Source organism: Thermobia domestica, chromosome 17, assembly GCF_964235325.1.
Source record: "Thermobia domestica chromosome 17, izTheDome1.hap1.1, whole genome shotgun sequence".
Lineage (NCBI taxonomy): Eukaryota > Metazoa > Arthropoda > Insecta > Zygentoma > Lepismatidae > Thermobia > Thermobia domestica.
In genome coordinates, this window is record NC_137470.1 from 185687679 (window position 1) to 185759767 (window position 72089).

At 35.4% G+C, this 72089-nt stretch overlaps 1 protein-coding gene across 1 annotated transcript; it reads left to right on the forward strand.

Moving 5' to 3' along the window:
• Positions 1–3727: 3727 nt before the first annotated feature.
• On the forward strand, positions 3728–52850 carry LOC145674267 (uncharacterized). Its single transcript, XM_081744102.1, has 2 exons — positions 3728–3946; positions 52470–52850. The coding sequence occupies exons 1-2, from the start codon at positions 3728–3730 to the stop codon at positions 52746–52748; spliced, it is 498 nt and encodes a 165-aa protein (XP_081600228.1). The 3' UTR covers positions 52749–52850.
• The last annotated feature ends 19239 nt before the right edge of the window (positions 52851–72089 follow it).

Here is a 72089-nt window from a genome sequence, read left to right on the forward strand (position 1 = left end):
GCTATCAATGGTTGCCAATTAAAGGGTTAAACCTGAACTTGTAGCAATTCATTACAGTTTTCAGTTTCAACAGAGCAAAATCGATAATACATAGCGAGTAGTGCTTTTGTAGAATTCATTAAATATGATACGTATCTACTCTAATTTCTCTGTTAGAAATCTACTACCATTTGCAGTTTCAGCAATCATTTTCATAGAGCAAAAAAGGCAAGACATGCAATGAGACAAAATTAGTTATTGTACACCGTAAAAAACGATAAGTAATTGTTAAGTACTGCCATATACAGTGGTGGCAAAAAGTCCTGAACACACTCATTTTTTTGCCTAATTTTTGTGTTTGACTTCATTTTTCGTTATGAAATTATCGCACTATCTTAAATATTGTTATTGATTTTAATGTATTTTTTCATGCTGATTTCAAATCTACTACTAGGTTTTTAATGCCTAAAATAGTTTTTGTAGTAAAGCTGCCTGAACACAATAATGTGAAATATGTGCAGAATAAAATATAGAATAACATAATATGAATAGAAGAATAACACGAACATTGACAAATACGATACATTTAATACGCATTTTGAAATTACATTGTTGTCAGATGTTAGAACATCAATATTTTATGGGCCAGCCGTTTGCTTTAATTACAGCTCTACATCCTTTTGGCATGGAATGCACTAATCTCAAAAGAAGTTCTTTCGTGGCAATATGGTTGAAGGAAAATATTAAAGCTTCAATTAAACTCACGTTTGTTTGAAGGTTTTTTCTTTGAAATTTCATAACCAATTTTAAACCATTAGTTCCCTATCGGATTAAGGTCGGGAGACTGTCCTGGCCAGTTCAATCTATTCACAGTATGGTCTTTGAACCATTTCTGGACTACCTGTGCACAGTGACAAGGAGCGTCGTCGTCCTGAAAAATCCATGACTGATTCCCAAAAAGATCTCTCGCAGTTGGTAGCAATTTATTTTGTAGTATTTCAATGTAATCCATGGCTTCCACTGTTCCGCTAACAATGTGAAGTCTTCCAGCACCACGAGAAGTAATGCAACCCATACCATCACTTTTGTCGGGTACTTTACTGTGGGCTTTAGACACTGAGGGCTGAATTCCTCATGAGTGCGTCGTCTTACATAGACACTACTTTGGTTACCAGAAATACAAAACTGACTCTCGTCACTAAATATGACCTTTTCCCAGTCTTTAATAGTCCATAATGAATGTTCCTTTGCCCACGCCAATCGCCTCTTGCGTTGAAATTCAGTCAGTAATAGTTTTGGGCGCGCTTTACAGCCTCGTAACCCAATTTCCAGCAGTCTTCCTCTAACAGTTCTTGGGCGCACACTCACATTTGATGTCAAAGTCCATTGTTTCAAAATTTGCGTTGAATTAAGCTTTCTGTTTGAAAGTGAAATCCTGTGCAATAACCTGTCTTCACGTAAAGATGTTTTTCTTGGTCGTCCTTATCGCCCCCTGTCCGCAATAGAATTTGTTTCAGAAAATCTTTCAAAGTTCTCACGACAGTAGAAAGGCCACATGGTACTTTGGCAGCAAGTTGGCGCATAGAATAACCTTCTTCCTTCAAATGTATTATTTTGTATCTTTTATTCTCAGGCAGATATGAAAACTTAGCCATAATTCCAATATTTTTCACAAATGCACTTCAAATTGCTTTCAGTACACTATTCAATACATTACTAAACCACGTTTCACCTTCCCCTTTCAACCCTTTATCGCCACTGCTCTCTGATTGGTTGAAATAACGGAGCATTTCATTGGTTGAGACCACACACTCATTCTTACAGTGACTTTGTGCTTTCTTGTCAAGGTTTTTTCACCGTATCAATGAAACTATTTACTTTAGATGAAATCTACAGATAGATTTAAAATCACCATGAAAAAATACATTAAAATCAATAACAATATTTAAGCTAGTGCGATAATTTAATAACGAAATATGAAGTCAAACACAAAAATTAGGCAAAAAAATGTGTGTGTTCAGGACTTTTTGCCACCACTGTATATTCTAAGGGAAATTTATCGAACTATTTTTTGTTTATAAAAATGAAGTGTAAGATAAAATATTTATGCTACATCAATCATTTCTCTGCTAGGCAAGTATAGTTTTGATTAAGAAAACTAGCCTTCGGTTAGTTGGGGGCTCCGCTCAAAGACCCCCGTCTTTGGTCATCCTATGGCCTCGCACATCTTCAAACCAGAATTCTACCGATTGTCAAGTTTCTTTTCTTATTTCAACTACCTAAAAGATAAGATGTTGTATTCCAAAAAAACGCCTATTAAATAACATGGATATTTTTTTTATTTTCCCTTTAGACCCCTAAAAAACTAAAGATACAAATTTTTTTTTGCAATTTTCCTGAGAGAGTTCCGGAAGGCTATAATCATTCCAAACTTCATCATCGTAGCCCTAAAGGAAGTGCCTAAACATTTTGGGATGTAGATGATGTATCATATAAATAACAGGACAGATTTTTCAGTTCCCCGTAAAACTACACTAAATTTGGAATTTTTTACATTTAGGGATTTTGTTAAATAATCCTATGGAAAATGTACAAGCATACTGAATTTCAAGTTTTTATTCCAATTCCTTTTACGTAAAATATCAGATTATAGGTCCAAAAAGCGCCCATTTAAATAATTATAGGGAAATTCTTTATCGCCAATTTAGACCCACTAAAAATTAAAAATATTCACTTTTGGCAGTTTTTCTGTGGGTTAGTTCCGAAAAGCTACAATCATATCAAATTTAACCATTGTAATATTACAGGAAGTACCCAATAATTTCGGGGTGTAAAAGGTGTTCCATATAAATATGTAACATGGGGAAGGTTTTTCAGTTACCCATAAAACTACTTTAAAGCGAGAAATTTTTATTTTTATTATTTTACTTAAGTAACACTAACAAAAACGTTCAAACATACCTAATTTCAAGTTTTTATTTCAATTCCAAGTACCTAAAATATGCGATTATAGGTCCCAAAAAACGCCCATTTAATAACATTGGGATTTTATTCATGCCCCCTTTAGATCCCCTAAAATTTAAAAATATTCACTTTTGGTTATTTTCCTGTCGGTTAGTTTTGGAAAGCTACAATTATGCCAAATTTCAACTTTCCACGTCAACCGAAAGTATCCCTTTATTTTATGTCAGTTCATGTAGTTTTATATATAGTTAAGATATACAAATGTATGACGAGTGGACCTCTACGTGGATACGCCCCTGATTGGCTGTATTACTTTGTTCACTGAAGCCAGAAAGGTAAACATTACGATGTGTTTATGGCATACAAACACGTATTGGTATTCAACAAAATGGTCTTCCAGAAAGATCTTCCTTTGACAAATGTAGATTTCTTTTTCATTTTATTTTTCGGCACAGGATGCAAGTTCTAGTAATGAACCATTGCAACTTGAGTCAACAGTATGGTCTGGTCAAGAAACAAACAACTATCAAGACACTACAAATATGTATTAAACTTGATTCCAGGATAGCATTGCGCGGAATTTGTTTACGCAATATGCTTATCAGACGAGAGAGACGGTACCGTAAGACTAGACAGCCGACCATGACTCACAGGAAATAATGATCTTTATAACAGAATAATCATAATAATAAATATATATATCTCTGGAACACAACTCGTTCGCCGAGGCAGTTAGTCTGAGTGAAGCAGTCAGCTCATACAGAGGTGCTCGTAAGGTTTTGCAATGAATACTGAAACAAGCGTGTCCATTAATCTAAACCTCCCTGACGTCCAACGTCCATGCAAGGATAAACAAGTGTTTGTGCATGATGACGAAGCCTCAAATTTAAACCTTCAAGCGATGCAAGGACCATGCAAGGAGGGAGATCCATGGGATAATAAGGAGAATCAAAACAAGGAGTATAATGGGGATGAAATAAACAATCTGGATAACAATGAAACGGTAAGTATTCATCATGCGTTCGTTGCGTGTTCATTGTAAACCTGAACGTCAAAAGTACCGAAAAATTTAGGATTTGCGGTGTTCGTTGTTGCATTGCAGTTTCCAGCCTCTTCAACAGTGAGGCTATATGTAACATGGATCTAGTTTAAGGTGAAATCCACTTCACCGTAGTGTGTTCAATTTTCAATCATTCTCCACCAGGAATCGAATCCAGGACCACCTAGATCAAAGGCGTGAGCGCTACACTAGACCAGCTGGCAGAGTTTTCGGTGTTCGTAATTAACCGTGCATATTTACTGCGTTACAATCCCTTCTATATGAGTATTATTAATAATTTATTGGCGACAGCAGCATTTAGATGGAACAGTAGTAGGGATGGCACCGAGACCGAGACGGACTTTTATATACCGAGACGAGACCGAGACCGAGACGGACTTTTACATACCGAGACCGAGACCGAGACAGACCTCTATAAATCGAGACGATACCGAGACGAGACCTTGGTCAGTCTCGAAAGTCTCGGTCTCGTCTCGAATATTTACAGCTATTTTGCTTTTACTCAAAATTTGTTTCGCTGCTGTGTGAGATAATATGGGAACGGTTGATTGATGTACAGTGGCGTATTTAGGGGGTAGATGTCGGGCTCAAGCCCTCCCGAAAAAAAAGTTGTAATATTTTTTTCGCATTGCACTTACAACACAAATGTTTCTTACCCGTTCCTCAAGCTTCTCCCGAAACAAAATCCACTGCTGTTGTATATAATCTTCTCTCTGTCTGCCTGTCTTTCTGTCTCTCTCTCTCTCTCTCTCTCTCTGGCGCGGATCCAGGATGTGATCAAGGGAGGGGCTAAACCATACTTTGCCTCTTTATCCATTGTAAAGCAAGATTGAAGTTCATTTTATATCTGAGCGTTAAGAGGAATATGGCCCCTATAGCCTTTCCCTTGGATATATATTTAAAATGCTGAAAATTTGTACCATGTTGTGTGAAATATTGAAAGGAAAATTATTCTAGATACTCTTCAATACCAATAGATAAACAAGCAGTGTCGCCAACGCAAAATAAAGCTCTATTTTCTCAAATTGCACTATGTAAGGTGTTACCTTCTTCAAATTTAGATATTAAATAAAAACACAATACCACATACATTATTCAGTCTAACAAGAGACAATACAGTATCACTAACATCAACATTTTGGAGATTTCTAATAACTCAAATGGCATAGACGGTGCAATGCGCATCATTTGTATCTTAGCATCAGATACTATGATCATGGTATAATGTATTTCGAATGAATGAAGGATCAAAGTTACAAGAAATGAAAAATTTAACTTTTTCTAAAGACTACATTTTGAAAAGGTGCTGACATATCACGTCTCATCATGTAGATGCTTCCAAAAGAATTAAGTGATCATAATGTCGTTTACAACAATTGTTTTTTCAAACCATTTCAGAGATACCAAACACATGGATAGTGATTGTTGTACTGCTTAAAATAACGTATTTGTGTTAAATTTTTATAATTATTATTGCTTTAGTTTGCTTCTATAACATTACAACAATAGTTTTTAGTGGTTTTAATTAAAAGTTGCAGTTCCATTATTCTAAGTAGTGTTGCCAACTTAAATTAATTGCTAAATATTATTCTAAATATAGTGCAGATAACGTATCTAAACTGCAAAATATTTTAAAATTACTCGTAATTTGTTTTATGGTGCAAGAATATTTTCAAAATACGTTGTTTTTGTAGTCTTTATAATGTTAATGTTAATGTCAAAATTTTGGTTACAGCAATAAATGTAAATGCAAATTGTAACTGAAATTAAATGTAACTGATAACTTTTCAGTAGCCCTAGTTGTTGCCCTAAACCTTAATAGTGATGTACACAAAACCGTGTTAATTAAAAGTTCTAATTACACACTAGTTAAATTTCACTTGTTTTAGTTTGACCACCGACCACCTCAAACTCGATCCATACCATAGCTGTATGCAGTTATTCAAGGACTTACAATTAGTAATACACATTGTGTTGATTTTTGGTTTGGTTTGTTTCAGTTTAATGTCCCACGATTATGCTAGGGTGTCTAAAGGAGAAATGGAGCTAATGATTATAATGGTATCCGAACCACTTCGGTCGTTCAACTGTACTCCCACCGGAAATCGAATTCGGGACCACCGAAGTCAAGCGTGATAGCCACTAGACCAAATGGAGTCCTCACATTGTGTTGATTTAAATCATTGAGTCAGTGTTGTCAGATTCGAAGATCAAAAACTAGTGTGTCTGTGCTCCAAAAGGAGCGGATTTGAACTATTTGTAGGACAAATATATATACAGTATAAATGAATTATTTGGCAACTAATGACTGGTACTAATGAAATGGTTTTTAATATGAACTGGAAAATGTGCTGGACATATTGCAAGAAATCATGATCGATGAACAGAAACAATTCTAGACAGGATACCACAAGATAAAAACAGCCTAGAAAACGTTCTTGTACAAGAAGGTTTGACGAAATCAAGAACAACTGGGGAGTAACCAGAGAAAGAATTGCTCAAGATAGATAGTTGTAGAGAAGACTTGGAAAGACCTTCATCCAGCAGTTGGTTGATAATGGTTGATTATGATTATGGTTATAATTTTATTATATCTGGACCTCAGAAATAAACTAAACCAAGTTATAATTTCGTAATTTTACAGGAGAAGCGAAAAACCGGTTACTTATATATATAACTTTTACTGGGTAAGGTAGGGTAAAAACGGATCCAAAATTTAACGAAATTCGTACAGCGAAAAAAAATATTTTTGACTTCATATTGCAGCAAAACTACGCAAATTAATAGAAAAGAAAACTAGAAAGTAAAGAGTCAGTCGTATTGCCGGGACGGAGAAAATAGATACATATAGCTCGAATTACCTATATACTTATATAATATGTATGTCCATGTTTCACAAGTAATTTTTAATCAATATAAAATTTAAACATAATGAACGCACGATTAGTTTTCTCGAATAAAAGTCACATGCACCGCTGAGAGCTCAGGAATAAGCTTAATCTATGTTACGGCACTTGATATATGCTTACGTAATACATTACGACCTTATGAACTTGTATAAGAAACAGAATGCATTTAAAGTAAGACGCGAACTATCCCAAACATCGGACTTTGAAACTAACTTGTTTGGTGATCCAACCCGAGACCACAGATAGCAAAGATGAGTGCCGTATCTCCCACCACAAGGTTAGGAAGTTCATGTCTTAAAGTGTCAATTAAACACTGAGATGTGAAACGGTAATAAACCATTTGATCAATTTGAAACAAAATATATTGTAGTAAAAATTTACTCTATTTGTTAAGATAATGAATATTATATTCTTTTTTTTTTTTTAAATGACAGTCAAAGCAGAATGTATTGGATAATAACTGAGAAATTGTAAAATTTCAATTTCGGTACGATTAAATACATTCGTGCTGCTATGTGTTGCGTTATCCGTTAGGAGATATTGAACAATTCTTATTCAAAAGAAGGAAATAAACTACTGTATAGGACTGGGGTTAATTTAATAGAGTTTAATTGTATAGGCAGTACTGAAGCTATTTGAGACGAAGTCTATTGCTGAAAGTGAAATATGAGTTACTATTAGGGTTTAATCCCGGGTATGTTATACCCACTGATGGTTGAACCTGGAACACACACATGGAAAGCATTAGCGCTGGCAAATTAGCTACGAAGAGATACATCATACCATAATTCTAAGTCGAGAATGAAGACAATAAATAAGAAGCAGAAACGACAGACTGTACGATAATAATACTTTCACAATTTTAATTTCACACTATATATTTCGAGATTTTCGAGACGAGACCGAGACTTGGCCTTCGAGACCGAAACCGAGATCGAGACAGGCATCTGTTGACCGAGACGAGACCGAGACCGAGACGGCGATTTTTGACTCAAGACGAGATCGAAACCGAGACCGTTACTTATCAACCGAGACGAGACCGAGACTGTATAAAGTATCGTCTCGTCTCGTCTCGATACCATACCTAATAGTCTATTTTGTGGAGTTTTGAATAAAGACTTTAGAAATAGACACAAAATATTTCGTTGTTCGGTTGCATTGGAATTTACTATTTCTTTGAGCACAAGTAGTCGCAGTGGTTCAGTGCTAGAGCGTTCATCTCTGGTACATGAAGTCCTTGGGTCGATCCTAGTTCGCACCAATTGAGCTTAATGGTGTACAAATACGGTGCGCGTAGATTTTTTCGGGGTCCTCCCGTTTCCTCCCATCTTAATCATTCTACCATGTAATTTATTTCTCATCATAACCGCCTCCTTTATCCGACGGTTCACCTCTTGTGCATGAGATTCTTGATTCAATCCAGCTCGCGTTCAGTGTTCTTTGTGGTGGGCAAACACCGTGTTCTTGAGTTCTCTTGAGGTTCTTCCGTTTCCTCCCACTTTATCCATTCCACCATTGTATTCCTTTCTCATCATCACAGTCTTCTTTAGCCCAGCAGACTGAAAACAAATGATTTCATTTCATTTTACCTTTTTAGCCTGGCCGGCATAATCGTGGGATGTAAAACTTAAAAATTGCATTTCGTTTTCCTTTGAGTACCAAAGCTTGTGAAACATGGACTTACAGTTTAGATGGAATCTCAACCAGATGAGCTTCCACCGAAAGTTGAACGCGTCTCCCACGTCAAAGACGCGTACCCTGGCCACATAGACTCGAGGGATTAAAAAAAAAATCGTTGTTGAAGGCTAGTGTACCTTTCAGCACCGAGGCTATAGAAGACGTGTATGTTCAGTTTAAGCTGGAACCAGAACCACGATAATATGGTACTTTCAAATTTTAAGGTTGCCCCCTGGAATTGAATCTGGGACTCAGCGAATCAAAGGCGCATGGGATACCCAAACTAGGGATGGCCGGATCTGATTGGGTCCGGATCTTTAGGATCCGGATCTCAAACCTGACTGAATCTAGGATCTAGGATCTGGATCCGGGTCTTGGATCTTGGTGCGGATCTCGGATCTGGATCCGGATCTCGAATCTCAGATCTGGATCCTGATTTCGGATCTGGATCCGAAATTCTAATCTTGGGTCTGGGTCCGGATGTAGGACCTGGATCCGAAATTCTAATCTCGGATCTGGGTCCGGATCTAGGATTTGGATTCGAAATTCTAATCTCAGGGCTCACAGTGAGTCACTTTAAAAAAAATAAAAGTTACTTTTTTTTCAAGTTGGTCACTAAAAGTTACTTTTTTTTTTTCAAATTTGTCGCTAAAAGTTACTTTTTTTGGGGGTAAAATATTTTTCCATGTGATTTTATGTTTTGCGTTGGCAGTTTTGTAGCGCACATTATGTTAGCATACGTTCTTGTTACTGCTTATTATTTCATTTTGTATGCAAATACATTTTTAGTTAACGTTTGTAATTTATTTTAAAATTTCATAATAAGGTATAAACATAATCCACATTATTTGTTTTGATCTTTTGTATTCAATGAGAACGACATATATTACCTGTTTACAGTTAACATTTCCTTGTATGCGGAATGTTGGTAGGAGCCAAACTAATGTTTACCAATCATGTGGTACCAAGATAAAATTTGTAACAAACCAATCATACAAGACAAAATTTCATTACCAGTTAATGATAATCTAGATGCTATGTATTAATTAGTTCAATTTTGTATTTTTGAACATAATGAAAATATAGAAATTTGGCCATACCCCATCCAGATCAAAGTTGAAATGCCAAACCTTGTAAAGTATGTAATTAATAATGAACCTCCAATCACAAGTAATATAATGTTTTATTAGCTGACAAACTTAAGTAAAATGATTTTTAATCTTAACATGTTAAAACATTACGCATTTCAGCTATGAACCAGCCGACCCTATTTTGCTTTTTTTAAAAACAATATGAAGTTAAATTTATTCAAAGTTTGACATCAAGGTTTAAAGTTTCATTTTGATGATATTTTGGTCACTTTTTTGGTCACTTTTTCATGTGCTTTTGGCCACTTTTCAACTATTTAGAAGAGATCAGATCACTATGAGCCCTGTAATCTCGAATCTGGGTCCGAAATTCGGATCTCAGATCTTGATTCTTATCCAAACCCACATCCCAACTTGTGATAAACTTGAATATCTAAAATTTACCGAAAGTAATTTCACGAAGTCCTGATGGAAAAACAAAACAAAAAACTAAGACGAATATTGACAAGTCTATTTGTCTCCCTCAGTCTGCTCTAAAGATTAAATGCTTGCCTTGCTAAAAACAGAAAAAAAAAATGATTTGACCCGGATGTGAGTTTGAATGTCGAATTTAGGTTCGTATCCGGTTCCAGGATTGAGATACACACCTAGGATTGTTAATATATGAAACTAGTATACATTTGAAACTGGAATACAAAACTCAAATATTTAAATCTCCTCAAGAGACCGATTTCATTGACAGTTAAGAAAATATAAACAGTTAAGACAAATATTGGCTCATTTTTTTATATCTACTTATTTTGCTCAGTGTGCTCAAAATATCAAACGTATACCTTACAATTGAATTTAATAATTATTTAGTAAACCGAGAATAAAGCATGAATTTTGGTGCCCCTTATCTAGATTTGAAATTTCGGATTCATACATAGAATGGGGCTAAAGATAAATATTTGAGATCTGGAGAACGAAACATGTGTTTGTACCAATATCGTAGCCGATGTAATGTGAGGGGAAGGCACTTGCATTAATTCCGCACGTAATTTGGGGAACACGAGAAACTAAAAAAAAAAAAAAAAAAAAAAAAAAGATAAATATTCTTTTTCAGGGGTAAGTTGCGCTTTAACATGACTTTTCATGAGTGTTTTGTTGAAATACAAAAACTGTAGTGGCGACTAGTTTTAAATAAAGGCCTTTTCATTTTTTACAATAAAGTTAGGTATTTTCACATTGCGGAAAAATTAGCAAGGCACATTCCACTGATTATGCAGATAGTTTTTATGGTGATTATGGTGATTATGGTGATAAAATTTGGGAGTCGCACTAAGTCAAAATCTCTCCTGGTCAAATCAAATAAATAGAGTTTGTAAGAGAGGATTTGGTGCCCTAAATACATTAAATCGACTAAGAAATGTTTTTACCAATATCTCTGAAGATCAAACTTATCAAGGTACTGGTGTTTCCACATCTTGACTATTGCGACTCAGTCTATTCTGATCTAGCCGAAAATCAATCAAAGCGCTTGCAAAGAGTGTAAAATGCCTGCATTAGATTTATTTTCAGTTTAACTTACAGGGAATATCTCACATCATGTTATATATATATATATATATATATATATATATATATATATATATATATATATGAAAAAACTGTCATGGCTGACGTTAGTTGAAAGAAGAAATGTACATAACCTTATCCTATTGTACAAAATACTTACTACGTCAGAACCATCTTACCCAGTACGTAGATTATTATATTTATCGTACTTTCATAATAGAAGCACAAGATCACAAGATAATTTCTTGCTCTCCATAGCCAGTCACAATTCTGATTCACACTCAAAATCCTTCACAGTAAGTACTACACGCCTCTGGAACAGTTTAACTCATTAAAAATACACAACGTTTCCACAGTTGCCAAATTAAAAAAAAAAATCTTTAAATTCCATTCTCTTAAGTAAAGATAAGGATACTGGTAGCACATGAGGCATCTTCATTTTACCAAATTATTAATTACCCATATATGAACACACAACTAATAGGTAACCTATGTTAATTTGTTCAGCTTATATATTCATTAGTACCGTATGCAATATGTAATTTTGGTTTCTCCATGTTATTTTGTCAGATTGTATACCTACATAGACTTTCTTTTTTGTTTCCTCTCTTCTATATTATTTTCAATGTTTGTTTTGAAATGTTTAACTATTGTTTTACTTAAGTAGTGCATTCTTTTTTATGTGGTTCAATACTTTTCTTTTGTAATTGTTAATTTTTTCTATGTATTGGTGCTTTTTTTTAAAAAAAAAAGAAAATAATAATATATGCACGTGGTTAGGTGCTCGGAGAAGGCTGCAGAGCCTTAACTTCGCCACGTAAAAGAAGTCATAAATAAATAAATAAATAGTTCTTATGAGAGGTTTCACATTGAACCGGAAGATTTCCTCATGTGGGTGTCTGCTGAGGAAAGACGCGGTTTATCAGGAGGTTGGCCAAGATTCTTCTGGACTTAGCCTGTACACTGTTTCTGGTCTCAATTATTCCCATATAACAAGAATAACCATATATATATATTTGGTTCGAAATGAGTTAGAATATCAATAATTTACCTTAAGGGGACAATTGCAATTTAAATATTCGTAAATCAGAAGAGAATCCAATAATTCCGGAATTGCAACCTAAAGATAGCAATAAAACTCCTTATGTAACATTTTCAAAGCTATGATTAACAGTTAATTTTCTTCTAGACGAGGGTGTCCGACAGCACAGAAAATTATAAAACATATTATTATAAGTAGTACCTCTGACAGGGCCGCATTTCATATCACAAGCACCCTTCATCCTGACAAGTGGACAATTCACTTACGCATGATGACTTTTCAGAAGTTCCAGTAACATCAATATATCAGGTTGGGTTTGGAAGATTATACTTCTGTGAACCTTGACTATCACCATCAGCAGCTATTATAGAATCAGAACCTATTTCTGTATTAGAGAATGTGGGTAACTATAGCTTTTCGTCTAGAGAAGACGGAGAGTGTATGGTATTATCGCAGTGAATATTTGACACATAAGACATAGATTATCAGTATTTAGGAGCAACATTTAAGATAATCAGTTACCTTAAATGTGCTGCCGCTTAGCCGAGAAAACACGACAGGCATAATCAAGCGGTCTGTGGCATTAGGCTGTGGATCGTTCGCTGTGAGTGTTTTGGATTCGAATCCCGCTTCGGGCATGGGTTTTTTCAACTGTTTTCGTTTACTTCTATGTCTGTGTGGTGTCATAATGGTTACAGAATAACCCGTGCAAAGCGTTCAACAGGTTAGAGATAATTTGGTAAAAAGCAGTTACCATTAAAAGAAATGTTAGCGCGTGCCTTCGGTGCCCGTGGTCACGGGTTGAATTTCCGGACAGGCACTCAAAAATTTCGGTGTTGACCCAGCATCGTGAGGACAATTGGGGAGTTACCTGAAGTAAGAAGTAGGGGACTCCATTCTAGAAAGCCAGCATTAGGAACTTTGGGTGTCGTTCCACTGATCACACATCCTCACTTTGAACGTAAGCCCGCTGGCAGGGCCCAAGGGACTGTCGTGCCCAGAGTTTAGTTTGCTTTAATTATCTTAAATGTCTCCTTTATTATTAAATGTTATCCAATATTTTCTTTTCAGCTGGTTCTCGAAACTCAGAGCTAGCTACTTGTTATCTTTGTAATTCATGTTCATAGTTATAACAACTAATCACTAAGGAAAAACAATCTTTTCAATAAAATTAGCCTCGCGTCTTTCGTAGCTCTAAGTTTAGTTATTTTTAGCTTGTTTTTAGCTGAAGAGTATTGTATCATTTTCTCCTCGTTCCCCCCTTCTTTTTAGTTTTACGGACATTGCGCCTACAGGTGCGTGCTTAGTGTGTTCGTTTACAAAACAGGGCCTTTTTCCTGCCACTATAGAAAGTAAGAGTGCACTGTAACAGAGAAACATTAATTGACGTGTGTAAATAAATATATCTGCGATGAAGTCATAATTCAGTTTTTTGCATCGTACATAATTTTCTCATCCGTATTAATCTTTTCACCCTCGTATCTTGAATTTCAGTTCTAGAATTCTTTTTTGAGCACGGCTCATTTAATGAGGGACTCATGTCTCATGTAGGCTTCTTAACTATAACATCATCAATAAAGAAAGTAGGGTTAAATTGCACTTATTTTAGAACATTACGTTAATTATTATCTTAATAATAACAATAATAATAATAATAATAATAATAATAATAATAATAATAATAATAATAATAATAATAATAATAATAATAATACGGAGCGAGCTTAGGCTAATTGTTACAATTCTTGCTTTGCAATCGGGTAATACCGGGTTCGAGGTCGGAGACCGACCATCCTGACTGAGGATTTTAAAGGGTTATTCCCCAGTTATATACTGGGCAAATGCTATTTTAGTACCTTAATCTAATAATGATATAATATATCTTCATGGAATGTGTGGGTTAATTTAACTACAGCCTTACAGTCCCAACATATAGCTTATTTCCTGACTTTTAAATACTATTTTCATATTGTTTCAGGCTTCCAATTGTCTCGTGTATGTCCCCACCGAGAATTGAACCTGAAATCACATGAACAAATGCGAATATGTTAAATATTTTTGAGCACTTTAATATACAAAATACAAGAGACTTTAATGATATGATGTATGAATACGTTTTGGTTACGTCCCTGCAATGTATGATTAAAGAAACCTGGAGGGTGAAGAAAAATAACAGAAATCTCTTTTTTATTTACATCTTCAACAAACCACCGACCACAGAACGGCTAGCTATAAGTTAGGTGATAAGTGTCATACAACGAATACTTTTATTAATAACTAATAATGTACGTACACTACACAACCATATCGCTCTCCTCAAATTCTCGTGTGTATCTTTAAAACTCTAATGTTGTGCCACGCCAACCAGTCTATATCTTTTGTTGTACCTCCGAAGTGAAAATATTCATTATTGTGTTAAAAACAAATTTTATGAAAAAAAGGAAAAATAAATGGATATGATAATTTATTTTTTAAAAATAATAGTGCCTAGGTAAATTATAAGAAAAAGCCTTAAAACGAGGAACCATTAATATGTTTTTCTTTGGTTATAATAACTTGTCCTAAAGGACAATGGAGATAGAAGTTAAAAGAGCTTTTAATTGTATTTATATATAAAGTTCTTAATGTGAAGTTAAAAACTGATAATAATGGTAATATAATGGGATCCAGGCTAGCATAAAGGAAAAAAAAAAAAAAAAAAGAATCACGGAGGCAGCCGAGACGTCAAGAAAAATTACTGTACTTAACTAGGTGGAAAGGAAGGGACGTCGGACATTGGGTGAAAGGTTTCCACATTTTCCTGTGAGTTCAATTAACTCCACTAGAAGTAAAGTAAAAGAACCTAATTTACCTTATAATGCTTAGTTATAATTTTATTTATACTATGTACCACTATGAGCAAAATAAATGACGCATCTCTTTATTTTGAAGTTGTTCGAAAATATCTCGGTTTTCTTTATATGTTCGAAATTTCGGAACAGGTTAATAACAAACCCATTTTTAATATTTGTGTTAGATATTAGCTTAACCCATTTGAACCCGTTGTTCCAAAATTGGAACATTTTTTACTTTACTTTTATTTTTCATATTACGTGAATAAAGGTAACAATTTTTGTATGGACCTTTTCATTTGGCACCAATGGTTTAGCAAATGACGTATCTTTGTCTTGAATTAGCGCGAACGATGTGTACTGTCCATATTAGTTGCGTTGAATAAGAACAAATTATGGCGTCTCAAAGGAGGTAAGTGAATTTTATGTTCGTTTATGAATTTTCTACCTATATAATACTATTTGGGTAGGAGACGTATTAAGTTTTCAGTGCATGTAAAATGCAACCATTGGTTATGATTGTTATTAATAAAAACGTGTTATAATTTTGAATGTTCCAATATTGGAACAACGGGCTCGAACGGGTACATGAAGTTTGCATTTTGTTTGTTCCATTATTGGAACAACGGGCGTAAATGTACCCATAAAGCTATGGAATATGGTAATTTTATTGCATGAATTAGTAATTGTTTCGTACATTTTATGAGCGTAATTTTTATTTGATGCTATTTGTGCCGCTTTTGAGGCCATTTTGCGCTTGCATTCGGAATTTATTGGTCTCAATGGAGGAGCGGAAATTTATACACAAAAAATTGATTTAATTGTTACACCCACGCAGTACGCTTTTCAGTTGAGTTGAGCTGATTGTGAATTTAACGTTCCTTTCAGCAGCGAGGCTATATGAGAATTGGCCTACTCATTAAAGTGGAATCCGAACCACATGAACTCCCGCCGGGATCGAAACCGGTCTCCCATACCAAAGGCGTCTATACTAACCGCTTAGCCACGAAGGAGCTCTTTTTCAGTTGAAATATGACAGCCAAATAGAGTTGCAGGTGTCTTGATCGCTCATTCACTAGATCGTACAATTATTTACCTATATGTAGGAGTTGTTAGGAATGCCTGAAAAAAAATTATAACATTTATTATTGATTTCACTTTACTGCAGTGAAATAAAAACAGTAAATTTTGGACATAGATAAAGGCATATTATATAGTTATATGTACTGTTGGGGAATCATTAGCAGCCTACGCAATTTTACAGGCCCTGGCCGCCTTCCTTTCCCCTCCTTCCCGAATGTTATCATTATGTTGATCACTCCAGTGTAAAATAACCTTTGAGCTGTATCTGGTAACTTGTAAACAAATAAATATTTTGTTGTTTTATATTTTAAATGTGTATTTCACAACTTCATATGGATTATTTAATTCTAGTTATACTGTTTTATTTCAGATAGAGTGCGCGCGGTCCCGGGTTTGATTCACGGTGCGGGCTCTCGGTCGAAAAGATGTAAGAAACTTTTCAGACCAGCCATCCTGAATGACGTTTTCCTGGGTTTTCCTCGTTCACACCAAGCAAATGCCGGGGAGGTACCTAACATATATGTCCCAGGCCGCTTCCTTCCTTCCCGAACACTTGCTTTCTTCCCTTTCCCTGGAGAGTGTTCTCGACGAGTGTCAAACGTGACGGGCTAAGATGGCCACAGATGCCCAGAAATCTAAATCCTCCCTCCCTATTTCAGATTGACTGTTGACGAAATGATCAATATACTTGCTAACGGAGAATATATTCTTGCTGCAGATATTGTCATTACACCACCAGAAAATGAAGAGTTCTCGGAAGAAGAAAAATAGTTATAGATAGGCTATCTAGAAATCAGTTGCTTACTAACGAAGAAGCTTCTATTACAGTAATGCAAAGCGGCCAGCTGAGAAATGAATTTATAGATAAAAGTTTGTTGGATGATGAAGCTCCGAAACCTAGTACATGTGATGAAAGTCAGCCTTCTGCAAAGTCGCATAAGAAATGTAATCTCAACAAATGCAACTGTTGGGAGACCTATTGCGACCAGTCAACAAACAAGCAATAAATTAAGTGGGATATGACAAAGAAGGACATGTAAAATCAGAAAGACAATCAAGATGTGGACAGTGAAAGCAACACAACACGGAAGTGCTTCTTTTACTTCCATCAGTAGTAAGAATGTGATGTAATGGAAAATAAGTATAATGAAAAAAAAAATGTTATTATGTGGATATGCATAATATTAACATTTTCAATATTTGTATACTTTGTATCTAATGAATATTGCAAATTATTGTAAAATCTGTATCTAAAAAGTTTAACGAAATAGTACTTTAGCCTGGCTAAATTGAAATATTTTCTTTCAGAAACCTGTACCCTTTCAGGCCCGTTGTTCCAAAAATGGAACATTACCAAATTAGGGGTCCATGACATTTTCGTGAACCATAATGTATTTAAATATGTTATTTACCTTTATTTCTACCAATCTGGCAGGAACCAACATTCAATTCGACAAAAAAATAATTTGGGTTTAAATGGGTTAAAGTAAATAAATTAGAAGCAAAACACATTAAATCGACAGAAATCTCGAGAATTACCAACTCTGCTAAAGTGGGAAATTTTCAAGAACGCGAGGGAATTCTGCAGTTCAACACGAAGCAGCGACATCTATGCCATTGAGAGAAGCGTGGATTAGATCTACAAACGAAAATTTTAACGAAATATTTCTAATATGTCTTATTATATGCATTATCAGCGAACTCCAAATATATGAATCTATGCTAAGTATTAACGTATAGATAGAGCAAATAGTGGAAATTATCTATGGAAAAAGACGAATTGTTAGCCCAATCGTAATGAAAAATCGTCTTTACTGTAGAACAGGTTCAGTTTACGTAAGGAAGCAAATAGCTCAGTTAGTTAAAGCAACGAGTCTGTATGCTGCCGGTAATGGGTTCAAACCTCGTTGAAGTGCTGTTGTCATTTTTATCACTAAGGTTACTTTATTCTTTTATTTGGGAAAGAATCAAATTGTAACATATGTGTAAAACTCATGACGATACCAAAAAAAGAGAAAATGTCGTCGCATTTGCATAAGTGTCTCTAATTTTTGTTTGCAAACAGTTTCGTAATTATTTCCCCTGTGCTCACTGATGCATAACAAATGTTTTCCAGTAAATGTTAATTGTAATTTGGAGAATGTTATAGTTTCACAATATTTCTCACTAGATAGTCTTCTATCTACGTGTTTGGATATTTTAATAACAGATGTCCCTATTAAATGTTTAATTTTCCCTATAAATATTTGTCTTAAATTGAAATTGTTTTGAATTTACTACATAAGGAAAGTTGCCCGAAGGAGGAGAACTCAAGTATTTGATATTCTACGTAAAAGCAACCTATTGTAGAATCATGATGCTTCTTACCTTCAGCACACAGAGAGAAAAATCCTGTTTTTTCCTCCCCTATGTCCACTCATCTTAAAGCTCTACATATAATGATTCGTGTCACATGATTTCGGCTCTCCAAAGACATTCATATTTATTATTATTATTATTATTATTATTATTATTATTATTATTATTATTATTATTATTATTCCTGAATATGCCACCCTTACATAATGAAGTAACTTTAGACATCTTAGTTTGAAATGCTTTCTTTAGTAATAATGTGAGCAACCACGTTACAAAATTTAAAATCTATGAGGGGGCACGACGTTTTATTTCCCCCCTCTCTTTTCAGCATCCTCCAACAGAAAGTATATAATTTCTGAGAAGCAGGGCAGACAAAATGAATAAGAAATGTATTTAGAGCATCCTTTCCTCCTTCGTAAATGGAATATCACGTAGCGTTTTTTTATTCTACTGAAGACGACCCTAAGCCGTTATGGTTAGGTAACAAAAGAAATACCTAATATATTTATAGCGCCCCTTAACTGTAATATTATTTCTTCTTTATTTGTTCGAGGCTGCCCTACACAACCAAGGGTGACAAAAAGAATAGGAAAAGTGTCTAAAGATTACAAAGCACTTTATATTTTGTCAGAAACAAAGCAGTATATACACAGCATTGCTTTCGTGAACAAGTGATTCACCCTTGAGTCGCTTATAAAATTAGGCAGAATAAACTTTTGCCGATCATTGTTCTAGAGGGATTTGTCCAGGATGGTTTAGTGTCGGGCTAATAACGATGAGTATGTTTATTTACATCACCGTTAAAGAAATAGCAAACTCTCTGAAAGGAACTTACTTAGGAAACAGGCCTTCCTTCTACTTAGCCAGAGCCCGCTCTGAAAAATTGCACCTGGCGTTCTGAGTGAAAGTTCTATGGGACTATTATAAAAATATATATTCCCGTTTCCACGCTGATGGTAGAATTTCTTAAGCAGTTATTGAATTACGTTCAAAGCATATTCGTAAATAGCACCCCCGCAAACTTGTGGCGTGGGGACCGCACAAGCTGCAAGGCCAACAAATATACAGAAAGTACGCAGGGGCGGAGCAGGTCAAATTTTCACACGGACAAAATGACTTTTTGGCGCCCTCCCCCTAGTACTAGCCTATATTTTACATTTTATCATAGTGTTTTTAATATTTTAAACCAGGAGCGTCATTTCAGATTTTGCTTGGTGGGCAAGACCTCTTGATATAAGTATAATTTCGAGTTTTTCACTGATTTACTACTATTCTAATGATAAAATCTATATACATCTCAAACTCAGGGGGAGCAAATTCCCCTCCCTGTCCCCCTAAATGACGCCCTTGTTTTAAACCCATTTAAAAAATCCAATACCTAGGAAAACTTCACAAAGAATATGGCCCGCTATACACAATACGAACTCCGCACCCCCTGGTCTAGTGGCTAGCACGCCTGCCTTCTGTGGTACCGGTTCCAATTCCCGGCGGATTACTGTTGAACGATAAAAGTGGTTCGGATTCCACTATAATTAGTATCCACATCTCCCTTGGCCATTAAGGCATAACCGTGGAACGCTAAATTCAAGCAAACAAACAAACAATACTTACTTCCCGGCACTCTTTATTCTGCATGCCATCCCTCCATTTTTTTATACAGCCCCCTTAGTACTATGAAACTCTCTTCTTCCATAGTGAAATGGAAAAAGATCATGTAATTGCCATTACTTTACAAGAAAATAAACCAAAAACTTCAGTAGAAAACACATTATAAATTTACTTTTTGAGGCTCGTTTTGGCGCCTCTCTTTCTATGGCGCCCCGGGCAGTAGCTCGGCCCTTGGTCCACCCCTGGAAGTACGGACGCATAACTAAGGACTGTGGAGGAGAAGTTAAGCTTCATGTTATGCCACTGGTTTGACGTGTTTGAAATGTTCAGTAAGTGATCGGTTAGTGAAATAATTTCGACGGTTACTGATGTTTAAAGTTTAGCTAAGACAAAGCTATCTGACCAAATACGTTTGATATCGCGATGCCACAATTTGATTTTTCCTCACATAAAGAAGATAAAAACAATAGTAATAAAAACCCTTACTCGTACTGGGCTAAAACTAACAACCTAATTCGTAAAGACTAGTTGCTCTGACCAACTGAGTTTCGATTTCTTACGCGAAAGAAGTCTGTTATACTAAGAGGCATGCTTTTCATTATCAAAACTGTTCGAAGTAATACGAACATGGCTTAAGAACAGGAACGCAACTGAGTTACCACTCGATTGACCTTGAGGGCAAATCGCCAAAGGGTAGCTATAAACGTAAGTTCAGCATGCATTTCTGTAGAGTTCTGTTCAGTATTCCTATCTGTCAATCACGCTTGTTGGTAGGAGTAATATTTTACAAACCTAACCTTTCGATAGAGCACAATGGCAGAGAACCAATGAAAAGGAATTCTTGCCCTTGTGAACGTGGGATACCACCATGTGCAATAAAACTGACGCGTCTCCTTGAAGTGATATTTAATCGAAAATAACTCGTTTTCCTTTATATAGTCTGTCCGAAGTTTTTGAGGGTTTTAAAATGAAAAAACGTTACTGACAAACAAGGACGCATTTAGGGGTGGGTCCAGGGGGTCCGGACCCCCTCTGAAATCCCAACTTTTCTGTAAATTTAGCCTAATTTTGGGGATTACTTTTTAAAATTTTATTATAATTTATCCTAATATTGAAGTCGGACCCTCCCAAAATAAATTACTGCATACGTGTATGCTGACAATTTTCAATATATTCGTTAAATAATAAAGTAAAATAACTAAATTAGGAGCAACACGATCTAACTTTTGTCCACTGCCAATATTGTTAGAAGGGATATTAATAGCAAAAACTGCTAATCAATGCTGAACCTTGGAACGTCATCCCGAACAACAAGCCTATTATTGAGAACTACATATGAAACATGTTATCTAAACTTATCCAGCTTTTATCTGGCATGAAATTATTATATACACCAAAATGCACTCTCCTAAAATGTGTATCTAAACATTGCTCTACGTATCTGCGAAACAATGGAAATTTTTTATCGAAATATGTGAGCAGGAAACTCTAACAGGCAGACATTTCATTTAAATCGTAATAAACCCTGTAACCGTGCGTTATCGTGAAGACAAAGCTTGGTCCATTGGTAAAGTGTTGGAAGAATAAAAACTCAATGTTCGTAGGTTTGAATCTATCCACTCATTACAACATTTTATTCTTATGTGTAATGATGAAATAAAAAAAAATGTATAACCGTTAAGACAAAACTCCAACCAAGTCTGAAGAGAACAATACCAAAATAGTAACACAATGACCTCAACCAAGAATTATTTCATGCAGCGTTTGGACGAAATTACAGCTGTCAACAATTGCAGAAATAAAAACAGGCTGATAGGTGTAATGCAATTTAGACTTCTGAATGCATTTACTTCCTGAAAACTTCCGTCTCGTCTTTCATATGTCGTTAATCATTGTAAAACCTTTCAATTGGAAGTGAATTGACACAAACTAAAACAGTTTTAAATCAATAAATGTCTATGTGTAAAAGTAGGTGTCTCTTATCTGTAGTTCTGAGTTCCTTTCACTTTGAAGTGACAAATGAGAGAAGAAAGTATGGAGTTAGAAAAAAAAATCAAATTTGAGATTTCAACGAATTTACACGTATTATAGCCCCTAACACCGAAAAAGTTTTTTTTCGATACACTACCATCTGTTCGTCCATCCGTTCGCTACACTTTTCTGTGCACTCTCCTAGAGGCCATACCGTTCAACTTATCTGCACCAAATTTTAGTTTATAATTTTCATAGTATTTCCTATAGTTTTTTTTTATTTCCCTCCTACTCTCAAAACAAGGGTAGTTTCCTGTACGATGAAAATAGAAAAAAAAAGATATTTTCTCATAACTGGCTCTAACGATCTTGTTTTCTTTCTTTTTTTATAACTCAATATTTAATTAGCAACCCTATATTTTTGGTATAAGACATTTATCTGAGAAAAATCTACAAGGGGTAGTTTCTACTAAGGGGTGAGTTTTTTGTCAGTGATTTTCTCAAAATGGACTCAAGTGTTTTCGTTCATATTCCATAAATAAAGATTTCATTAATAACTTAACAATATGGCATAACTCGTTTGTCCTAAAAAATGCGAGGGGTAGTTTATTCTTGGTGGAGTGTTGTCTGGGCGATTTTCTCAAAAACGACTCTAAAGAGCTTATTCATATTTCAAAAATAAATATTTTGTTAATAACCGAACAATATGGCAAAACTCGTTTGTCCTGAAAAATATGCGAGGGGTAGTTTACTTTTGGAGTGTTTTCACTCCACGGTTTTCTCAAAAATGAGTCAAGCAATTTTGTTCGTACTCAGAAAAAAAATATTTCATTAGAAACCTAATAATATGTAATAACTCGCTTATCCTGAAAGAATCCTTAAGAGAGAGTTTATTCGGGGAGTTATTTTTCCCTCACGATTTTCTCAAAAATTACTCGGACAATTTTATTGATATTTCATAAATAAGTATTTCATTAATAACCCTATATTTTAGTATAAGTCATTTCTATGAAAAACAATTACAACGGATATTTTATTTTGGGGGTCAAGGTTTTTTCCCCGACAATTTTCTCTAACGACAGGCGATTTTGTTCAAATTTCGCAAATAAATGTTACATTAATAACCAAAAGTATATCTTAACTCATTGTTCGAAACAATTTACAAGAGGTAGGTTACTCCTGACGTGTTCTTTTTGAACGACTTTCTCAAAATGACTCATTTGATTTTTTTCATATTTCATAAACAATGATTGCATTAATTGGTCTATTATATGTCTAATGAAAATGTGCTCAAAGTGTGAGTTAGTTTTGTAGTGTGGATTTTCTTCAATCGAAGTTTTTTATTCGATAATCTGACATTCGATGTATTTGAATAATACGATAATTTTATTCGTATTATCCAAATACACAATTCAGTAACAACTGCGGCCTAACACAGTTAAGAAATTGAACTGAAAAAGTTTAGTGCTGTGGCCCTGTAATTTAATATTTTTTTGGTAAACTCCCTAGCTTTTTGTGGTAAACTCAGGCTTTTCTTTTTCGAGCGACAAAAGAGAGAAGAAAATGCAGTGATTGTGAAAATAATATATCAAATTCAGATTTCAACGGATTTACATGTTTCATGGAGTCTACATACCGAAAATGTGACTTTTCGACACTCGTCCTTCCGGTCCGTCCGTTCGGCACACTTTTCTATGCACTCGTCTAGAAGCCATGCCGTTCAACTTATCTACACCAAATTTTAAACTTAGGGTTTACATAGTATTCCTACAGAAGCTTTTCCAATTTTGTTTCCTACCACCTAAAATAAGTGTGGTTTACCAACAGCCGAAAATCGAAAAAAGCTATTTTCTCAAAAATGGTTTAAACAATTTGGTTTATTTTTCATTAATCAATATTTAATTAACAACCCTATATTGCAGTATCAGATATTTCTCTTAGAAAAATTTACGAAGGGTAGTTTATTCTTGGAGGTTACTTTTTCCCGACGATAATTTCAGAAAGAGACCCTGGCGAATTTTGTCATAAATAAATATTCAACCTTACAACATGGTATAAGTCAATTGACCTGAAAAATATATGAATAGTAGTTTATTCTTTGAGTTGAATTTATTCCCAGTGAGTTTCTCAAACACGACCAGTTGGCAACCCTGTATCTCGACAACGAAGCTGAATTTGAAAACTGCAAGAGGACCATTTGTCTCCTTTTGATGTCACGAATCATCTCCCGAAGTTTGTGGACATCTTTCAGGCTCACCTTTAATGAAGCTTCTTTTCGAAAAGTGAACTATTAACTTTAGGCATTGTTTATCTTTTTTAAATCACAAATGCCGTTATTAATTTTAAGGCAGAGAACTACTTCTGAGGGAAGTAATTCTTGAAAAATCTTGAAAAATAATATCTTGAATATATCTTGAATATATCTTGAAAAATAATTATAAACTTAGACTTTTGTTTTCGAGACATTCCAGACAAGATGAGACATTTTACAAGCTATCTCGTGTCGAAAACATTTGCCTCGTCTTATCTTGGATGTCACAAAGCGCGTCTCGTCTCTTTCTCGAGACATGTCTTATCTCGTGCGCATTCATTAACACTTGGAAAGGATTGTCTTTCTACTCAAAGCATTGTTTTTATAATGGTTGCATATTTATGATAATTGCTGTCAACATAAGTTATAGTCCTTTCAGTTGAATTAATTTTTATTATTATTATTGAAATTAAAATTAAATGCAATATCTAGTTTAACGTTGGACGATTATGCACCTACGCTAAGGGAGAATGATGATGAATGAAATGGTGAAATGAAAAAAGTAGGAGGAAAATGGAAAATCTCAAGAAAACACATACCCATGCACACGGTATTTGTCCACCTCAAATTTCACTTGCTGCGAAGTGGAATCGAGCCAAGGACCCCTTGCACCAAAGGTAAATACTTTATTATTATTATTATTATTATTATTATTATTATTATTATTATTACTATTATTATTAATGATAATAATGACAATAATAATAATAATTGAAGTGAGCTTAACGAGTTTCAACTGTACGACTCAACCAACGTTTGGGTGCCTGTTCGTTCGTCTGCTCCATGACAACTTCTCATAAAAGACATTTCATTTTAGCTCTGCGAAGTAACTATTGCTTGGAATTTGAATCTGCAAAATATAAGAGGTAAAATTAACCAAATGGTTCAAGTTTCCACTCATGTATACAAAACAATTTTGAAATATCAACTACGTGAATCTTGTCCCATAAAAAAGCCGAAACCCCTACACCGAAGAGCCCTCCGAGATTTGATCATTGTCCACACGGACTGAAATTGACAGTTGAAGCCAAGACTTTAATATGAAGCCAATAATTTCTTTAAAATAGACGAAAAACTCGAAAGTTATAAGCATTTTCAGATTTTTGCTCTTTCCCATAAGGGAGCCGTAGCCCCCTATACTGAAGAGCCCCTCCCCGAGATTTGATCATTGTCCATTCGGACTGAAATTGTCATTTGGAACCAACACTTTAATACGAAGCAAAGTATTTCTTTAAAATGGACGAAAAATTCGAAAGTTATAAACATTTTAATATTTTTGCCTTTTCTCATAAGGGGGTCGTATTAGACTACGCTGAAGAGCCCCACGAGATTTGATCATTGACCACTTGGACTGAAATTCTCATTTGAAACCAAAACTTTAATATCAAGCCAAAAACTAAACTTTTACATCAATTTAAACTGACTGGGTTCCAGTTCATCCCACTATTGTTTAGTTTAGTTAAGTAGTAATTTGTGACAGCTTCACATCATCAAAAGAATGTTTCACTTCCCCGTCCCTCCACCAGTAGTTCGTGCTAGATCCGCCACTGGAATCAATAGACACTTTTCCTATTCTTTTTGTCACCCTTGATTGTGTAGGGGCTCCCTTGTACAAATAAAGAAGCGGTAATATTACAATCAAGGGGTGCTATATATTAGGTATTTCTTTAGTTACTTACCCCTAACCGCACAGGGCCATGTTTGGTAGAATAAAAAATATTACGTGATATTCCAATCATGAAAGAGGAGAGGATGCTGTAAATATATTTCTTATTCATTTTGTCTGCCCTGCTTATCAGAAATTACTTTGTGTTGGAAGGGTACTGCAATGAGATGAGCAAAATAAAAGGTCGTACCACCTCCTACATGGTTGCTCAAATAATTACTAAAGAAAGCATTTTAAACTAAGATATTTAAGATTTAAACTAAGAAACTAAGATACATTATGTAAGGTCCTGTATGTAATGTGATGTAATGATCTTTACATTATGAAAGGATGGTATATTCAGGATTATTATTATTATTATTATTATTATTATTATTATTATTATTATTATTATTATTATTATTATTATTATTATTATTATTATTTGAATGTTTTTGGAGCACCGAAATTTTTTGTGAGACGAACAATGGTATGTAGAGGTTTAAGATTTGTGATCATAGGGGAGGAAAAACGAGGATTTTTCTCTGTCTGACTCTCTAAGGTAAAAAGTATGTGCTGAAGGTAAGAAGCATCATGATTCTACAATAGGTTGCTTTTACGTAGAATATCAATTACTTGAGTTCTCCTCCATCGGGTTACTTACCTTATGTAGTAAATTCAAAACAATTTCAATTCAATACAAATACATTGTAAAACTTTTCCGTAATTAAACATCTAGGGAAAATTAAACATTTAATAGGGACATCTGTTATCAAAATATCCAAACAAGTAGATAGAAGAGTATCTAGTGAGAAATATTGTGAAACTTTATAAAATTCTCCAAATTAGAATTAATATTTACTGGGAAACATTCGTTATGCGCCAGCGGGCATATAGTGAGCAGTGAGCACAGGGGAAATAAGTACAAAACTGTTTGCAAACAAAATTAGGGACGCTAATGCAAGTGCGACGACAACGACTTTTTTTCCTTTTTTTGGTATCGTCGTGAGTTTTCCACATATGTTACAATTTGATTATTTCCCACATAAAAAAATAAATAAAATAACCATAGTGATAATAATGATAACAGTACTTCCATGGGATCGAATGCAATACCTTCGGCATACAGACTCATTGCTTTAACTAACTGAGCTATTGGTTCTCTTACGTGAACTGAGCCTGTTCCGGTAAAGACGATATTTCATTACGATCGTGCTACCAATTCGTCCTTTTCCATAGATAATTTCCACTATTTGCTCTATCTTTACGTTAATACTCAGCATATATTCATATATTTGGAGTTTGCCAATAATGCACGTAATAAGACATATTAGAAATATTCGTTAAAAGTTTAGTTTGTAGATTTAATCCACATTTCTCTCAATGACATAAAAGTCGCTGCTTTCTGTTGAACTGCAGAATTCCCTCGCGTTCTTGAAAATTTCCCACTTTAGCAGAGTTGGTAATTCTCGAGATTTCTGTCGATTTAATGTTTTTTGCTTCTAATTTATTTATTTTAAGCTAATATCTAACACAAATATTAAAAATGGGTTTGTTATTAACCTGTCCTGCCGAGGAAACCTTCCGAAATTTCGAACATTTAAAGAAAACGGAGACATTTTCGAAAAAAACTTCAAAATAAAGAGACGCGTCATTTATTTCGCCCGTAGTAGTACATAATGATGATAATGCGATTATTTACACAATATATAAGTTATTAGTCACTAAAACGGTTTATCCTAGACTAAATTTCGGATCCAGATCCGACATCCGGATCTAGGTCCGGATCCGGCAAGATCAGGATCCGGATGTCATTGGGTCCAGGATATCCGGATCCAAAAACTCTTGGCCATCCCTAACCCAAACGCGCCCCAATCAGAAGAATTATATCTATGTCTATCTGTTTTACAATATTTAATACAACACCACACGGGCATGAGAAGAGAAATCGTCAAGACTTAAAAATCCAGTCATGCTGTGCACGGGCGTCTAATCCCCAATGTATTTCGTATTATGATAGTCAGGGTAACGCTCCAGACCGCTTGAATACATCAGGTTGGCAAACCACTAGGCCAACGAGAAGAGTAATGTAATACATAGAGAGAGATTCGACTCCCGTGAACTGCTTATATAACTTTCGTATGTATAACTTTCGTGGTTGAATTTTTGACTAATACAGTGTTTCCCTATCTGTGGTAAGTGAAAGCCACAGTAGCAAGTAGCAAGCCCAAGTAACCAAACCCAAGTAGCAAGAAGATTAAATAGGATCCGGGACATGTTATTCTTATTAAACGTTATTTTATCAAGTAACTCACATTTGAGATATTTTGTAATGTTCATTACCTAGGTTTCAATCAGTTCAGGGGAATTTAATAGTAAAAGAAAAAAATAAAATTATGAACCAAGACTGAAAACATATGTGCAAAACTCATCTCACCATGGATAACTTAAGCTATTAATGCACAAGCAGTACTTGGTGCAGCAACATATTCATTCAGATTATGAATTGCACTAGCTACACCCATATACCCGCAAAAATAAAATCAATTCTTGACGAAGCAGCAAAAATTGTCAATTTTGTTACAGCCTGTTCTTTTAAAAGCCTGTTACTTTCTCTTCTTTGTAATGTAACAGGAATTAAAGGGCGTGACAAACATCTTGGCATTTGAAGGCGGCGCTCCAAGTTCCCTTTAAATCCTGCTAGCAAATAAAAGGTCAGCAGTATTGCCACGTTTATTTTGTACACATCCACGTCTATACCCTGTCACCTGATCGCGCTGTAGTCCGTCTGCTTACCCATAGCCACACCTCTTATCACTCGGCAACGTCGCGTTAGAGCTTGCGTTTTATTAGCTTAGCTGAAATGCTAAGACGTTTGTCACAGGCTTTAGTTAGGAACCCTTATAATAACACTCTGAATTCAGTTGCTGTCTTGAGGTAAAGTTCCGGAGTACAGTAGCGGCTCAATGGTAGAGCGCTTACATCTGTTGTGTGGGGTCCCTGGTTCAATCCCCACCCAAATAGGTTTGTTGTGGGTTTTCTCTCAGTTTCTTCTTTCACCAATTCTTCCATCATCATCTGTGTCTCTTAGCCTCAAGGGCATAATCATGGGGACATTAAACTAAAAGATTTCATTTCATTTTTTGAAGTAAGGATCTGACGCAGTTATTTGAGCTTCGTAACGAAGTAAGGTTGTTCCTCATTAATTCTAAATTTTCGTTAACACACTTTACACGATTTCACATGGCTTTCGTCACTTACATCTTCAGTTCTCTTAACTCGACGCTGTCACTGTATTTTCTGCAAAAGACAAAGTACAGGAAAAAATCAAGAAATTAAATTTGTGATGGAAGTGTCTGGAGAAAGGAAAATGCGAGTCCTTTTACACTCTGAGAGAATTCATTCATTTTCGAGAACAACCCCTTTCAAGTGATGTTACTGAAAGTATGATTGAACATTTGAGGTCATTGACGTATATCAACTACGTCTGCATTTTTAGATTTTTCTTTTAAACAAAAAGAAAAAAAGAAAAGATTAGATGAAAATTTCCTTTCTAGATACGGAATAGACACTTTCTTCTGTCGAAGAACAACAACCTGTATAGCAATCGTGTGGTTCAACATTGAAAGTGGCACTACATATATATGTGAGACAATTTCTCATCTCACGCATACGGAAAACAAATACAGAACACATTTAATGTAAAGCGAGATCTTGTCTGAAATGATCGAGTTTTGAATCAGACATACGGAAGTTCACGTCTTGAAAAGATCATCACCAATTAAATTATCCGAGTGTGGAATTCATAATATTAGGAATAACTGGTATTATATATTTTTTCCAAATACGTCCATGACACACAAAAATCACACGTGTTCTGAAAGGATATGATATTCAGTTGTTCAAGCCCGATTGATGAAGCTCTGCATACGCCAGTGAATGTAAACCCACCAAGGAGGCTTTATAAGCGAAATTGACTAAATTTGATTCGCGGGTTTGGAGTGTATTTCAGTGAGTTTCCTTGCCACATCGGATGACACTTTTTAAAGGTGCTGTTTACTGAAGACAGTGCAATTCCGATCTCTCCAGTAGTAGTAGTAATATTCCGGGCTCCAAGAAATTTTAGAGGTTATCTGATTATCTTCGTTGGGGGGGGGGTGCAACTAACTAACAAGTACCGTAGCTAAGGATACATACCTCCCACCGACGGACCTCTTTCTTCACGGCCATGATGATGCTGATATTTTAGAAACATAAAGAAGGAAGTCTCTTTCTTTTTTTAAAAATAACTTTTGATTTTAAGATCACTTGAGTATGTCCACGTACGAAAGTACGAATCTTGTATTATCTTAATAATATACTAGCTGAACCTGCGCTCTCTCCACAGCGCATTATTCATATGATTCTTATTGTCATTCCTCACAACATCTGTACATATCTCTTTACAAGTGAAGGACGTCTTGATAAAAATCGGCATGGGGTACCATAAAGAGGAGATTTTTTCCCATTATTTTTTCAATATCTCGGACCGTTTGTAAGATTTGAACCTACTTGCGGTTGCAGTTTGTTACTCATGTATGATCAGTGAGCTCCTTCGTGGCTTAGCGGTTAGCGCACGCGCCTTTGGCGTGGGAGACAAGGGTTCGATTCCCGGCGGGAGCTCATGTAGTTCGGATTTCACGTTAATCGGTAGGTCCACGTCTCATATAGCCTCGCTGCTGACAGGGACGCTAAGCTAAAATCAACTCAACTCATTTTTGATCAGTGTTTTTTTTTCTTTCTATATACACTATATAATAAGCAAATACATTACACACACAATTAAATATAATGTCCGTGACATATGGTGTTCATTGGGCAAAACATTCCAAACTATAAAGATTTATCTTACACTGGAGAAATGGTTATCCTTCGTTTTCATTATAATTTGATTATGAAACAAACGCCTGAGAGATATATAACCCTCATGTACATATGCGCTGTGTTGGAATGTATAACTAGTAGGATATGATGATTTACATTTGAAGTCTACCCCTAAGAAATGTAATAAACAAATAACGACCACGTTTTTTTTTTTAATATTCAATTAGAACTGAAAAATTTATACAAAATTTGTAATCTACCAGCGAAAACGACACTTTTCTATCACTTGCGGTTTTCGAGATCTCATTGTCGAAAAGATTGGAGACAAACGTATAAACTTTTCTTTGGAGACAAATATGTAAACCTAGCGTTTTAATATATAGATAAAATATTGTGAGTATGTGTGTGTTTGTACTTCTATGAGATTTTTCAGATTGGAAAGAGTCACCTTCAACCACGAAATTATTTACACACTTAGTTACTCACCAAATCCAATCACGTACCAAGTCACTTTTTTCGGTTTTTACTCTAAAGGGCATCGAGTGAGTAAAATTTCTTAAAGTACGTATATGTGAAGGAACCATATTGCCCGTGAGGTAGGCAAACCAACAGTTTTTCCTGTGTCCCAGGTTGCATACATTGAGGAGCGCACTCACGAAAGTCCACCGGGTCGTGGTCCCCCAAACTTTAAAACTAATCATACATTTGTACACTTTTCGTATAAAGACTAATAACCGTTCAATATTTACATTCATGTTCTGGCTTGTAGTATTGGACCACCTGGTCAAAGCTTGGATCCCTCCCAAGTGGATCGAACCAGGAACCTCACACACTCGCCTAGAAGCCATGTCGTTCAATGAGTCTACACCAAATTTTAAGTTTAAAGCTTTTATAAGATTATTTAGGGATCTATTTTTTGACTACTGTGAAAAATAGTCGTAGTTTACTGAAGGGTGAAAATGAATAATTATTATTTTGTACAAAACCGCTCTAACTATTTTTTTTTTCTATTGGTCTCATTCACCAATATTTCAAGAGCGACCCTATACTGTGGTATGTCATTTCTGTGGGCAGAAAAATCCAGAAAAGGGTAGTTTACTTCTGCAAATTTTCCGGGTGATTTTTTTTTTAACTGTCTCAGCCCACCCAAACATGTCTCCATTAATACCCCCAAATACGGGCTAAATAATATCTTCTGAAATAATACAGAAGGGTAATTTATTCTTGAAGGTGAGTGTCATTTTCGGGCATTTTTGTCAGAAATAATTCAGATGGTTTTCTTATTTATTAAATAAATATTTCATTATTTCTTATGAAAATAGAGATGGTTTACTTTACTGCTGAGTTTCCTTCAAGTTTACTTTACGGCTGAGTTTTCCAAATTGGCTGACAATTCTGTCCGTATTTCACAAATAAATTTTCACAAACTGCAGCATAATGTCATTTAAGTAGGTAGTTTAAGAAACTGCAGTGTGAACGTCTAACGTCACATAATTATGCACCGAGGCTAATGTAAACGACGATGATGAGATGGGCGATAATAGCGGAATGAAAAACATAGGAGGAAACGGGAGAACCACGAGAGGACTCAGGAAAAAATTATCCACTACCAAGCACATTCGGCGCCAGTTGGGTTCGAACTAAGGGAGTTATTTTATCAAACCAGGTTTCGAGAGATGGGATAGTAGTTTTATATTTTGTAAGGTGTTTCATTTAACGTCTCTTTATTACAACATTCGTGGCTCTTATAGTTACGAATGTAGTTTCCAACCCAACACAGATACATGCTAGGCATGTGTAAAGAATGTTCTTCGAGGGGCATTGGAATATACATGATAGATACTTGAATAGAGAAGTAATGTGAAATTCACATGAAATGAATAAAATTATTTCGCCTTGAAGTACGTGCTTGACACGTCTCGGGGAATGTACCTGCCATGTGCTTCTGTCAGAATTTTTCCCCTTTCTCTTCACGCCCTCCTTCAAGCATTGCTCCCAGGTTGTGAATCACTGTTCTATACCCTGGTCAAAATTGATGGTAATCTATCAATTAATTTGTGATATTTTTGCATAAAAAGATCCAATATATTTCAGGCAAAGAATTTCTTGTATGCCTTATATCTGGAGAACTTTGTAAAATTTGAAAAATGAAAAGAGAAAGATCCCGGTGGTGATCGCTTGTAGCGCCAGGTTTTGTAGTGATAAAAATAAAAAATAGACAGCGGGTTTTGGGTTCACATTCCGTCTGTCCCTATTTATTCCCTTGCACCACCGTTAAAGTCTTCGTTCCCCGAACTAAAATGGTTTGTAACTCGATAAGGATTGATCTCACGGTTAGGAAATCCTATCTCCCCGCGGTGTCCCAGGGCTTTAGGGAAATAAGATCCCTCCAAAACCGTGTAAGCAAATGAAACTTGATATTACTCGCATACGTATCCTGAATTCACATGCTGCAACGCTGAAAGAGAATTTTGCTCTAATGTTTGGTTTGTGTGAACGAACTAGACTGACTCTCACTTTCCAAGTGGACTGAATAATAATAGTAGTAAGAAGAATAAAACCAGAAAATAAACGAATATCTAGAATTTAGAATTTAGTTGAAAATTCTGAAAATCAGTCTAATCCCCACTATAGTCGAGAAATGCTAATATTGCCTAATTTGCCTAACAGATCCTTTGGAAACCAATGATATGCTTGAGGTTTGGGATACAACTTGTTTATGAAAGAAAAAGCTTACGAATTTGATTAACAATGTAATAAAAGTTTTAATGAGCAAATGAAAACAATAACAAAAAAAAATGTTTTCTAAAAAAAATTAAGCAAGCTAAAGGTTAATATTGAATTTTGGGTTTTCTGACAACAAATGTTCAGAATAAGGCATAAGGCCTTAACACAAAAAAATCAATTTAAGTAAATTACATTGAACTATGTAGTGAATGAATTGTTATCATTAACCTGATAATAATAAACAATCTGTGGAATTGATGTTTATAACCAGTGCTAGATGCAATCTTACCTTGTTTACATTTTATATATATAGCTTTCCTGATTTACATAGATATCATACCAAACTGGTTAAATTACAATTTTGCATTTGAAAAATACCTAATTATTTGACATCGCATGCTAAGTATATAGTTTACGTTGATTAGCTGATTTGTTTTGACTATAACCTTTTTAATATTTACGAGATTAAGATATTACATAGCTAGACGGAATTTTGAATATAATAACCTATATTTTATTCGGGTGAAAACTAAGTATTGAAATGATTTAAAATGAGTTAAACTAGTTGAAGTAAGTGGAAATGAGTTGAAGTAACTTGAACTAAAATAAAATAAATTGAGAAACAAGTCATGACTTTGATTTGAGATTTGTGGGAAGTATGAAAGAAACATAGAATGATCCAAAGGAGTTAAATAAACCTACTGCCTGACTGCTAACCATTTCTAATTATTTAAATTAATAACTGAGAATGAGAATAAGTGCACTAAATATGCACTTTGAGATTTACCTAACAAGCATACACTATCAAATACATAAAATCAATGAGCGTAGCATTACCATTTCGTTATGCCTAAAGGCTACATATATATACTCATATTAACACAAGTAGAAAATCAATAGACACAAACATATATATATATATATATATATATATATATATATATATATATATATAAAATCACAAGTAAATACATGCATACATACATAAAAATCAAATAACACATGAATATAAATAATAAATGTCAAGACGTCTCTCGAGATTTCTTTAATCTGAATATATTGAGTTTTTCGTGATTTTCTCTTTATCATTAATAGGATTGGTATACGGCCGAACATTTTCATGTATTCGTCTAGTTTGTTCGTCTAGTTTATGCGCATAAACGTCTGATCGCTCGATTGTTAGAGGATCAGACTGACGTAATAATTGCGGCTTTACTTAGCCTACTTCGTATTTTTCATCCGTATTCTACCTGACTGTACTAATGTCGGTTCCGCTTTATTTATGGATTACGTATCTCCAACCAAGAAAATGATTAATTGCGAGACTAGTCGCATATACATCATAGTTACTAATTAATCCTTTAGCTCTCTTACGTAACATATTTTTGATGACTCATTACAATATTATTTATTAGAGTTTTACTAGTATATAGATCGAAATAGACTCATTTAGTACGTTCACTTCTATGCAAAATTACTTTACAAACACTATAATCTTTGGACAATTGAAGCGATGTCTTGAATATATTTTCTAGGAATATCTATTATGTCTTGTTCAAAATTATCTTAAAGTTCTCATATTACATGTACATAGCGCAGATGATGCATTTTTACTTCATACAAATTTCCATATGTTAAAGTAAATACTTCTTTCATCCTTAAAGGTCTACAACCCGTCATTCGATCTACTTTTAAATTAACTTTCTTTATATGTTATCAAAAAAAAATCTAAGCGACAAATAGAGAAATGACCTAAACTACTATCTCCTTAATAAAAACAACGACATATTCACTAAAGTCACAGAATATATATATATAGAAGTATCATTTTAAAAAGTATCTCTATTTTTAATAAGCCTTGCTCAAAAAGAAAGAAAAAAAAAGAGTTCTAATTGTTTAGCAATTACAGTTCGAGTTGGAAAATCTTTTCTCCACGCGGTGTAAATACATTAACAGTTTTCAAATAGTTCCGACTTTATATCGCGAACGTCTTGCATTTTATTCAATGACGAAAATTTCCCTTTTGGAATCAACAAAAAAATAATTTGGATGGGTCCTACCTTTCGTCGTACACACTGCTCTCACCACCAAGCTCACAACACACATACAGATGTCCCTGCGTTTACTGGCTTCCTTCTTTCGTGAGAAGTGTCCTGGATTCGGAGTTCCTCTCTTCGATTCCCGCTGCGTCCTCCTCTCAAACTGGAAGGGGCGTCGCTCTTGGGCGTCTCCTGATCCATCAAGGTGGGGCTTCTGTTGGTCCATTTCTGATAGGATGCACTCTCACTAAAAGCACTTTCAGACGTCACACTGCACCAACATCACTCTCGGTGTTAAAAGTGTAGTGTTACACGGATAAACAGTGTTTATTGTTTTTAAGCATTGTGTATAATACTTCAAAACTGATTATGTATGATTAAAAACTAGTTCAAGTGCTTTCGGTGTGTATGTAGGTTATTCTAATTGTCTGTAATAGCTCGTGATTATGTTTATAAGTACGAAACTCTGTCACTCAAAAACAATGTTTGTAGGCGTTTCGCGATCTATATATATATATATATTAGCAGCGTTACAAAGTTTATATATATATGTTTATATATATAAATATATTTTGAAGAAGATCAATGTGTAGGTTACTATGCTAAGGAAAGATTGTAATTTCGTACACTCGGCTTCGGTGAGTTTAGCCGCACATTGTTATTGTGAACTTAACTTTTGATTATGAATGTAGTGTGTGTGTAAGTTCCGGGTATGTTTTTGTGTTGCGGTGGTACGCTGTTTCCCGGTGAAGAATTATTTTACGACTGACTTGGAGTTTTGAATTTTTAGCCTGCCGAACTTTTTGGATACGCCTCTAACGGTGTCTTCGATTTCGTCTCTGCTCTCTTATTCGTTAAGTTATTTTGGTGTCCTAAATTTTGATTCTCTTGGTCTCCGCCTAGTTACGGTATTCGGGCGTCGTTTCTCTAACGTACGTGCTTCCTTCAAATTTCACATGTTATATCGAAAATTTTTATGAGAGTTGATTTGGCTCCTAGTCGTCTCGTGCGTGGTTTTGGACCATTTCACAGTTCTATGTTAAAATTTTATCTTGGTTCTGAGTGGCGACATATGGTCTATGCTGTGATTTTGACAAATTCGCAGAGATTATATTTCTACTTGGATTCTATTCAACGTGTTAGGACTTTATTATTTTTCTCAATTTCACAAAAAGATGCTAAAAGCTGTTCTGTTCTTCTTTCTTGGGTTCACGCCGGGTACTCTGTTGTGTGTGGTTTTCTACGTGTGTGGCTTAGGCAGTGGTATTGAGAGACAATGGAAGGGTCTTTCAACTGTCCTCGCCGCACGGACAGGTATACAGAAAAAAATAAAACATGTTACTTCTCGGATAGTAAGGGAAAATAAAGAGAATGTTCTTTGGCTCTTTAAACAAACAAAAATGAAAATGAAAATTATATTCACTAATGTCCATAATTATACGCAAAATTGAATTTAAAAGATTTATTTAAAAATTAAATAAAAATGGTAATGATGCAACTGTCACAGTTATCCCCCTCCTAAGATGGAGCAGATGATGCAACTTAGTTGAAGCAGATCTCCATCCTAAGAGAAACTTTGTGATTGACATTGCATCATGAATTCTAAGTACAAATTGAGCATTACATAAAAATCCGAGCCCTAGTCAGAAATTTCAAAGTTCACAAAAATATTCTGAAGTACATGAAAATTCTATCCCTAATTTTGAAGTTCATAGAAAAGTTGAAGTACATAAAAATCCGAACCCTGATTGATTTTTACCTCGTGTGCTCTGATCTTCAATCTGGATTATAGGTCTCAGGTATCGAGTTTGTGGTCAGTTCAAGCTGCTGGACACAAGCTTATGAGGCATGCTTTAAATAACATATGACATCATTCTTGTCTCTTGGAGTTCTTCTTTATTTTATCTGCGCGGGATACGATTTCTTATTCTTCTTCCAAAGTTCTGGCTGCCCTAGGTAACAAAACAACAAAACAACAGTATTATATAATCTTCAGCGTCTTGGATCATCGGGAAAGAGAGCATTGGTTACAGAGGGTGGCATGGAGCTTCAATTCCTCCATGTGCGAGGGCAAAGCCACTGCTCGCACTTCTGCTTTTATCCTTCGGCCATGATTCTTCTTCAGTAACACAACTTTAAAATATAAGGAGAGTAAAATAATTAAGGCAAAGTTCCATGTCGCGAACATCCAATTGTGGGAACTTGCAAACATCTTGGTGGAATTGTCATCTGCTCGCAGCTCGTAGCTCACTATTCTTTGGCTCGGCGCGTTTTCGCAGGTATCATCACCAAGGGGAAGGGGTGCGTTGAGGCTCTGCTCTAAACGCAAAACTCCACTTCAGAGAGCTCAAATCGGGAATCCTTCTCTACCGATTGCTCTGTATATAGGCACTTCTTCGTGCATAACAAAAATTATATCTCCTGGGCCGTTTTTAATGCTGGGTTGCGCACATTGGTGAACATCTTTTTCCAATCTTCCTCTGTAATTTTGATTGCCTCACATCCGGTATCTGAAATAAAGTTAAAGTAAATACACTGGTAAACAATTTCACTTCTGGGCATTATGCGTCCATATAATTCATCTTCTTATTCTTTATGTTTATCTTCTAGGGTTAGCCACTTGGATAAAAGATGCAGTTACATTCAAATGCGCTGTGCCATATACAAAATTCACTTATATTTCTTTAATCAGTTTTCTGCTAAATTTTCTTCTCCGCGCTGATATTTCAGTTTTCAATTCTTCTTTTCTTGCATTAACTTCTTGCAATTCTTCTTCTTTACTTCTTGCATGCAATCATTCTATTACTGTGCTTCTATTTGTTTTCATGCCATTGTGTATTTGAGGTTGTTTTCTAGCAAGCTGTCACGTGACCTTGACTCGAACCTGGACCGTTGCAAGTCAACTTTTAGTTTTCCAGAGCCTGTTCAGAAGCCTGAGTTGAATCTGGCTCCCTGTCGCTTTGGTTCGTGTGAATCGCATTATGGGGACGGCTAGGACCACGTCCTCTGCGATTGCTGGTTCCTCTTTGCGACACTTCTTGTGTCCGGATTTCTCGAATTTCGTTTGGCTGTTCAGCCGCGGAGCTAGCTCGTAGACCTCGATTTCCTCCTCTGGAATTTCCTCTAAAATGTCGAGCCGTGTTGTTTCCTCTTCGTGGTCCTGGTCGTGTATCCCTATGTTCTAGGCCATTTTGTACTGGTTGCTCGTCCGGTCGTGTCATGGCTCTCCCTCTTCTACGGTAGGGGTGTGGACGCTCTCTTCTTCTTCTTTCTCCACGGGAGTTTCGTTCTGTGTTGCCGGTTGCCTGCACCTGCTGGATTCTCCTGGAGCCTTGCACTGCTCCCCCCCGTTGACCTCGCTGAGCGTTTCGTTCTCGCTGCTGGCTCTCGATGCGATCCAACTCCTCGCTATCCCACAATATCATGGATAGCTGTTCTGTATCCTGTAGATGGATCCCAATAAGTTGTCGCTGTACCCGAATGGGCAACATGTTTTTCACATTGGACAACACCTCGGTCTCCGACATTGTCGGACTTAGCTCCTTGAATGACTTCACCTGCTCCCAGAAGAATTCTCGGAGCGATTTTCGGGAGTCAGGGCGGTATCGGGTGTTGCGGAGTCGAGTCAGCTTTCTCTGTATGATTGCTTCACTCTGGAAGTTCCTGAGGAAAGCTACTCTGAAATCCTCAAAGGTCCTGAACTGGTGTAGATGGTTGTCGATCCACATTTTCGCGGCACCTCGGAGGATTCGTGGAAGGATTGTGAGGAGTTCGGATTCAGCAATCCCATAGAGCCTACAGTCATCCAAGAGTCGTCCTAAGAAGGTTGACGGCAAACTCGCATCTGCGTCAGGGTCAAAGGTTGGCAGTTCATCGATTTTTGGTGCTCTCAAAAAGCTTCGACCGCTGCCGTGCGTGTCCAATGATCTTTGGGACTGCGCAGTGTCCCGTCCTAAATCCTCGCCAATGACAGATGCATTCAATGGTGGAGGTGAGGCAGTTCGACTTCTTGAAGTCTCTCCTGTATCCGTAGTTGGGTGTGCGCCGGTGCCCATTGTTTGACTCTGGCTTTGCATCCTCTGGGAAATCTCTTCGGCTAATCTGTCGACGCGGTCGGCCATTTTTCTCTTTTCTTCCTCCTGCACCCGTTGCAGCATGGCCATTTGTTCGGCATGAACAGAAAGTTGCCTTTCTACATAGTGCATGCCCCGCTGCACTTCTTCTCGGTTGGCTTCTAGACGCCTCTGCAATTCCTCTTTGTCCGTTTTAGCCTGATTTTCCTGTTGGGAATGCATTCTTCGGACATCTTCTAATATTAATTCCTGTCTCTGTTCAAATTTCTGGGCGAGCCGTTCTTCGGTCTTCTCCGCCTCCTGCTGAATTCTCTCCTCAAGCAATCGCAGCTGTATGTGACTTTCTTCTGCTTGCACTTCCAGCCTTTCAGCGAGTTTTGCAGCTATGGTCTCCTCTATGCGTTGGCATTGCCTCTGTTGCTCTTCTCGCAACCTTTCCATTTCCTGTCTTTGCTGTTCCCTTTGCTCTTCAAACTTTCTTTCAAGTTCTTGCTTTTGCTCTTCTCGGAACTTTCTTTGTTCTTCAAGTAGCTTTCTTGATTCTTTTCTTCTTTCTTCTTTTTGTTCATCTAACTTCCTGTTAAGGTCTTCTTTTTGCCCTCTTATTTCTTCTCGTAATTTTCTTGTTTCTTCCTTTTGGTCTTCTTTTTGTCCTCTTATTTCTTCTCGTAATTTTCTTGTTTCTTCCTTTTGGTCTTCAAACTTCTTGTTTATGTTTTCCATGATTGTCTGCAGCATGATGGACATTTCCGGATTTAAGGAACTTCCGTTTGAAGTTTCTGTATGTTCCCCAGTCCTTGCCGTTTCTCCAGTGGCCTGAGATCGCGTTCCCTCGGTAGGCGCCACTGTTGTATTTAGGACGCCGCATGTAACACATTCCAGATGGGAAGATGATGGGGTTATTTCTTGCTCCCAGACATCTCTGCCGCAATCTGGACAAATCTGTTGCTCTCCCGTCAGCATCTTGGTCCTTATTTCTTCTGTCTGTGCCCGCAGTCTTGGCATCTGAAACTAAAAATATACGGCTTTGGTGCCAAATTATTTTTGCACATACACAAAATGTATTTAATAATTGCTAACTTAATTTTTTCAAAACAGTATTCTTGCAGTATACTAATGAAATGTTAAGTTTCGTCGTTTATAATTGTTCACACACACAACACGTTTTACGTTATTTATTTATTTATTCATGAAATAAGCCTGAGTGTACGATCTTTTGCAATAATTCCAAAGCATAGTAATTCACACCTTAAATCATCTTCTCTTAAAATTTACTAAATGCTATACTTAACCTACATTAGTATTAATACGTTTCTAGCTTAACCCTATACATACTAAAAATTCAAAAAGTAAACGAATATATGCACACATCAAATATAAACTAATAGAAGAAAAGTTATTCCTATATAGATATATGAATGGATATCTTACAAATACATGAATGGTAGCAGGTTCGAATTGATTTTAGCAACTTGTAGTTATTATCCTTTCTCTATTTTCCTCACCTGGTTACCTTATTTTTCTTCTTTTTCTTCTTTTCCTTGTTCAATCACCCATTTTCAATACAAAGAAATTCTGCAAACTGAATATTCTCTATTGCTAGCTCAACGTAAACATAACTTACATTCTTCTGGCTGAAAAAGAAATGAAATTGGAGGGGAAAGGAACGTTGATCGTTCCTGGAAGTACTGTTCAACTTGCGTTGAATTTAGTTCGATTCCAAGGCTCATTATGTAGCTGATAATAATCTTAGCAAGTAGTTACTTTTTTTTATATATATATATATATATATATATATATATATATATATATATATAATGAGTTCTTAAAAATAATGGAGTTCTTTGAAGCGTATTCGTCGAGACTGTAAAGTAATTATCGTGTCTGACAATTAATTATCGCATCTAAAAATAAATTATCGAATCTGAAAGTTAATTATCGGGTTTAAAAATTAATTATCGGGTCTGAGCGTAAATTATCGAGTTCGAAAATTTATTGTCGTGTCTGAAGATAAATTGTCGAGTTCGAAAATTAATTATCGAGTCTGAAAAAATTAACTATCGAGTTTAAAAAAAAATTAACTATCGAGTCTAAAAATTAACTATCGAGTTCCTGTTCGGATGCGCCATATTTGTAAAATTTGAAAAATGAAAAGAGAAAGATCCCGGTGGTGATCGCTTGTAGCGCCAGGTTTTGTAGTGATAAAAATAAAAAATAGACAGCGGGTTTTGGGTTCACATTCCGTCTGTCCCTATTTATTCCCTTGCACCACCGTTAAAGTCTTCGTTCCCCGAACTAAAATGGTTTGTAACTCGATAAGGATTGATCTCACGGTTAGGAAATCCTATCTCCCCGCGGTGTCCCAGGGCTTTAGGGAAATAAGATCCCTCCAAAACCGTGTAAGCAAATGAAACTTGATATTACTCGCATACGTATCCTGAATTCACATGCTGCAACGCTGAAAGAGAATTTTGCTCTAATGTTTGGTTTGTGTGAACGAACTAGACTGACTCTCACTTTCCAAGTGGACTGAATAATAATAGTAGTAAGAAGAATAAAACCAGAAAATAAACGAATATCTAGAATTTAGAATTTAGTTGAAAATTCTGAAAATCAGTCTAATCCCCACTATAGTCGAGAAATGCTAATATTGCCTAATTTGCCTAACAGATCCTTTGGAAACCAATGATATGCTTGAGGTTTGGGATACAACTTGTTTATGAAAGAAAAAGCTTACGAATTTGATTAACAATGTAATAAAAGTTTTAATGAGCAAATGAAAACAATAACAAAAAAAAATGTTTTCTAAAAAAAATTAAGCAAGCTGAAGGTTAATATTGAATTTTGGGTTTTCTGACAACAAATGTTCAGAATAAGGCATAAGGCCTTAACACAAAAAAATCAATTTAAGTAAATTACATTGAACTATGTAGTGAATGAATTGTTATCATTAACCTGATAATAATAAACAATCTGTGGAATTGATGTTTATAACCAGTGCTAGATGCAATCTTACCTTGTTTACATTTTATATATATAGCTTTCCTGATTTACATAGATATCATACCAAACTGGTTAAATTACAATTTTGCATTTGAAAAATACCTAATTATTTGACATCGCATGCTAAGTATATAGTTTACGTTGATTAGCTGATTTGTTTTGACTATAACCTTTTTAATATTTACGAGATTAAGATATTACATAGCTAGACGGAATTTTGAATATAATAACCTATATTTTATTCGGGTGAAAACTAAGTATTGAAATGATTTAAAATGAGTTAAACTAGTTGAAGTAAGTGGAAATGAGTTGAAGTAACTTGAACTAAAATAAAATAAATTGAGAAACAAGTCATGACTTTGATTTGAGATTTGTGGGAAGTATGAAAGAAACATAGAATGATCCAAAGGAGTTAAATAAACCTACTGCCTGACTGCTAACCATTTCTAATTATTTAAATTAATAACTGAGAATGAGAATAAGTGCACTAAATATGCACTTTGAGATTTACCTAACAAGCATACACTATCAAATACATAAAATCAATGAGCGTAGCATTACCATTTCGTTATGCATAAAGGCTACATATATATACTCATATTAACACAAGTAGAAAATCAATAGACACAAACATATATATATATATATATATATATATATATATATATATATATATATATATATATATAAAATCACAAGTAAATACATGCATACATACATAAAAATCAAATAACACATGAATATAAATAATAAATGTCAAGACGTCTCTCGAGATTTCTTTAATCTGAATATATTGAGTTTTTCGTGATTTTCTCTTTATCATTAATAGGATTGGTATACGGCCGAACATTTTCATGTATTCGTCTAGTTTGTTCGTCTAGTTTATGCGCATAAACGTCTGATCGCTCGATTGTTAGAGGATCAGACTGACGTAATAATTGCGGCTTTACTTAGCCTACTTCGTATTTTTCATCCGTATTCTACCTGACTGTACTAATGTCGGTTCCGCTTTATTTATGGATTACGTATCTCCAACCAAGAAAATGATTAATTGCGAGACTAGTCGCATATACATCATAGTTACTAATTAATCCTTTAGCTCTCTTACGTAACATATTTTTGATGACTCATTACAATATTATTTATTAGAGTTTTACTAGTATATAGATCGAAATAGACTCATTTAGTACGTTCACTTCTATGCAAAATTACTTTACAAACACTATAATCTTTGGACAATTGAAGCAATGTCTTGAATATATTTTCTAGGAATATCTATTATGTCTTGTTCAAAATTATCTTAAAGTTCTCATATTACATGTACATAGCGCAGATGATGCATTTTTACTTCATACAAATTTCCATATGTTAAAGTAAATACTTCTTTCATCGTTAAAGGTCTACAACCCGTCATTCGATCTACTTTTAAATTAACTTTCTTTATATGTTATCAAAAAAAATCTAAGCGACAAATAGAGAAATGACCTAAACTACTATCTCCTTAATAAAAACAACGACATATTCACTAAAGTCACAGAATATATATATATAGAAGTATCATTTTAAAAAGTATCTCTATTTTTAATAAGCCTTGCTCAAAAAGAAAGAAAAAAAAAGAGTTCTAATTGTTTAGCAATTACAGTTCGAGTTGGAAAATCTTTTCTCCACGCGGTGTAAATACATTAACAGTTTTCAAATAGTTCCGACTTTATATCGCGAACGTCTTGCATTTTATTCAATGACGAAAATTTCCCTTTTGGAATCAACAAAAAAATAATTTGGATGGGTCCTACCTTTCGTCGTACACACTGCTCTCACCACCAAGCTCACAACACACATACAGATGTCCCTGCGTTTACTGGCTTCCTTCTTTCGTGAGAAGTGTCCTGGATTCGGAGTTCCTCTCTTCGATTCCCGCTGCGTCCTCCTCTCAAACTGGAAGGGGCGTCGCTCTTGGGCGTCTCCTGATCCATCAAGGTGGGGCTTCTGTTGGTCCATTTCTGATAGGATGCACTCTCACTAAAAGCACTTTCAGACGTCACACTGCACCAACATCACTCTCGGTGTTAAAAGTGTAGTGTTACACGGATAAACAGTGTTTATTGTTTTTAAGCATTGTGTATAATACTTCAAAACTGATTATGTATGATTAAAAACTAGTTCAAGTGCTTTCGGTGTGTATGTAGGTTATTCTAATTGTCTGTAATAGCTCGTGATTATGTTTATAAGTACGAAACTCTGTCACTCAAAAACAATGTTTGTAGGCGTTTCGCGATCTATATATATATATATATATATTAGCAGCGTTACAAAGTTTATATATATATGTTTATATATATAAATATATTTTGAAGAAGATCAATGTGTAGGTTACTATGCTAAGGAAAGATTGTAATTTCGTACACTCGGCTTCGGTGAGTTTAGCCGCACATTGTTATTGTGAACTTAACTTTTGATTATGAATGTAGTGTGTGTGTAAGTTCCGGGTATGTTTTTGTGTTGCGGTGGTACGCTGTTTCCCGGTGAAGAATTATTTTACGACTGACTTGGAGTTTTGAATTTTTAGCCTGCCGAACTTTTTGGATACGCCTCTAACGGTGTCTTCGATTTCGTCTCTGCTCTCTTATTCGTTAAGTTATTTTGGTGTCCTAAATTTTGATTCTCTTGGTCTCCGCCTAGTTACGGTATTCGGGCGTCGTTTCTCTAACGTACGTGCTTCCTTCAAATTTCACATGTTATATCGAAAATTTTTATGAGAGCTGATTTGGCTCCTAGTCGTCTCGTGCGTGGTTTTGGACCATTTCACAGTTCTATGTTAAAATTTTATCTTGGTTCTGAGTGGCGACATATGGTCTATGCTGTGATTTTGACAAATTCGCAGAGATTATATTTCTACTTGGATTCTATTCAACGTGTTAGGACTTTATTATTTTTCTCAATTTCACAAGAAGATGCTAAAAGCTGTTCTGTTCTTCTTTCTTGGGTTCACGCCGGGTACTCTGTTGTGTGTGGTTTTCTACGTGTGTGGCTTAGGCAGTGGTATTGAGAGACAATGGAAGGGTCTTTCAACTGTCCTCGCCGCACGGACAGGTATACAGAAAAAAATAAAACATGTTACTTCTCGGATAGTAAGGGAAAATAAAGAGAATGTTCTTTGGCTCTTTAAACAAACAAAAATGAAAATGAAAATTATATTCACTAATGTCCATAATTATACGCAAAATTGAATTTAAAAGATTTATTTAAAAATTAAATAAAAATGGTAATGATGCAACTGTCACAACTAGATATAGTGTAGCCAAACCCAAACTATCACTTTACTCAGTATGGTGTGTTCATTCCGTAAAGAATACGAAAACCAGATTTAGGAACCGTTCCAAACTTTTGTGACCCCTGATTTAAAAACTGATTATTGGCCAAGATCGCAATCTTTTGATCCATTTTTTTTTTGTTCATTCCCAAAATTCTTGTTTGTGTCTTGAACGGATGGACACACTGGTTAATGGAAGCTATAGTGAATTTCTTTCGCTTCCGGTTTTAGCTAAAGATGGAGATCAAATGCATTGTTGTGATGCTTAATAGATTAAAGGAAATCGTTCCTCCCTAGCTATTACCGACTTCGTTGTATAATGATGATAATGCAAACAAATGAATATCGTTTCACAATATGAATACAACTTCCAAGCTATGAGAATTCAATACTCAAACTTGGAGAAGTGCATCTATAACTATTGATTGGAAGAGAACAACAATACCAAAGACAGAAGCTGAATCCATAGAACAAGAATTTCAGAAATGAGAAAAAAAAAAATGAATGAAAAGATTGCAATCTTGGTCAATAATTAGTTTTTGGATCAGGAGCAACAAATTTTTTGACCAGCCCCTAAATCGACTTGTCGTATTTCTTTTACGGAATAAGCATATTATACTGAGTTAAGTGATAACTTGAGTTTAGCTACACCGTATGCAGTTCTCCAGATATAGGCCTACGGCGTACTAGAAAAATTTTGATTAAAATATATTGGAGGTTTTTGAATGAGATTCTAGAAAATTTTCAAACGGCCGCTAAATCAAGTTTTCGTTTGTTTGTTTGTTTTTCTTTTTTCGGAATAAGCACACCATACTGAGGTAAGCGATAGTTTGGGTTTGACTACACTATGCGTAGTTCTCCAGGTCCAGATATAACAGCTACAAGAAATTTTTTGCCTGAAATATATTGGATCTTTTCACAAAAAAAAAAAAAAAAAAAAAAAAAAAATGCTAAATCTTGCTGTTTCATTCTTTCCTATCATGATAAAGGTTGAAACCAAAAGTCGTTTGTTTCAACCACTTTCTGCTAGGGGAAGAGATGAAACCTATTTATTCTTGGGGACGCTGAATCGATTGAAAAAAAAAAACGCATCTTGATGAAACTTGCCGTTTATCTACGGAAATCAGTATTGAAGTTGGAAGTAACAGTAAATTTGAATCATTTGTCATTTTGATAAAGTTTTGTGGATAGTTATGATATGTTGTCTTGATACACTAGATCGTTTTCGAAAGACAATTTCTCGCTATCTGTTAGCCTTTGTGCTACATAGTGATAAACGTTGAAAAAGGAAATGATTCATTTAGACTACTTCCAGTCTTAATAGAGGATTAACGGAGCAAATGGGACGCTGAATCAATTAACAAAAAGACGCATGTTAACACCATTTACCGTTTCAGCTCTACGGAAATCAGTATTTAAACCGGAAATAATAGAAAATTCGAACCACTTTTCATTTTGGTATACTGTTGTGGACGGTCATGATATGTTCTCCAGGGAATATAAGGTGATACTGATCTTGACAGAGCAAAAAAGGGTATGATATATGGACATGAGGTTTCCTGCAGTTGATTCATTGTCCCAAGAAGAGATTCCATCTTATTTATCAACTCTCGATTTAAACCGGAAATTATTCAAATTAACGATTTCCGGTTTCAAAACTTATCACCATACAGCAAATAAATGGTAATGTATAGGTATAATAAGAGGTTTTCTATAACCGATTCAGCGTCTAAAATAGCAAACCATCACAACCCACAAGACTCGACCCAAATCGGAAGTGATTTAATTTACTACTACTTTTGATTTCAATAAAATAAAATTGGTAGTACATACCGAGATGCCGTTTTTTGTAATTGATTCAGTGTTCTAATAATATGTTCAATGTCCTCCCGTAACTCTCAATTCAAACCGGAAATGATTTTAATTTATAATTTTCAGTTTCAACGTTTGTCTCCTTAGAACAATAATGGTATTAGAAAGCTACAAGTTGTTTCCTACAAACGATTCAAGGTCTTAATAGGCCTTATCACTGCGAAATTAAAATACCGCTAATTTTACAGTAATTATGTGATATCTTCAAATAGATAAAAGATAAACGAAAAGTGGAACAAGACCTCCCTAGATAATGTTATTTTGCATGATGTACCATTATCACGAGTCACCTAGTAACTTTCTTTGCAAGTTATTTAGAAACGCGAAAATAAATGCCGATTTTCTAAATGGCTGGAGATCGAAAACAGACAAATGAGTCGTGATAACGGTATCTCAGTAAACTAATATTGTATAGGGAGGTCTTGTTCCACTTTTCAATTATCTTTTATCTATTTGAAGATATCACATAAGTACTGTAAAATTAGCGGTATTTTAATTTCACTGTGATGGGGCCTCTTAAGAGAACATATCATCACAACCTGCAACACTTTACCAAGACCGGAAGTTGTTGAAGTTTACTACTACTTCCGGTTTCAATATTAAATTTTCATGAAAATCGTATCAGCTTTACGAGAATTATCGTGCAACAGGCAGTCAGATAAATGGACGCAGAACTGCTGGTTGAATCAAAAGACAGAAACTTTGACGCCCTAATTACTCAAAATACCTTGGAAATGTATTGATTTGTGTATTCTACATGGAATATTGTTACTTAAGTTGAATCAACTGAATAATATGATAATATTACTATGTATTTCCAAGATGTCACGAAAGTATTGTTGTTGCAATATATAGAGAAACGTCTGATTCAAAATGGAGACCATTGAGTCCCTGTAGGCTTGACTTATATGTATATTTAAGCATTGTTTTCCAGTAGAATAAGAGATAAAACCAATAAAAAACACAGGGACATGTTGTTCTGATGCTGCTAAAATAATAACTCTCACACAAATACATAAAATCATCAATAGATGGGATAGTAAAGAAGTATGCGTTGCGCGGTACGTCGCGAGTTCGTTGCAATCTGACCACAACCATAGGCCTACACCAGCTAACAAAAATGAAATGAAATCTTTAGGTTTTACGTCCCATGCGTATGCTAGCTAAGCTAAGGGAGATGGTGATGATGAGAAATAAATGAAAATGGTGGAATAAAGAAAGTGGGAGGAAACGGGAGAACCCCAAGAAAACCCAGGCATATGGTGTTTGTACACCACAAGGCTCACTGGAATTGGACCAAGGACCCAATGTACCAGAGTTGAACGCTTTACCACTGAGCCACCGCGGCCCCTCACAACAGCTCGCAGAATCACGTATTCGTAGTAGTGTATATTGCGGATTCAAGTTCTTTTTCTTTTGTATGGTTACTCAAAAGACGAGGCGATATATTTTTGTGATAATATTTGGTATAAGAGGGGGCTGTTTTGTGAAGAAATCACGAACTGTTAATGACAAAAAATCATTATTAATTTTATTCATGAAAATCAAAATGTCAATTGTGTGGGTGAAAGGGAACTAACATTTTTGTAATATCTTAATTTTAGTATACATGAAAAACATTTTGAAAATCACAAGGAAAGAACTTGTAATCTTTCTAAAATTGTTTAAAAGTACTAGAAACGTACTTGTGAATAGTAAAGAAAAAGTACCTGTGTTGACAAAACATTGTGTTTGCAAGTAGATAAAACTAAAATGATTTCAGATAAAATGATGAAAATTAAAAACAAATACCTTGTGGTTAATTAGACTTCAAAAATACTTCTTATGTTTTCCATCATTAGGATAAGAATAATATTTTTCAGAAAATGTCATTTGGATCTTCCTAAGATTTGATAAACTATAAAATACGATATAATTGTCTTTAGCAAGTTAGAAAAGAAAAATAGCTGAAATAAACAAGGACAATAACTAACTTACTCTATGGACTATGGAACTCGAAAGTTCAATGTCGCGTTCACAAAAACTCTATCCTTAGCCAATTGGATCCAGTTCCTATTTCGTATTCCTATTTCCGCAAGATCAATCTTAATATTGTCCTCCCATCTGCGTCCATATCTCCCTAATGGTCGTTTTTTGATTGGTCTTTCACTTGAGATTTTGAAAACGTTCATACATTCTTTCATCCTGGCTACATGACCTACCCACCTGAGACTCCTAGATTTAATGACACTGTCTGGTCAAAGCTAAACATCTACAATATGGTAAAGTAAGGCAAAAGAAAGCTTAAACTGTCTCTTTGCATATCACCCATGGTATCCCATATGATTTTGGGAAGTCTCTAAAGTGACAGGTAAATTTGAATATTCAGCTTATTTCTGTTATAATTGGCCTAGTATTGAGTGAGTTTATAAATTATCTGTTGTGCAGTTAAGCTTACATAATGTGTCAGGTGTTGAACTCAACACTATTGTAGAGGGGCGCGGTGGCTCAGTGGTAGAGCTTTCACATCCGGTGCTTGGGGTCCTTGGTTCGATCCCAGCTCGCGCCGTGTGGACTTTGTGGTGGACAAACACCGTGCTCGTGGGTTCTCTCGGGGTTCTCCCGTTTCCTCCCACTTTCTTCATTTCATTCATTTCTCATAATCACCGTCTCCTTTTGCCTAACCGGCATAACCGTGGGACGTAAAACTTAAAGATTTCATTTTTTCAACACTATTGTATGTTTACAGTTAAATGATTACATTGTTACAAAAAGGATCTAATATACTACCGTACTAGCTTTCTATATGTGCCAATTCTTCTATAAACAGACTATTCGGTTCATCAATAAAATATTGTCATTCATGACAATAAGAGATTGTAACACCTGCTCTTTAATTTGATTACTAATTCACTATTCTTTTTAGTTATTGATGTGATTTAATTAGATCTTTATTTCTTTAATATTTTAATTCTTTTCGAGGTACCCTACAGTTGTAAATGAGACAGACACACTTTCTGAGACTAGATATCACTTTCACGACACCTTTTCGAGAGTATAAAGCATCAAGCCAATCGTTTTCAGGACGGACAGGGATTTCAAGAAAATCGTAGACCTTTACGTTGGCGGCCTTAATACCCGTTCTGATCGTCACAGAGACAAGAACTATACCTCGTTGTAAAGCTTATGGAACACAAGTTCTAATGACCTAACTTTTTTGCCCCTGTGCCAAACACGTAGAAGAAGAAAAAGATTTTTTAATGAGAATGTTTTTGGTTTTGTAAATTTGTGAAAGGCTGGCAAAACTGTTACTTGTCATACGCAGAAAAATATTATCAAGTGTACGTCAAACATTCGGTACAGTCATGTAAACGATGAAGATCAAAAGTTCAATACCAAGTTCCGAACGTTTTTCCTATGAGAATCACCCTGTTCATATTTTTCGAAATGTATTTTGTTCTACCTTGACGTTGGCAGCTCTAGCGACGCCCTTAATTGTCACAGACATATAAGCCACATCTTATTGGAAATCTTATGGGACACAGATTTGAAAGAAATAACATTTGTGCCCCTCGTGCTCAAGCCGTGCCCAACCCATAAGAAAGAAGAGGAAGAATATATATATAACACATTTTTTCGAAGTTTGTGGGACTAATATTGTTATTTGTCGTACGCAAGGAAAAATGTTCTTACATATATGAAAGGCATTAGTGACCATTGTACAAAAATAAATAAATAAATAAATAAATAAATAAAACTAAGGGCGTATACCAATGAAGCAAAAAATTCGGAACATCCTACCTACGTAAAACATCCTGTATATTCTACGATGAATTGTCGTCCGCTCTGACGTTGGCAGCCCTTGCGATTTCCCTAATTGCCACAGAGATATGAGCCATACCATTGGAAAGCTCAAGGGACACAAATTCCAACAAGGTAACTTTTGTGTCCCATTGCGTCCGACAACTAACAGTCTTGCCATATCCCGACAAACTTCGAAAAAAATATATTTTGCCCGACTTTTTAAAAACTTTCTTCTTCTTTTTCTATTAGGAGTTGAGTACCGGGGCACAAAAGTTACCATGTTAGAATCTGTGTCCCATAAGCTTTCCAACAAGGTATGGCTTATATCTCTATGAAAATTAGGCACAAGTTTCCTCCCGAATGCTAAGGGGGAGGAGAACTAAAAACATCCAAACTTTTCCCTACCCTTCCGCTGCTAGAGCCCCGATGTAGATGAAATGCACACCGTTGGAAAGTTTGATCCTCCTTGAAGAGATAGATGCCTAAATCATCTATCTAGGAATGAACCGAGCTACGGAGGTTTCAACTGCTGGTTCATCCCCTTAGAATTTAGTTCTGAAAAAGCTATTTTTGGTGATATTGAGTGCTTGATTGTATTTTCAGGTTGATTAAGTTATCAAATTTTTCATTGACATATTTCCGGTTAGTAAAACTTTAAGTAAATAACTAAGAAACGTGTATGTAGATTATTTTAATATATGTTGTTATTTTTTCAGCAGTTTGGGAAAAATGCGACTGAAGTGGAAAATCCGGACACTTCCAATCCTTTGGGTCTCAATTCTATGGGCACCAATGTATCGAGTGCCAATCAATCAATTGTCAATCCTCCCATCACTGTGAACACTGGAGAGATTGGGCCTACTGTAGTGGAGATTGCTGAATTTGATTTTGATTCGCCACCGTTCTTGAACATGGAGGATGGGATTGAATTATTCACTCTTCTTGGATTGTTGTTCGCTTGGTTCGCCTTCATCTTAAGCTTCGTGGATCCATAAAGAAGAAGCGACGTAATGAAAATTGTTTGGCAGTTGACTGAAAACTGTCAGAAAATTCGTTATGTATGTGAATAATTCTTTTGTAAGTAATTGTAAGTAAATACGTAAAAAAAAGTCTGATTGTAAGTAACTAATAAAGTGTGTTGCTTCTGACCATTTTGGACTTATTTCTATATTACTATTCTTTTATACAGTTAGTGAAGTCTAAGTTGTATTAAATTACACATTAAGAAACACAGATCCATAAAACTACCAAAGAGTTTCTGGACTTACTGCAAGTTGAGAGCTCCCTGATGGCTCCATGGATAGGTACGCGTCTTTGTTATGGTAGACCCAACTTCACTTCCTACCGGGAGCTCATATAATATCATGTGTCATATAACCTCGCTGCTGAACCTGACTCTAAATCAAATCAAATTTCTTGTTACCCGAGTTGCATATTTCAGCACCCAATACCTGAGTGCGGGAACTTATTTAGGACAATCTGTCAATCCATATGATGCATTTATTTCAATACGGACAAGGAAATCTAATGAAATCTTTCAATTTAACGTACCACGATTAAGCTCTTTTAGGCTTTTTGAGACGGATGATGAAGACAAGTGAATGATGATGGAAGAATTGGTGGAATGAGCATGAGGTAGGAAACGAAAGTACCCCATAAAACCCACGGAAACACAGACAAGGAATATACATATAAGAAATAGGAAAAGCTTCACGACATAGAGAAAGAAGAACGTTCGTTATGCAGTGTTCACAAACATTGAACAATTCTCCTACACTCAAGGAAAACTCAGGAATCACGTACGAAATGGAAAAGTGGTTTGTTATTTCGGACTAAAGTGCCACAGAAATCAACTCTTTTGTTTAGAATGGTAGTTTATTAACTCAATATACTTATTACAGCATTCCAGTTTCTCCTTCATTTTTTTTCCTAAATCTGATGAGTGTACTGTTGCCAACAGGTTCATCAAAACATAGCTAAATTGCGCATAGAGTTGGGCTAGAATGGTTAAATCCTTCTAAAAAAAAAACCCAGCGTAATTTATAGCCAACATTATATTTATTATCGTGCAGGTGGCGTTGTCGGTTCAATTAGCTCAGACATAGACTTATATTTTACTAATAAATTACTATCAATTTCTTAAACAAAGGGATGGAAATGAGGATGAAAACTGACAACTCACAGCAACTGTTACTGTGCAAGGTTATACTTCAATGCATAAATGAAAATAATTTCAAAGATAAAGTAGCGACTAGATTGGATAGAACGTAAAAGAGGGTGAGAAGAAGGGATTTAACTACTAGGCTAGGAAATGAGTACTTGTCTGAATTATCCTTTGTTCTTGATGATGTAGTAGTTCTTACAGCTGATTCAATGGCTCTTCGAAGTTGCTGCTTGTAAGTGATAAAAATCAAACTAATGTTGACGATAGGATTTCGTACCCCGTCGAATCTGTCAGGGGTGATAAATGGATTGTCCTATCTCAGCTCGACGATGATCTCTTGATGGTGGTTTGGACTTCCTTCATGGGCTGCTTCTGCTGTGATGAACTCTCAGGTTCCAAGTTCGGGACGGCCTGGATACGGCTCTAGCCTCCGAACTTTAGCTGTACAAACCACGTTCAATTTACTACTCCACCTCAAATGCTTTTTTAATTTTTTTTGGGAGGGGGGGGCGACAATGAGGTCTTATATCATTCAACCAAAGGTTCGTGCAATGAAAAATAATGTAACGTGATGGTAGAAGGAACACTAGTCTATCGTTTATGGGGTCAATGAAAACTTGACCCACGACCCACTGACCCACCACCCACCATGAACCACTCTCATCCACTTTGACCTACTCTGACTCACCAAAATCCATAGTCATCAACTCTGAACACGATCCAGGGCCTCTTCTGGACTGACTAAAGAGTTTACACTTGTAATAAAACAAGACTGAAATTGTCACTAATCGGAGTTTGAATTTCTAGTCAATCGCTCAAGCACCACTCTGTTACAATAACGGTGGATCTGACCTTTACGATATAAAATGGTAAAGTGTTTGTCATTGAGGAAATTGAAATAGTTCGAGGTGGGGGAAATTAGTGTGTGCCTAAAATATACTTGTACTAAGAGAATATTCTTGCAAGTGTTAATTTCTGAATGCACTCCACAAGAAACTTCTATTCGCAGGAAAATACCCCTGTACAATATGGAAAAGGTTATGGTTTCTCAGTTCACAGTATTTTTTTTTTCAGAAAAGACTTGAAAAATCAGTTGTTCATAGGCAGTGGCGTGCCGTGACTTTTCTCACAGGGGACTAGGTTCGAAGAGAATGTGTGCCGTAGAGTGGAGGTCCTGACTAATATTGTTGACACCAAACAACACAATTTATATGTTTCTGTAAACGCTTCTTCTACCAAACCTCTTTCTTTCAAGAAATGGATAATTTCAGTCACAGTTTTATTTGAAAAATCTAAGAGTCTGTAAACCTATATTAATTCACTCCGCAAATTGTTAAAATTAAAAAAAAAAAAAAAAAAACTCCCGTAAATTGAAGTAAGATTTGAAGCTTTCCTGGCGGCGTATATTATAAAGTTCTTCTCGGGCAATCAGCCAGGTGAAAACTGGTGGATAGGCCAACGTTTCGAGAGCTGTCATCGTTCTCGTCATCAGGGCAATTATGTAGAGATCAGCGGATATAAGTAATATATACTCTGGGCTGGAGAAAATGCTGGTTCCTGATTGGCTGAAAATGCTGGTTCCTGATTGGCTGGTTCAATCTGAAAAACTGGAGCTGTGATTGGCTGGCTAAGTTCCGTAGTCCGTGCTATTGATTGGCTGAGGGTTATCTGAATGTTTGTGTGTCGTTTTCTTTGCTGTGGTACTGATGACCGGGTTCCACAGGGGGCTGAGTTGAAATCCAGTGTCTCTATTAACGTTGTTCGGTTCATGAACTATGGCGAGAGATTCGGCTACTATCCTGGTCCAGTAACTGGTGCTCTTGGTAATGATGGATGTGTCCTTAAATAAAACTTTATGGCCTTCTGATAAACTGTGTTCAGCTAAACCTGATTTTTCTGGATGGAATAATCTAATGTAATTTTCATGTTCTCTGCAACGTTGTTCAATGGTGCGTCCTGTTTGTCCTATATAAGCCTTTCCGCATTCACAGGGTATACGATACACGCCTGGTGTCTTTAAGCCCAAGTCATCTTTGATCGGGCGAAGTAAGTTCCTGATTTTTGGTGGCGGCTTGTGTATGGTCTTAATGTTGTGTTTTTACAGAATCCGGGAGATCTTTCCAGAAAGTTGTCCAGTGTATGGTAAAAGTTTACCAGTTTACCATACACTGGACAACTTTCTGGAAAGATCTCCCGGATTCTGAAAAAACACAACGTTAAGACCATACACAAGCCGCCACCAAAAATCAGGAACTTACTTCGCCCGATCAAAGATGACTTGGGCTTAAAGACACCAGGCGTGTATCGTATACCCTGTGAATGCGGAAAGGCTTATATAGGACAAACAGGACGCACCATTGAACAACGTTGCAGAGAACATGAAAATTACATTAGATTATTCCATCCAGAAAAATCAGGTTTAGCTGAACACAGTTTATCAGAAGGCCATAAAGTTTTATTTAAGGACACATCCATCATTACCAAGAGCACCAGTTACTGGACCAGGATAGTAGCCGAATCTCTCGCCATAGTTCATGAACCGAACAACGTTAATAGAGACACTGGATTTCAACTCAGCCCCCTGTGGAACCCGGTCATCAGTACCACAGCAAAGAAAACGACACACAAACATTCAGATAACCCTCAGCCAATCAATAGCACGGACTACGGAACTTAGCCAGCCAATCACAGCTCCAGTTTTTCAGATTGAACCAGCCAATCAGGAACCAGCATTTTCAGCCAATCAGGAACCAGCATTTTCTCCAGCCCAGAGTATATATTACTTATATCCGCTGATCTCTACATAATTGCCCTGATGACGAGAACGATGACAGCTCTCGAAACGTTGGCCTATCCACCAGTTTTCACCTGGCTGATTGCCCGAGAAGAACTTTATAATCCCGTAAATTGATTTAAGGGTCAAAAACAAGCAATCAGGAAATCGAGATTTCAAGCACTGAAAACTCTTTAAATCTAACAGCTCAAGAAATTGTAACTCACTGAGATCTTGAAATCACAGTATCAATAATGTCATTAAAGAGACGAACATATTTAATTTCTGAATCTGTTGAGTCATTATCTTTACGTCTTTTATTAGAAGGTTCCCGTTGTCATCCAATTCTACTTTTCTATAAGTCTTCAAAATCGTTTCTTGCATTTCTAAGTTGAGATACCATCTTTTGTACTTTTTGGATGCAATATTTCACATCCAAGGTTTTACTTTAAAGAATGTTGAATAGTATATCCGTGCGCGAAAAGAAAAATGACTGAAAACTTTTAGTAGAAATGCAAAATCGAAATCCTTCAATAATAACTCTCACTTTTTTTTTTTTTTTTTTTTTTTTTTTTTTGTAGTCATGAAAGCTTCGGTGTCGCAATTATCTGAATCTTCTACAATGTTCTCAAAACACCGTAAGAGTTCTATTTGATTTTCATTTCCTGCATTCACAATTTTGGAATTGTAATTCCATCTTATAGTGGCAACCGTTGGAAATCGCTTAGTTACTTCTGATTCAGCAAGCGCGTTATAGCGTTTCGATGAATATGAAAAGAAATTTGGAATACCACTTACTCTAAAAAATATTTTACATTCCTTGATGTGATAGACTGTGGAACAACGAGATTGAGTCTGTGATGATAGCAGTGTATGGTGAGTGCACTCAAACACCTTTTCACAAAAGATTGTAAACCGTTCAAATGTCCAGAAAATGTGGCAGCTCCATCCATGGCCTAGTGCTACAAGCTTTTGCTTACAATTAAAATGAGAGAGAATTTGGAAAGCATGCCCATTTAGAGCAGTCGCAGTGCAATCACTAGTAACATCTGCAAAACAAATAAATCTTTCATGAATTGCCGTCTTTCACGTACCGATTGAATGTTAAGAGATATTTGCAATGTCCGTAGTTTTGTCCAACATCATTGCTGTAAGAAGTGTATTGTTTATTTCTGACTTAATTTTATCCAGAATTACTCACCAACACATTTAATAATATAATTCTGAATTCTGTTTGATGTTCCTTTAAACACTCCCATGCTGTGAAGATGACAAGTCAACATGGGCGCCCGAACGAGAGGGCAGGGTGGGTCGCGGACCTTCCTCTGGCTCACGAAAATGTATACGTAATATAGCAAACCTCGTATATTAAATACCAGAAATACCAGACGCAACATAGCAACCATGGAGATGGGCCCCTCCCTAGAAAATTTTCTTCAGGCGCCCCTGCAAGTCCATTTAGTGTCGTTCTTGAAAGTAACTGAATTACTTCAATATAATTTCCCTAATTGACAGAATCTTCCTGTTTGTTATGACTTCTAAATGATAGCTCTTGTTTAGCCACAAAACAAGAGGAACAAATCAATCGGTTCATTAGTTCTCGGTTTGAATCAACTTCTGCATTGCTTGCTCAATTGAAAATCAATTCTGGTTTCCCGAAAGTTTTCAATTTAGTTATTGTGGACAGATGTGAATAACATTTTTCTTGGCGCAACTTGGGTTTGTGAAAATTGTTCATGTCATAAAAGCCATTATTCCACACGTCCTTTTCTATGTGGAACAGAATACAAGGCCAGCAATACAGTCTGTTTCTTGTTTTACATGCAGTTAACTATTTTGAAGAAGCAAAATAATCCGTTTTGATATTATGTATATAATCTTTCATTTTTGCCTAAATGGAAATGCTTGGAGTTGTTCTACCACTGGTTATTATTTGTTGCATTTCTTGAAAATTAAGGAATCCAATGGTCCAGAATACAAGACTGAAACGGCCGCTCCCCCCACCCCTACTGTCCCCTATACCAATTGAAGTAATACACTGCTTGCGCCATCGCTTTGCTGCAAGGGACTAGATTTCTCAGACGAGTCCCCTTCCATACTTTATTCTTCGAGTCATTTGCAAAATATATTGACAATCTAAAAAGTTCACACTTCACTAGATTTCTTAAAGTGTCAAGATAATACTGTAAATTTAATAGCGTTAAAACTATTAAGTGTAAAAAGCAAATGAGCATTAAATTCGCTTACGACAGAACGCCCGTTCTTAGAGGTTAGACATCATAATATGAGGACTAGCTGGCTGGATCCTGTTCCCTTCCCCGAGAAAAGCCGATTAAAATCCGAGCGTTTCCGATCTCCACTTCGCTGTCGCACCCAGCATACGGGCGCTGACTATAGTTGTGTCAGAACAATTGAAATAGTGTTATTTTACGAAAATAGAGAAATACAAACAATGTTTTCGTTTTCTTTGGTATATATTTATCACAAAATACTTTAATTAAAATGCCAGGGGACTAGCCTAGTCCCCTAGTCCCCTTGACGGCACGCCGCTGTTCATAGGGTATATAAAGGTGCTCGGGTACTCTATTTGAGAGCATATCCATAAAGTGTGCTCATAATTGTAATTTATGTAATCACTAAAACACCACGTTAAATTTAAGTTACAAATATGCATAATTTGCAATTATTATGAATATTTATTCAAAGTAGTTTACCTAAAGCAAAGAAGAGACTTACTAAAAATTAGGTAAAAAGTTGAATAACACAAATAAGCCATTAGTAATACAAGTATACATTTTCCGTATCTCGTAATTTTCCACCTTAAAACAAATCTGAAATCGGATTTATTTCCTGTTGGTAACTTTTTTGGCGGTAAATCATCCGCAGTGGAATGATGTCCATCCTTCAGCCAAGAAATAACTAGCTCGTCTACTTTGAGCATGTCTAGCGATGGGCCATTAACATTGATGAGCAACAAGTTAGACAATGTTTGAGCACTTTGTCTATTTCTAATGTCAGTCATCTGTAAATTCATAAGGGGATATCCCCGTTCGCACTCTGTCGTGGAAATTGATAATACTTCTACCCGATTTCTGCAACTTCTCGTCGACAATCTACTTGTTAGACTTAAGTCTGATAACGATTTTTCTTGGTCAGGTTTGAAATATTCAGCAAGAAGTATTTTCTCTCTATCACCATACAACATCTTTTCCATATCGACCATGTCAGTTGGCAATGTCGACCCATGTAGAACGGAAACTTCATCTACCACGCCTTTGATAGGGAATCTTGTAAATAAATTATCAATTAAAGCCTGATAAACTGATGATTTCTTATTTGTTTATAAATTTAATTTTTCTAATTACACATGGTTTGATGTCATTACAAAGTTCCCTTCCCCCTCTAGAAAGCGAAAGGGAACGAGGTTCCTGGAAAGTGTTCAGAGGTGAATGGGAATTTCCCTCCTTCTTCAACTTCAATTACCACACTGCTGTTTGCCATGTGCCAAATTACGATGAATTTCAACTAAATTATCATAGTATAATCATTTCCTTGTTGAATTATCAATATTTTTCAGTGGAAAAGGGATGAAATTTGAAAGTTCCAAATCAAAGTAAGTAGACCAACGTAAAGAGAAAAAAGTGTAAAATTTTCCATACAATTATGCGTACAATCCAAACTTCAAATTAAGCTTACAGTACAAATTTTAAGCCTATTTTTCTCACAACTTTATGGGTTGATTGCCCTGTGCTGTAAGCGCTCCATATAATAAACATAAGCTTCAGCAATTATTATAGCAGAAAGCAATGGATATATGAAGCCAAGCACTGTATTTTTTGTTTCTGATTTTTTTCTTAGATAACATGATCGTTTTCGATCATTTTTACAAACCAACTCACTACCAATTTTCCATATATAGAAAGTGCCCTCCTCCATAAAGGAGAATTTTAAAAAAATGCTAGGACACATTCTGTTTATTTTCGATAAAGAGTTAATACACTGAATTTCAGCTCCGTAAGTTTAACGGCTTGCGAGATACTCATTTTTTTTCCCGCAAAAATTCGGATCCTCACTACTTCCTTAGGGTATTATGCATTATAATAAAAGAAATATAAGATCCCAATTTGGATTATACGAAAAGTAATTTCATTTGACTTTGCAATTTGAGCGTGATGACCAGGCACACACAGTTACATTCATTTTTTTACATAATAATTTATATATTACAGTGATTCAAAAATGTATTTTTTCCAGTAGTTAACTCTAAAAATTCACAGGTCTCGAAAGCCAAGTTGTAGTTTAAGTCCTATTGCTATTATTACTATTAAAAATATCAATATCCAAAAGTGTCTGAAGTTCTTTTTTCACTTGGTTAGATATACTCACCTCAGGTAAGTAGACAGAAACAAGTGGAAAAGGAAGGAAAATGAAGGTCTTGAAAGTAAAACGGAGACAAATTTACCAGTCTTCAGTAGATACTGTCTACAATGCAGTGAGCAGAGAGGGTCGGTAGATCATACTGAGTCGGTGGGTAGCAGTGGGTCATGGTGGGTGTTGGGTCGCAGTGGGTCACGGAGGGTGGTGGGTCACAGTGGGTCACATGCTGTTGACCCACGACCCGCTGACCCACTCAGAAAACTTGACCCACTGACCCACCGACCCACGGACCCACTCCATCTCTGTTATTGGCTACTTTTTTAAACGAGTACAATAATTATTAGAGACCGGATGTTTAGGCACTAAAAACCTGGAAAATAGGCAGGCAAATAGGCACTAAAATTTTAAAAAATAGGCAGCAAAATAGGCACTAAAATGTAACTCGAAATAATGAAGATAAATACTCAATATAATTAAAAAATAGATTCAAGTCATAGATAATGTTCAAAGAATATAGTAACATACTTCTTTGTTAATATCTTCTTTTATTGTATATATAAAAATGAAACTTGTTATGCATTCCATATATACTGGGAGAACCTGAAAGATATGCACATACGTCAAGAGGTGATTCATGACAACAAAACAAGACAAAAAGTCCTTTTGCATATTGTCGAATTCCACGTCGTGTAGGAGTGACAAGGCAGCGAACTTGGAATCCAAAATCAAACCCTGACAATTGGAACGAGACATAAAGGTGTGCACATACTTCGGGAGGTGATTCGTGACATCCAAGAGGACTTTTTGTCTTCTTTTGATGTCACGAATCACCTCTCGAAGTATGCGCACATCTTTCGGTTTCGTTCCAATTGTCAGGATTCGATTTTCGATTCCACGTTGGCACTCTGTCACTTGTACATGACACGGAATTAGACAAAATATACGAGGACTGTTTGTCTTGTTTTGATATCACTAATCACTTCCCGAAGTATGTGCACATCTTTGAAGTTCACTCTGTATATATATTGCAACGTACCACGTGCTTGTGTTTACAAACACCTAATATACACATATATGTGTGTATTATTTACGTTATATAACTTACATTTTTCCCAATGAAGGCTTAATTTGAAGAAAATGCATAGAATAGGCAACATTAGGCACTAAAGCAATTATTTAGGCAGTAATGGTCGAAATAGGCAAAATAGGCAAAATAAAATTGGCTTAAATCGAAACTATAACCCCCCATATAAACTTTAAAATGATATTTTTAATCATATATTTAATATTAAAGAATAGGCATTTTGCCTAACATCCGGTCTCTAATAATTATACTGGCAATGTGCAGTTCTATTTTTTTAATGTCAAAAATAACTGAGATTTGTGTCGAGAACATATTTTTCGAGGGCTGACCAGTTTAAAATGATTTAGGATTTAAGATTTAGATTTGTGGTTTTCAGCATCTAAGGCCATTTAGCCCGTCACGTGGGAGGATTAATTGGGGCGAAGCCCGTTTGAGGGATGACATTCCTCGGCGAGCACACTATCGGAAGGGAAGGGAAGGAAGAAAGGATTGGGGAAGGAAGGAAGAAAGCGGCCTGGAACCTATAAGTTAGGTACCACCCCGCAAGAAAACCCAGGAAAACATCATTCAGAGTGACTGGCCTAAAAAAGCGTTTTACACTTTTTCGACCGAGTACCCCCAGCGGGAATCGAGCGTTAGTGACTAGGCTACGCGGGGCCACCCAAGAAAAAAAATGACTTTTAGAAGGTAGTTACCACCTCAAGCGAGTTTTTTTTTAAATCATATCAATTTGATTAAAATGTATTCTGTGGGCGTCGGATTTTTCAATATTTATTCCAAAAGTATTCTGTATGTATTATTTTTTTTCAATACGCTTTCACTGAAATAAGCATTATAAGGGTAAATGAGATTTAAATATCTCCTATAAACCTTTTCTTCACGTGCGATATATTTTTACTGTGTATGAACAAACTTATATTGGATAGGTAGTTAATAGAATCTGCACGGCGAATCGAACCATGGCTCTTTTACATGCAAAGCCAATATGGTTGGGAACGTTAGTGCTACGTTGAATATTGTAATTGGAAATTGTAGTACAGCAAATAACTAATTCTTAATTATTTATTGTTTTTTAGGTGGTGAAGGAAATAAAAAAATCTTAATAGAAACACTGGAGAATAAAACCTATTGATGTGAATTGTTTGCTGTTGAAATATAGCGGTGTTTTTTTTTTTTTTAACGTAAACGAGTTACAGGTTGGTCTTAAAATATGGATTTACTGAAACCGTTGGATCTTAGTTGTATAAAATATTGAAAATATTGGATATTGTGTGATATGAATATTGAATACTGAAATATCGACATAAAAGTTATTATAAGTTTTACATCCAACGAATATACTGGCTAGACTAAAGGAGACGGTTAAATAAGGTAAACATTTATAAATTACTGAAAGGAAGAAAGTAGGGAAAACGAGAGAACCCCGAGAAAACCCACACACACCGTTTTTTTTACCACAAAGCTTGGCGCGATTTGGGATTCAATAAAGGATCTCATGCACCAGAGGTGAAGCTGTATCGCGTACCCACTATAGCTCTTTTATGTATTATATTTTGGATAAAGGAGAGTGATGAATAAAGACGCATTTATAATTTGCGGAACGAGATTGTAGGAGGAAACGGGAGAACTTTCACTCACACAATGTTTAAACTAGGATTTTTCATGGTGAAAGCTAACGCAATAAAAAAGAAACTCGAGATTGTTTGAACATATTACCCAGAACGAAATGTAGTAGTGAAGTTGAAAGGGAAACTTTATACTTATATTTTGTAATTGGAAATCGTAATACAGCAAATAACTAATTCTTAATTTCTTTTATTGTTTTTAGGCGGGGAAGGAAATAAAAAAAAAACTTAATAGAAACACTGGAGAACAAACCTTATTTTCCTGAATTGTTTGCCGTTGAAATATAGCAGTGTTTTTAGTGAAAAAGAGTTATAGATTGGATCTAAAACATGGATTCAATGAAACCGTTGGATCTTAGGACAAGAGGTGAAAGTGTTTTACTGAATTGTCATCTTTGCAGGGAACAGAGGTTTTATCACAACCGGTGGTGATTCCGCACTTTCCACCAGTGGAAACAGAAGTTACTCCGTTTAACTTGGATGAATTACGGGGAACAGAATTTTCATCCCAACCGGTGGTGAGCCCGCAACCTCCGCCATTGGAAACATAAGTTTTCCAGTTACTTGATGTTGAAAACGAAATAGAAGAATATCCCCCTACACCTTTACCAACAGTGAGTAATTTCCCGGTGCAGAATTGGGAGTTGGAAGAATTTTTGAAGTTACCATGTGAGTGTACTGTGGAGCGTACCGGTACATCATTGGATTGTATAAAAGAGTGTATAATATATTGGAAACCAGACGATATTTGTATTTGTATTGCATGCGGTTTTTTGGAAGGTGGGCAGTTAAAGCATGATTGTTTGATTTTGGATACGGAATGTCTTGAACGGAAAGCTATAGAAACCATAACAAAAGTTGAGGTTCGTAAAGAATTATTATCAATTTACAGAAAAAAGCATGGACATTTGTTTTTGATTACATGGAACTTTATTGAACGTTTCCGAGATCTTGTGTGTAACTTTGAATACAGGCCCACTCTATTAAAAAATTTACTAGAAAAAGATTTTGGGAAATATACTGATATGGTGTAAAAATGTACAAGAAGAATGTACGAAAGTGCATTAAAAGTAACCTTGGTGTGATTAAAAGATTTTTATATTGAATTAGAGTGTAGAATATATTGCCAATAACAATAAGACAAATATATATTTTTGCATTTATGTATTTTATTATAATGGAATATAAGTTTATGGAGTATATTTGGAAAATAATAGAACGTACATCATGATGTTATATTAACGAATTGTTTCTTGGAAAAGATTTATTTTGTATTGCCTTAAAACATATTATTAAACAGAGAGTTCGAATAAAATATTATTTGATTGTAATATAAGACGGAGAAGGCATAGAACACTTTATTAAATGTAAGGGAAAAAATGTGTTTTACACATGCGCAGAAGCTTTTATTGTAGGTATATAAATAGATGTATCACACTTGAAAAAAATATTTATTTAATTTGTTTTTGCTGAAGAGAAGAAAAAATGACTAGCATGGAGATTGTTTATGTTTCACCTAGAGAAAAAGAAATTCAGCGTGAAAACGAAAAACCTAAACTGTTAATTCACCCGTCTGACCCCGATTTGCCAGATGAATTACGTGATAAAGTGAGAGTCATATATCCATCACAGGAAATACAAGAAGTGTATTATTTTAGACGCTATAATAGATATAATGATGAAATACTTCCGGAAAGTGATGATGACAGTGTTTCAAATATTAACTGTTTTGAAGTGGAAGCTAATGAGTGCGAGTATTAGTGATATATGTGTTATGCAATTATTTAAGGAGTACACACCAAATTCAGTATTATTATGTGAAGCATGTTCTGAACATAATGAAAATAAAAAAGATCACAACCGTTTGCTGCAGTATGATTACGAATTATTACAAAAGGTATGGACGATCTTAATTAAACGTGAAATGAGAGAGAAAATCTATAAACTTTATTTAAAGAAGCATTTTAAAGGTTGTAATATTAAGAACACTTATACTTTGGAGAAAAAAAATTAATATGTTATATGAATAAATTACAGAGTGTGATTATTATATCAACAAAATAGTAGAAATGTTTTAGAGAAAGATAAACAATTATTTAATTCTGTAAATGAACACTGAGACACTGTAGCATATGCATTTGATTGTGAATAAATAGAAGAACATATTTATTCTCATATATATATATATTAGGGCTAAATACTTTGATGTAAGTTGAGAAATTACAAAGGATTACAGAGAATTGAACTTTTAACTATATTATTTTATAAATGGATCAATTTGTAGTATTGTAATATTAAGAATTTAATAGATTACAAACATTAGACTGACACATGTAAATAATAGTTAGAGCTAAATTACTGAATTACTAGCAACTGAATTGTCAGTGAGAGTAATGTATTGTTTTCTTTAAAAGAAATAAATAAACTGATATTAGAAAAAAAATAATCTTAGTTGTTTTGTATACTATATGAAGAAACTAGTGTTTAAGAAGCAGTGCATTAGAAGAAAAAAATAATGATTTTCGAAGAATATGGTAGGTAACTGAAAGTATTTAATACTTTATTTTAGATTTTTTACAGATATTACCAAGGTAAGTGAATGATGACCTGTTGTACAGCGGGGGACACTTCTAAATGGTACACCTTAGCCGTAAATCTCCATATGGCTGTACCATTTAGAAGTGTCCACCGCTGTACATTGAACAGGAGGCATTGAGTTTGATACCTTGTGTTTAGTTTATGATATGAAGACTTTAAAACCTTTTTTAATCATTTACTTTAAATGAAAACAACATATAATTTTGTATACAAAACGGATTAAATTAAGGGCGTACCCACGCGAGGGATTTTTTGGATGCGGACCACATTTAAAACTCTATAACCCAACAAACATTTCAACACTTTCTTAAGAGAATTATGGTTGCAGTAGGAGAGAAATGTGTGATATACTGTAGAAAACTCGATGTTACAGTACCCTTGTACTCTTTCCTTTCTTACAAAAGAAGTTAGTGTACTCTTTTGCTGAGAATATAGATGACAAGATTGTAAAATGACATGTAGTTTTATTGCAAGCAGAATAATGTTACTTCAATAATGCTTAAACGCAGTGACTGTTATTGCAGGATCCACCCTCCAAGAAATTTCAGTATGTGCAGGCCCTTACTTGGTATATGATTTTAAAAAGAATAAACATTGTATTCTTACCTCATTAAAAAGGTTTAATTTACTTCACGATTTCTTTGGAAACAATATTTTTTCTACTTGAGATGGATTGTTTTCTCAGGGAGGAAATGTCAGAATCATGAGAAAACTTGCTTACATGCTGTGTGCCAAACATAATAAGCTCTTGGCGGGCTAAGATCGAACCATGGACCCATCACGCGCCAGAGGTGAATGATTTGAAGGCGGTGAAGAATATTTTATAATCCCACAATAGTATTAATAATTGTTTGAGATTCTTAGTATACTATGTGATACACAGGTTACACGAATTTTATTTTGTTTTTTTGAACTAATGTTTAACCCTTTACGGATCTTGGCTTTTTGGGCTATTTTTGAGACTTTCAGTCAAGCAGCTACTGCATCGTCACTGTTTATCCTAGGATCATGGTTCATATCTCGTTCTCTTCGGAATAGAGCTGGCTTTCATATGGTATCACTTGCATGCCTATACCATATACAAGGAGAGGGAAAATTGATGTCGAAAGTTGAATTTTGAGGGGAATTTTTTCGTCCAACTTGGGGCCCCCTGGTCCACCCTGTGTGTACGTAGAGACCTCCAAAAAAATCTGATAAATAGTAATTGGTAAACTAAGTGTGTGTACCAAATTTCAAATTTCTATCTTGAATAGTAAGGGCGGGAGAAATTTTATCAGGAATTCCCATCATGCCCAAAACTAACCCAAAACACCATGATCTCAGGGAAAAAATTTCCTGAGACATCCCTAATTACCCTAGGGTCATGTTTCGCCCATCATTCTCTTCAGAATAGAACTGCCTTTCAGACGGCATGACTCACTTGTCTCTATCATGTATGTAAGGCGGGAAAATCCCGAAGAAAGGGATTTTTGGTCTAAAAATCCCTTTTTTCAAATTTTGCCCCTCTGGACCCCCCTGTTTTTACGCAGAAATCGGAAAAAATTCTGGTAAATACTACTCGGTGGACTAAATGTTTGTGCAAAATTTCAATTTTCTACGTGAAAAAATAGGCCCGCCAGAAAAATTTCCCGACCCTGTCCCACTTTTACCCTATACAGAAGTGTATTTGGATAAAAATTCACTGACACGGCCCTAATTACAATAGAAAAATAATTCGATCGTCATTTTCTTCAGAATAGAACTGCCTTTCAGACGGTACGACGCTCGTGTGTTTATCATGTATGTCAGGTGGGAAAATAACGAAAAACGGGATTTTTTGGGTCTAATTTTTTCCCCTCTGGACCCCCATGTTTTAATGCAGAGATCAGAAAAAATCTGATAAGTACTACTAGGTGGACTGAATGTTTTTGCAAAATTTCAATCTTCTAGGTGCAAAAGTAAGCCCACCAAAAAAAATAAACCTACCTTGTCCCATTTTTCCCTATATAGAAGTATATTTTTTAAAAATTCCCTGAGACGGCCCTAATTACCCTAGAATAATAATTCGACCGTCATTCTCTTCAGAATGGAACTACCTTTCAGACGGTATGACTCTCGTGTCTTCATCATATACGAGAGGCGGGAAAATCACAAAAAACGGGATTTTTGTTGTAAAAATACCCCTTTTTAACACTTTTCCCTTTTGGTTCCCCCCTGTTTTAACACTGACATCGGAACAAATAATCTGGTAAATACTACTTGGTGGACTGAATGTTTGTGCAAAACTTGAACCTTCTACGTTCAAAAATAAGCCCGCCAAAAAATAATGAACATAGGCTTAAAAAGGGAAAAATACATTTTAAGATTATGACGTCATCACCTCCTATGTCTGGACGCAGGACGGTCTGAAATCATACGTAGTGTCTTCTACAATGGCTCTGGACTTGTAAAACAAAAAGAAACGGACGAAAAAGCTCAAATAGGAGAGAAATAACGCAATGTACCATGAAAAACTTGTATGGTACAAATTGTACCATAAGATCCCCAAGGGGTTAAGAGGACCAGAAGGATAGATTTCAAGAACTACCTATGGTTCACGGAATACAGTTTTAATTTTACAGCTTTATACACATGCATTCAAAATTTTAGGGCCATTAGATGGTTGTATAAGACTCTTGTTGGAATAAATGTTTTCGCTGGAACTTTTTTTAAAAATTTAATGTGAAACTTTAAACATAATGAAGAAAATAAGAACATGCTGAGGTGAAATAAACTTGAAAACTCCCACCGTGCAAAAGAATTAAGGAAAACAGCTTCTGTTTTCAAGCTGAGACTATCCATGGTGTAGATTGACCACCAAATATAACGATTATTTTTCTCAGATGATGAGTTTGTATGCTTATGCCAGTAGCTAAAACTGGAAAAGTGAACCAGGTAGTGTTTGTAAAATAGTATTACATGGTTCAATCTCAGAACATGTGCAATTGTGATGGACAAAAATTCCATGGGTAGTGGTATTGGTGGACAACAACAACTTCACGAAACATCTGTTAGTATTAAAATTAACGATACATGAACTTTCAAAAGACGAAATGTTGCTTTATCTGGACTGTTAATACGTATTTGAAATTTCATCAGAACAAGCATTCAACTTAAACTATAATAAACTAACGAACTATCTAGTTGCATTATAGGAGGGCGATACAGGTGTGGATTAAAAGTTTATGTATTGATTTTTGAACACGAGTTGTGTGCGAGTAGTGTTGAAAAAATGTTTTTTTTTGTGAAGTTTTTTTTTAATAAAAAACATCGTTCTTTTTCATGTTTTTTTTAAATGTCTGTTTTTTTTCTGGCAACTATTATTTATTGATTTATGTTGCAGATTATTGAAATAATCAACAGAACTTGAGTCGAAGCCCTCGTAACTTACAAATCGTTTGTTTCTTTGTACCTATACGAGCAAAATTGTGTGATTATTCCTTTCGGCCCCAGGACATTTTTGGCGTTTTCCTACATTTCCAGTTAGTGACTTATTACTCAAAAACTCTTCATTTGATTGACATGGTTAAGGCTTTGATTTTTAGAAAATGGATATGGCTATTATTTGGTGTAAGTTGCATTGCAATGTTGCCAACGGGTGGGAAATTATTGAGGGAAATGTAGAAGTGATAATTTACAAAAAAATCCCTAACCGAAAATCAAAATTTTTTGTATCTAGCACCACTGCTGCTATATTGATTCAAGTCACCTAAACAAATCTTTGGTGTGTTGACAAGGTATAGTGAAATCCTGAATTCGCTGTCTTCCATTCAAAGAGGGAAAGAAAAAATTCTGTCACACACATGAAATTTTGACACTTTTTACGCCTCAGAAGCAAAAATCAAATATGCCGGGGCTACAGCTTCTCTAATTATGCTATTCAAACTTTTTTACGGTGAGTTCTGTAGGGCAAAGAGAAAGCTTTCAGGTAGTGGTACCTTTGTTTCAATGTAGACAGTAAGAGGGTAATAATAGAGGGGAAAAAGGAAATTTTCCGAATTTTTCACCTAACAGTGGGAATTAATTGTTTTGGCTGGAAACGCTACCACCAGACAGACGAAAACTATCTGAAAATAAACCGTGGTACTCCAAGAATATATCCTACAAGTATCATGGCGATATATAACAAAGTAATGATGAAATTAAAAGAAAAATCTCATTCTACCTCAGAAATTAACCTTTTCTTACCATTTCCAGAACATGGTTTATTATAAACCTCAACTGAACTTCCCCTAATTATTCTAGTGAAATATTTATGGTGCGCTGTGTAGGCTAAGAATGACGCTGTTAGACACTGGTACGTTTGTTCGAATGTAGCCAACAAGAAGGAAATAATAGAAATAAAAAAGGAATTTTTCCAAAATTTGCCACTCAAATGTGAAGTTAAAATTTTCTGTAGCTGGCATCACTACTATCAGACACACACAAACTATCTTAAAATAAGCTTTGGTGTCCCTCTAATATATCCAACAAGTATTGTGACGATATCTAATAAAGTAAGCATGTCAATAAAAGATATATAATTCCACCTTTAAAAAAATCACAGATATCTTTCCAATTAGAGAACAAGGTCTACTGTAAACCTCAACTGTACTTCCCCTAATTATCCTATTGAAACTTTCTATAGTGCATTGTATAGAGCAAAAACGAGACTTCCAGATACTGGTACGTTTGTCCCGATATAACCAACAAGAGGGAAATAATAGAGACAAAACATTTTTTTTTTCAAAATTTCCCCCTAAAATCTGGAATTAAAATTTTCTGTAGCTGGCAACACTATTACCGGACAGACGAAAACTATCTTAAATTAAACATTGATGCACCACTAATATATCCTACAAGTATTATGGCGATATTTAAGGAAAAAAGCTTCTAATTACCAAAAATATATTACGGTAAACAGAAAAGTAAGGAAAAACTAGAAAAATCAAGGGCTAGAACCTAAATACGAATTTTACGTGCGTCCCTAATTACTCCCTTGTAACGATCTGTACTTGCTTTTGTTAAGTAAGGACAAATGTTCGATTGGCGTAAGTTGACTTGCACTCGGACGTTTAGGTACAGATTTATAAACAAAAATCTCTAATTTTTTGCCCAAATATAGGACAATTGGCAACACTGCGTGCAGGCCCGTACAATTTATGTCAGCAGTTAGGTATCCATCCGAGGTATCTAACTGGCAAGTTTTAAAGAGGTCTTTCTACAACGAAGGAAGCTATAGGGAAGAAAGAAGTAAAGGAAATTCGAAATTAGAAAATTTTCGAATTTTTGACTGGGATGAAATTTGAGAAGGAAATTCGACACCAGGAGAAAAAGAAATTAATATGATAAATTATAGTCCAACCATATTTTGCAAGAATAATATCCCGATATCTTAATTAGTGTCCACACAGGAGCGGATTAAACAAGTGACACACCCGTGTGTGCCACTTTGGCCACCTGGGCCACCGAGTATACATTTGATTACATTTGTTTGACTACTAACTCTTGTTGTTGTAGTTACAGTCTCGACTAATAATAATATCGTTGTTGTAAACAATAACTTTATAAGGAAAATTTTCTCTCATTTTTACATATTAGTTCCAACACTTTTGGTGAGAAATGCAGGGTGTTTCAAAATAAATTTTGGGGTTTTAAGTCTTCGTAGTACTTATTATATTTTACGTACAATTATAAGCAATGCATCAAGTAAAAGAG

Coding starts and splice junctions, on each gene's coding strand:
- LOC145674267 (XM_081744102.1), top strand. CDS start 3,728: ATGAATACTGAAACAAGCGTGTCCATTAATCTAAACCTCCCTGACGTC. Junction 3,947..52,469: donor ATCTGGATAACAATGAAACG/GTAAGTATTCAT, acceptor TTATTTTTTCAG/CAGTTTGGGAAAAATGCGAC.